We start from the raw sequence: 70,725 nt of genomic DNA, 5'->3' as shown, positions 1-70,725 counted from the left end.
TTCCAGATGTGTCAGACTACAATTCCTTCCATTCCCAGCCATCATTGACTAAGGATGATGGGAGTTGTAGTCCAACACTTCTGGAGGAGCACCAGGTTAGGGAAGGTGGCACTAAAGCAAAACGATGGCTTTCTTTCTTTGGAGATGTGTGGTAAAGGCCTTCTGCATGTATGATGCCATGCTAAAAGCTTGCTTTTCACATGTACACGCACACACATGCAAACAGGTCCAGGTTCATAGTACTTATTTCTGACAGCCAAATAATACAAGAGCAGAATCAGCCCTGTGTTGGAGAACGGCACTCGTTTGGCGCAGTGTGGCTCCCTTTCCTGCTCTTTTGACCCCACCTCTCCATCTTTGTAAACCTCCCCAATCCAGCTATCAGACCCTCCACACATATCAAATAGTCTCATCTTTTCTTTTTAACTTTATTTTATGTGTTTAAAAATCCTTCATGCAATCTGCAAAGTGTGATGTGGGCTCACATAGGGTGAGTGGAAGGAGAGCCCACAGTGGGGATGCAGAATCTCTGAGACATGGACCTAATGTAGCCCATAGAGGTTCCGCTTCAGGCCCACGGAGCCTTCTTGGAGGAATCCTCACTGTTCTCTCATATTGGAGATCGCAGCAGTGATGCAGGCGGGGGGACAGGGGACTTGGTCAGCACTGGGAAGAGTCCTTGAGGCTGCTGGCCTCAAGAGACTTTGGAGAGACCTTTTCTCTGGTAGAGGTACAAAATTGAGCAGGGGGTTGGGATGGCCTTATAGGCCCCTTCCAACTCTACTATTCAATAATTCTATCCCCTCTGGGCAATATGGCATGTTGGCTCTGTCAAGCTGCTCCTTTTAACCTCTTATGATGGTTCTGTCTCCAGCTGGAGGACTTTGTGGAGGCTCATGCTGAGTATAATGAAGAAGAAGAGGAGCGCAAGTACTTCCGCCGCAAGCGTCTCGGTGTAATCAAGAACCTCCTGGCAGCCAGCTTGGGGGGAATGCTGACCTATGGGGTCTTTCTAGGTATGCCCTGCCTGTATTATCTTCAGCATCTCCTGCTGTGGACCTATAAAGCGTTCTACTTTAAAAGCAGCCTAAAAATCATTTAAACATAATGGAGGAACTAACAAGTATAGCCAAGGAGAGAGAGGGAAATGTGGCTCTGTTAGGGTAATTCTTTTAACTCCTTATGATGCTTCTGTTCATAAGAACATAAGAAGTGCCCTGATGCTGGATCAGACCAAGGGTCCATCTAGTCCAGCACTCTGTTCACACAGTGGCCAGCCAGACATCGGCCAGGGATGGACAAGCAGGACATGGTGGAACACCACCCTTCCACCCATGTTCCCCAGCAACTGGTGCACATAGGCTTACTGTCTCGAATACTGGAGGTAGTACACAACCATCAGGGCTAGTAGCCATTGATAGCCTTTGCCTCCAGGAATTTATCCAACCCCCTTTTAAAGCCATCCAAATTGGTGGCCATCACTACATCTTGTGGTAGTGAGTTCCATAATTTAACTATGCGCTTTTATGTTGCTCAGGAATATTGAGGGATGAACAAGGGGAAGGACTATACCTCCCAGCATATGACTAGGATGATATTCATCCCACATTCCATCCCTGGCACCTTGGGTTAAAGGGTCTTAGGTAGCATGTCTGCAGAAGGTCTCTGCCTGAAATCTTGGAGAGACACGGCCATTCCAAGTAGGACTGGTTTAGATGCACAGTGGCTTGACTCAGTATAAGGTAGCTCCTCACGCTACTTAAGGCGGGTCTTAAGACTTAGGGCCTTGCTAGACCTACTGGATAAGCCGGCAGGGAGGAGGGGCAACGGCGCGCTAGAGGTAGCGCGCGCCGTCGCCAGCTTCTAGATGCACAACACAATGGGGCAACGGGAAGCCCCGTAGCGTCGGCCATTTTTTTTTGTTTAAAGGGGACATGTGCGCCGGAGAAGGTAAGTGCTTTTTTAAAAAACAATAAAGCCCCCTCCCGCTCCCCCTGCCCCTGATTCCCCCCAATGCCCAATGACCCCCTCCCCCCTCGCTCGCCTGTCCTCCCCCCATTCCCGATGGCCAATGCCCGGCCTTCTCCCCCCCCCGCGCCATCCCCGATGCCCAGCTTCCCCCCCGCGCCATCCCCGATGCCCGGCTTCCTCCCCCCGTGCCATCTCCGATGCCCTGTCCCTGGCTCTCCTTCCCTCGCCCCCAATGCCCGCTCTCCTTCCCTCGCCCCCGTCCCCGATGCCCGGCCTTCTCCCCCCCTCTCTCCTGCCAGGTCCGGCCTTCCCCCCCGCCCCTCTCTCCCCCCCTGGGATCCCCCCCGGCCCGATAGGCACAGCGCTCGTATGAGCGCTGTGCCCAGTCCATGGCTTTTCCAGGCTACTCATAAACGAGCAGCCACAAAAACCCACGGACCCTGCTAGACGTTCCGCAGCCCCGGCCTCAGGCCGGGGCTGCGGAAAAGCCGGGCCATAAGCGAATTCGCTTATGCCGGCTTAAGGCAGGTTTTAGCGTGGCCTGACCCCGGATTCCCCTGTGCATCATCTGGATGCACAGAAGGGAAACCGGGCCTCACACCGCGCTAACACCTGGTCTAGCAAGGCCCTTACTGACACACTCAGACGATACACTAAGCCACTGTAGTTAAGCATTTTGAGCTAAACATTATGGCTTAGCGTGTCATGTGAACCATTCCTAATCATAGTGGTTATGTAACCAAAGTTTAAACACACTGGCCTGGTTCAGACAACATGCTAAACCATGCTGCTTAACCATAAAATGGTTAACAGAATGCATTGACCTTAATGCATTCCATTAACCATTTTGTGGTTAAGCAGCATGGTTTATCGTGTTGTCTGAAGCAAGCCACTCACTAACCATTTGCTACAAAAGGGTTAGCGGACTAACCATGGCTTTGCGTGTTGTCTGAACAGTGCTACTATATTGCAGGAGTGCAGAATCTCAGGCCTGGAAGCCAAATCTGGTCCTCCTAGGGCCCTAGTCCAGACCTCTGGGGATTCCCAGGCTGCCATCTCCCTCCCTCTAATTTTTGTGTGGCTTCCCAGCTTTTCCAAAAAAAAAATCCCCATTTTTAAAGGTTGAACTGTCTCTTCCAATTATTATTATTATTTATTTATTTATATAGCACCATCAATGTACATGGTGCTGTACAGAGTAAAACAGTAAATAGCAAGACCCTGCCTCATAGGCTTACATTCTAATTAAATCAGGGTAAAACAATAAGGAGGGGAAGAGAATGCAAACAGGCACAGGGTAGGGTAAACAGGCACAGGGTAGGGTAAAACTAACAGTATAAAGTCCAAATAACTTTTAGCTACAATATGCTGGTATTTTAGGTATTTTAGCCCATAGCACCTCTGGAACATTGCCCTAGGAGCTTCTCCAAAATTGAATTTGGCTGTCGGCCCACCATAGTGGTTCAGTGATTCATGGAAGTAACAGAAAGGGATGGTCCAAGATCCACTGGAGCTAAGCGATGGTGGATGAACTATACCAACCTGCCACAATATGGAGGCTACTGCCTGTTGAGAGGACCGAATTAAAGGGTGAAGGAGGGACCCCAGCATGGGACACTGCAGGCACCGTTGTGAAAGAGGCTCTATGCCACAGGAACAAACAGGATGGTGTATGGAGGGGGAAGCTATTTGGCTCAGCAATGGCAGGGTCTGTCCTGTGGCTAGCTTTGCTTGTCTTGTATTCTGTGATCCTGTTTCCTATCTCTGCTCATCAGCTGCTGGTTCCCCTATGTGACCATGAGCTGCTTTCCTGTGTGTTGTCTTAACCACATCTATTTTGTCCACGTCTATCCACAAAGGATAGGATACAAAAGACTCATTTTCTCATGCTTTAAGCACTAGTAATGCAATACTTCTGGTACCTCTTCCTCCGTGACTCTAGATCAGGAGTCCTCAAAGTTTCCTTTGGTGAGGGCTTATTTCCTCTTTCAATTTAAGTTAGCAATCTGGAAGCTGAAACCCACCGGAAGAGTCTGGATTGATTTGCTGTGATAAAATCAAACTAATTGAGATGATCTGTTGCATGGAAACCCCTTTTCGCTTCTTAAAAATCAGGAAAGCTCTGCTTTGTAGATGGAAAGATGCACACATCCTTTGGGATGATAAATAGCTGACTTTGCTTGCTTATTAGCAGTGCAGTCCACCAAGAAATGCCATTTTAAGACCATTTCCTTGGGCCTTCCACAATAACCCCATCTAAAGGGGTTCTAAAAATAAATTCCTATCAGTGTTTCATGCTTTCACTCACCTGACTTCTTTCCATCCAGAAGGATGGTTGGTCTTAACTTGGCATGGAACCCCTTGAGGGAAATGGGCAGGTGGATCTGTTTCTGGTCATCCTCAGGGGTCCTTCTCCGCGAGCCCCTGCCAAAGGAAGTGAGGCAGGTGGCTACCAGGAGGAGGGCCTTCTCTGCTGTGGCACCCTGGCAGTGGAATGAACTCCCTAAGGAGGTTCGCTTGGCACCTACATTATATGCTTTTAGATGCCAGGTGAAGACCTTTTTATTCTCCCAGCATTTTAACAGTCTATAAATAAATTTTAACTCGGTGTTTTATATTTGTAATTTTGCATTGCTGCTGTTTTTATCTGGTTGAGCTTTTATATTGTATTTTATATTATGGTTTTATACTGTTGTTTTATACTTTGAATGTTTTTAATTTTTGTGAACCGCCCAGAGAGCTCCAGCTATTGGGCGGTATAGAAATGTAATAAATAAATAAATAAATAAATAAATAAATAAATAATAAGCACCTCTACATCTTGAAGCCTCTGCAAAAGCTGTGAAAATGCCCTGCCCTTCAGCAAATGTTATCTCTTTTTGGAAGTAGTGTTCTCGCGTGCAACAAGCATTGCAAGGTGAAGCCTGACACTTGTTCCTTTGCATTTCCTTGATATCTCTGGTAGGCCTGCTGCAGATGCAGCTCATCCTGCACTATGATGAGACCTACCGGGAGGTGAAATACAGCAACCTGGAGCTGCAGAACATTGACAGCAAGATGCTGATGGGCATCAATGTCACACCGATTGCTGCGCTGTTCTACACTCCAATCCTCATCAGGTACTACTGCTCTGGCCTTCCTCTGGTCGAGCCCCTCTTTCAAGCAGGGTTGGGGAACCTCTTTCAGCCTGAGGGCCTCGTTCTATCTTGGAGAAGCTCTGCCCCCCCCCCCATGTTCTACTGGTGGGTGGAGCCAAAGGCAAAGGGGCGGGGCCAAAATATTAAACATATTAGCGTATTGTAGCTTTAAGCTCTTGCTGTCAGAAACTCAGCCTTAGGAGAGGCATTTCAGCCTTTTAGAATGGGGGGAAAACTATACAAAAGCCAGGAAACACCAGACAATCAGTGGCAGGGAGAAAGGGCCTAGCCATCTGGGGAACCCTGGAGGGCCAGGTTTGGCCCCAGGTTCCCCATTCCTGCTTTCCAGGGTAAACTGATACCCCCCTGGAATAGGAATGCTCCTCACACCAACCATTGTCCCCCTGAGTTGAGGTTAGAACAAACATGTCTGTGTCTGGAAGGGGAGGAACCCATAACCCTCTTCTCTGAGGCAGCCAGCAATTGAGGGATCCCATCGTCATAAGAACCCGACATTCACACAACCCCGAACCCAGGCATCTCCTTCTGTCTTTCCAGATTCTTTGGCACCAAGTGGATGCTATTCTTGGCAGTGGGCATCTACACACTCTTTGTCTCCACCAACTACTGGGAGCGCTATTACACCTTGGTGCCTTCGGCTGTGGCCATTGGGGCTGCCATTGTACCACTCTGGGCCTCCATGGGCAACTATGTCACCAGGTGAGCCAGCTGCAGACCTTGGCAGGGGAGGTGGGGAGGAGGAGGAAAGGCCCTTGGCTGAAAGGCTTGATCCACTTGCTGTATTGGCCAGCCTAGTCATCCCTGACTGGCACTGGCATCGAGACTGTTCATCTGATATGCCCTTCTGTGCTCCTTATCCCAACAGGATGGCACAGAAGTACTATGAATATGTGAACTATAAGGTGGAGCATGTCCAGGAACAGAAGCGGGCACCACATGGGTCCTATAATGCCTACATCATTGGCTTCCAGACGGTCTTCTATAGCTTCTTCTATGTGAGAGTTCTGCCAACAGAAATTTCGTGGGTCTTAGGAGTGGAGCAGTTCAGGGAGGGATTCCACACCATCCCTTCTTGCCTGCTGAATGATGGCAGCTGTCAGAAAGCTCAAAAGTTCAGAAAGAGGGAAAGAAAGAGTCCCCTGCTCTGTAGGCTTTGGTTTTCTCTCTTTCTCCTCTCCATGGCTAGTTTCTCTGACACCCTCTCTCATCCTCTGTTTTCCAGCTGAGCTTTGTCTGTGCCCAGTTCCCCATGTTTTTCTTCCTGAAGGGATATCTCTTTGATTTGAACCACACACTCTACAGCGTGAAGCACTGCGGTGAGTATCCTGGAACATGGCCATAATTTTGCCAGACTGGTACATGCTGGCATTTCCCTCTTGGAAGCCGTATACTGCTTTCTCATTATTGCTTCATCTCATGATCCATCAGGGCCCTTGGGATGCTCTCTGAACTGGGCCCCTCCTTGGCCCATGATCTCTGAGGCTCTGTTTCTCCTCCAGGCACTAGGAGCCATGGGATCCTCACAGGGTTCAACACCACGGTTCTACAGAAACTGCCACGCAGCAGTGAGCTCATCGCAGTGGAGAGTGTGCTCATGGGAATGGCCTTCCTCTCCATGCTCCTGGTATGAATGGGTGGAAAAGGGGCAAGGGCGAAGGCATCGCTTAATTCTCCATCCTTGTAGTCATGGAATCTGTGCTAAAAGCAACCCAGTTTTCTTCCCATCCTGTGACAATAAACTGTGTGGACAGACGGGCACGTTACTTACTTTGCATGTGGTCATGCAACCATCTTGACACCCCCTGACTGTCATGTGGCTGAATTTCAGGCTGCCTGAGGAAAATGTCCCAGGCTGAAACATAACCATGGGACAATGCACTGGCCCAGATGCAGGCAGCAGCCACACAGCCACATAGCCACTGCCTGGAATTTACTTTGCTGCATGTGGGTGCTCCACATGTATGGGCCTGGTGCATAGGGTAGGAATGTCTTAAATGTTGTGGTAGCTGCATGGAGTGGTGACCCAAGTAAGGGCTTCCCCATGGCACTACACTACAGTTCACTAGAAAGCGGTATGTAAATCTGTGCAATAAATTTATTTATTTATTTATTTATTTATTTAATTAATTAATTGCATTTGTATACCGCCCCATAGCTGAAGCTCTCTGGGTGGGTCTCATAAGATAAAAACACTTAAAAACAATATGCAAAAATTAAAAACCACAAAAACATGCAAAATGCACATACATTTAAAACCACGATAACAACTTATTTAAATAAAATGTATTCGGTGAATAAAACAGTTGCTGTGATATAGCGATGGTAGAGGGATGCTCCATTTCTTTATTTTGTGTCTCAAGGAGCAGAATGAAGCCTGATATAGGGCTGCCACTGAAAATGGCAGCCCTGCGCTGAGTCCTCTTTGCTCTCTCTGGAATCTTCAGGTAGACGTATCCAATGTTGCGACATCATCCGGGTGTGCATTTTCCTGACCCATTGACTGCCACTGGTGGGGGTGGGTGGGGAAACAGCTTGGGTAATTCTGCTTTAAACATTACAGGGAGGTGTGTATTGGGTGTGTGTGAAGTTGACAGGCCTAGTTTTTCCCCATTCCTGATGTTTCAGCATGGCTTTCTGTTTCTGTAGGTGTTGATTCTGTGTGGCTCAGCCTATCGCCCCACAGAGGAGATTGATTTACGCAGCATTGGCTGGGGCAACATCTTCCAGTTGCCGTTCAAGCACATGCGAGACTACCGCCTGCGCCACCTCATCCTCTTCTTTATCTACAGTGGCTTTGAAGTGGCCTTCCTCTGCACTGGCTTTACCTTGGTACGTGTACATCCTCCTCCCAGAATTGGAGACAGGTGGGGGCTGGATGCAACTGGAGCATGCTAACCAAAGCTTCTTTTCTCTACCCGTCCCAGAGCTACGGGGTCTGCTCCATCGGCCTTGAACACATGGCTTACATCCTCACCTCTTATGGGCTCTCCTCTGCTGTCTGCTCCATTCTGGCACTCTCTATGCTGTGCCTGCACCGCCAAGTTCCTCTGCTTGCTGGCGCTTCTGTTCATGCTGTCCTCTTGATCGCCCTTTTCTGCTGGGCACCCAAGGCCTGTAACTTAGCCGAAGCATCCATGATCTACCTGGTGGCTGCACTCTGGGGCCTGGGCAGCGCCCTCAACAAGACAGGCCTCAGCGGTGAGTAAAACAATGTCCATTTGTGTCTGAGGGATTGAGCCCTACCCTTCTCTGATTTCAGACAGCTTTGTTCACAGTCTGCTCTGGACTGAGCTGCTGGCCTTCCCATAGCCTTACTCAACCTGGTGCCCTCCAAATGTTTTGGACTGCAGCCCCCATAATTCCTGACCATTAGCCATGCCGATGGGACTTGTAGTCCAAAGTATCTGGAGGGCACTAGGTTGGGGAAGGTTGGACTAGGAGGTACATCAAGCCGTTTTTGGCTGAATGGCGGCATAAAAATGCTTAAATAAATAAATAAATAAATATAATAGTACCATAGTAACAGCAGTTCCCTCAGATGAGGGGATAGATGCTGGTTCCTAGAAGACATTTATTTCTAAATACCTGAAGACATGTACTTCTAATTACTTGAATGGCTTTTTTTGGACTCCCATCACCTCCCTTACCTATATCGCTGGTCACTAACAGAACAAGACAGTAATTGCCCCAAAGAGATCCTTCCACATTGTTTTTATTCTTTGGGGGGTGAGTCTGTTCTACTAGCAGCATTCTTCCACCATTCTCCTCTGATAAGCTTTCTAACCCATCTGTACTGAGTCCGTAATGAGAACAAGAGAGAGAATCTGACTCCGACTTCCCCTCCTTTCCTGCAGCACTTCTGGGGATGCTTTATGAAGACAAAGAGCGACAGGACTTCGTCTTCACCGTCTACCACTGGTGGCAAGCCCTGGCCATCTTTGTGGTTTATCTGTGGTCTGAACTGCCCATGAAGGTGAGCGGAGGAGTCTGGCACAGAGGGGGATTCTCATCTCACATGTTTAAGGGCAGGTTACATTTTTGTGAGATTGCAACTAAGGTAGGAAGATACATTTGAGAGGAGGAAAGTTCATCTGGCCCAGGGATAAAAGAAGAGGGGGGGGGACTGGGTTCATGCCACTGGCAGAAGGCTGATAGTGGCATGAACCTGAAGGCATAAGAAGAAAGAGGTAGGAGAAAGGACTGGGAGATCTCTTATCTAGCTCCACGTTTTGTTCAGATGACAGTTCTCCTTTTCCTAGACAAAGTTTCCAGAACAGAGTGGGGAACAACTGATCTTGCATTTTATTATTTTCTTCCTTTATTTATTTTTATTTATGTTCTTATTTATTATTTTACGTTTTGTATGTTCTTGATTTTTCTTCTTTATTTCATTATTTTTTATGCATTTACTTATTATTTCTTTGTTTTCTTTCTTAATTAATGGAATCCCTTCCTTCCAGGCTAAATTGTCCATCCTGCTGGTTACACTGGTAGCCGCAGTGTTATCCTACGTGTGGATGGAACGCAAAGTAACCCAGCTCATCCCGCACCGCCTCCCCAAGATTCCCAAGCCACGCCACAAGGTGCGCGGCTACCGCTACATGGAAGAGGACAACTCTGACGAGTCCGGCTCAGAGAGGGAAGAAGAGCAGAATGACTCCTCAGAGGGCGAGGTGGAAGGAGAGGGACCCAACGACCAGCAGGACCAGGCTCAGCGCAGGAACAGATGTGCCTATGAGCAGGCCCTGGGGGAGGAGATTGGGGATAATGTGGGTTAATGCCTGCCCTAGTCTCACTCTTCATGTGCTAGGTCAGACTGACATGCTCCAATTCTTGACTGGGTCATGACTCTCAAGTGCCTTTGACTTCAGCCTCTCTCCATCACAAGAATCACCTTTTTATACCTATTCTACCATGTTTCCACTTTGCCTGGGGAATGGACTGTGTGAGCTATTCTCCTCTGTCCCCCTGCCCCCACTAGTTAGACACTCTTGGGCCCATGCCCTGGTTTGGAGAGGTTCAAAAGCACACTTGCTGACAAAAATGTTAGGGTCATCTTCTGCCTAACCTCCACTTCCTAACTGTGGGAGCTAGCAGGTACACAAGCATTTGACCCTGGAACAACCTGATATAAGGTACTAAACTTGACACTCAAGATGTAACTCCTTCGGAGGCAGAGAGAAGAGGGAGGAGTACACTGGCCTTTTTTATTATTCTTTTGCAAGAACTGGCAATAAAGTTTCAGTACATTTTTATATATTTGCTGTGGCTCAGCTGGTGGTGAGCAGCCAAGATTGACCCTGTGATTGCTGCTGCTGCTCTTCTTCTTCTTCTTCTTCTCCTCCTTCTCCTTCTCCTCCTTCTCCTTCTTCTCCTTCTCCTTCTCCTTCTCCTTCTCCTCCTCCTCCTCCTCCCTCTCTCTCTCTCTCTATCTCTCCGAAACAATATGCAAGTACATTCCATTCAACAAACTTAGGCCCAGCTCGTTTGACACCCCCAGTGTCCACAAGTCTTCCATATGCGTTGGACTGTTACTCCCATCATTTCTAGCCAGAGTGACCATGAGAATTATGGGAGTTGCAGCTGAATACAGTTGGAGGGTACCAGGATTGGTTAGACAGGTTCACATAATAACCAAGACTGAAATCATGTCTTCAGTTTATGTTGGTTTATGTTACTTGAGCTTGAAGAAGCACAATGACGACTGTTAGTAGGGCCCAGTCTTTGGGAGCATTTAACAGATGGAAAACTCCTAGCCCTATCTGTTCACTGATTTTTCTATAAGCTACAAGCAGAACAGCATTTTCCACACTACACAGGTTATTGAGTTTTTTCTGTGTGTACACCTCATTATGTTCCATCTACACTAGTGAGCATGATATAGCTGTCTGGGCAAGGAAGGGACAGTTCATCTGAGAAGCGATTTTTAAAAATATTTTTAAAACCAATTTTTGCCCTAAAGCAGTTATTTGTTTAAGCACTATTGCCTGATTCATTTCAAGACTTGCAAAGCAGTGTTTTAAAAAGTGTGTTGGGGCAAATTGAAAGGGTAATATGTCTTGAATGTCCAAAAGGTAGGTGAGCCTAATTGTGCTTTTAAACAGGCAGCTACTAGTACTACCAGTCAAAGGATATTGTGAAGCTATTCTGTCTTTTCCCTCCTTAATGTCTGCTTTTGTACTGGGAGGAAAAGACAAGTGGTTGGAAAGCACAAGAGGATTACAAATAGATGATGACATCTGGACACACGCACCCCATAACATTCTGTGAATGTGGCAGGTTGATTGTACAATAATCACACTGTCTGGAAGCACACTATGGCTGCATTCCTGTGTTTATTTATTGTATTTCTTATCCACCCAATAACTAATGTTCACTGGGAGGATTACAAACAGTTAAACACTAAAATGCCATAGAACAGTTAAAAATATAAAATACGATACAAATATCAAAAAGAATAAAACACAATATCATGCAAAATGGCAACACAGGAATAGATAAAACAGCCATAAAAAAGCTACAACTAGGTCTCTAAAAATGCCTGGGAGAAAAGAAATATCTTGGCCTGGTATTGAAAAGATAACAATGTAGGCAACAAGCAAACCTGTTTTGGGAGTTCATTTTATAAATGGGGTATGACAACTGTGAAACCCTCTCTCGTAACTGTCCACAGCAGGGAATAAGTCCCATTAGTCAATGGAGATTACTTTTGAGTAGGTATGTCTAGGATTGGGCTGTGTGGGCTGTCTACCAAGCAGAAGATGGCTGCCCACAGGAAGAAGTAGCGATTGCTCTTGCTATAACTATTACTGGTGTGGCTAAAACAAGGCCGGCAGGGAGGGCCTTCTCTCCATGACTAGCAAAGAAGCTCTTTGATGGGTGGGGAAAGTGTGGCTGCCTGGATGCTGTTGATTCCAACTCCCATCAGCCCCAGCCTGCATGGCCAATGGTTAGATGATGGGAAGTGTAATTCAACATCTGAAGGACCACAGGTTTTAATTCACAGCTGTAAAAGGTGCATATTCTGGATGAGTTAATACAGTTTAGTTCAGGGGTGTGTGTAAGTGAATTTTAAAATAACAAAACCAGTACAGATTATGAGGCTAGCAGTGTTACAATGCATTACTCCAGAATTTGAATTATGCAGATGGAGGAGGAAGGGTTGCCAAATGTGCAGTAGCGAATGCAATAAATGGATACCACAACCCTATGAATTCCAGTCCTTTTATAAGTCTCAGCCTATGCACCAGCTTTTCAGAAAGCGCAATTTTCCATATTCTGTTCAGACATTTTTGCATCAATAGTCCAGTAAATGATTTCCAATTTAATGCAATCTCAAGTTAGGCAGCTGCAAGCATGGCAGAAATCAAGTCTTGAAAAGTAGGAGTAAGATTTGTTAAAATTGCATCTTCTCATTAGGATGAAGTGCCACCTGTAAATTACTTTCATTGTTGCTTCCCTTATTTGTGCCAAAATTGTGCAGGGCAGGGTAGACCACAGTCCAGGTCCATTGGTGTTCCATTATACTTGTGTTCAGGTCTGTATCCCATTCTAATTTTAACCTCAATTAATTTTCATAGATGAGAACGATTAAGCATTTATATAACATGGGGACTTCACCTTTCACGGACCCACTCCGGAGTAAGCATGCATTTTCAAAGATTGTTAGCACTCAGGGAATATTTTCTTTAGTGTTTTAACAAAACTGATTATTTGATGTTTTCATAGCCAGAAAATCCTCCCCCTTTTACACACAGTCCTGGAAGTGCCCCTTATAAACAAGTATCTAACATGGACAAATGTCCTCTCCCTCCAACCCAGGAACTGTGCGGTTTGCCTGGTCCTACAAAGTAATTGTGTTCTGAAAATTGGGTAAAGCAGGGAGGGAGGGAGAAATTTGGCCCACATTTTCCAAATACTGGAGTTTTCAAATTTTGAGTGTTGCTTTGTAGAAGGGGGTTTCATAGGGAGACCATATGGAAAGGAGAACAAGGCTCCTGTATCTTCTTATTTATTTATTTATTAAATTTTTATACCGCCTGTAGGAAATGAAGGGGTTAATTGAATTCTAAGCTACCCTTTGTGCTTTCTGTAGACCCTGCAAGAGGAAGTAGCTGACTCACACATCCCAGAGAGATGTGGAATGGCAGGGAAGGGGGATGGGACTAGGTAAAGGTATCCTGTTTAGAAATGTATCCCACTCCCCTTTTTCTTTGTGTATCCCACCCCCCTTCAACCCACTCCCCTTTTTCATTGTCAGCTGACCTCATGTGAATAAAAGTTGTGTGCAAGCTCCGATCGGGGTCCGACCCTGTTCGAGTCGCACCTCAGTATACTGATATGCAGTGTCCTCTGCAGTGTTTTCTACGCTTGTCTTTCGTACCTAAGGTCAGGGACAAGAACCTGCCATATTTCTAACACCGCCCAATAGCCGAAGCTCTCTGGGCGGTTCTTTAACAGTTGCCATTTCAGCAGGTGCCATTTGGATGCATGCAGCATCTGGTGAAATTCCCTTTTCATCACAACAGTTAAAGCTGCAAGAGCCCTGCCTTCTTTTGTATCTGGTCACTCTACAAAAGAGGGCAGGGCTGCTGCAGCAGTTTTAAAGCATAGAGTGGAGGTTGGATGGGGCGGCATTTTAGTTCCATGCTTTACAACTGAAGTAATAAAGATAGCCATCTAAAGGTGTCTCTCTCCCACACACTCCTCCCCATAAGATAATTAAATCCAGGGTCTAAAACTGCACCACTGAGCCCAATTGTCAAATCTGCAGATGAATTCCAGCTCAACAACTCTATGCTGGAATCTCCCTTTGAAACCTTTTTGTTTAAGTAGGACAACTTTCCAGTTTGTTACAGAATATCTATGGAGGCTGAAATGCTCCCCCGCTGGTCTTTTGAGTGTTTCCATTTTTAATGTCGGGCTTGTGTCATAGTAAAAGTCTAGTTTGGCTTATATAAATGGCAAAAAGGCATTACTAGCACAATCATCTTTCCTCCTGCTAAGAATAACATCATCCGCTCTCTAACAAAAACAAAACAAAAAAACAAAACATGTCCAGAGCGCGGAGGAGGGGGTGGCGCGGAAAGGAGACGGGTGCTTAAACGGCTCATGCTCTCTCGCCTCCCATCCACGTGTCCTATGCTCAGGCTGCCGGGAAACAGAGCCCTTCCTCTTTCCAAGGGACTACATCCCCTATAAAGCACGGCGGCGCCACTGCGCAAGTGTAGGTGGTGACCTCAAAGGACCGGCGCTGCCTAGAGACCGCCGGGAATCGTAGTCGGGAGGAGCGCTCTCTCGCCGGCGTCCTGCGTCAACGCGGACTCCATCCCCCAGCAGGCTGCTCGGGGCGAGCGGCAGACGTGAGAGCGAGCGGACGGTGTGTGGGTCAGCCGTCACGTGCAGTACGAGGTGCGTGTGCCGTTGATGCTGGGGAAGGAGGAGGAGACGCCGACGAAGACGACGCCGACGACGGAGGAGGAGGAGAAGAAGGAGGAGGCTGCTCTGGCTGCGCTGCGCGGGGGCTGTTGTTGTCGCTCTCCGCGGCTCGACCCGCAGCGCCTGCCAGGAAGGCCCCGGAGCGGCCCGGCCGGGCGACGGCACCATCGGCAGCATGAGCGATAACGATGACATCGAGGTGGAGAGCGACGTGAGTCTCACGCTGCTCTGCCTCTTCCTCCTCCTCCTCCTCCTCCTCTCTGGGCCTCACCGGCCCTGTCCCGTCTCCCTCCCTCCCTCCCTCTCACTCAAATCCCCCCTCCCCCCGCTTCGGTCAGTCGGTCGGTCAGTCGGTGTGTGTTAGGTGGCGGCGGCGGCGGCGCTGACAGTAACGCGTGTGTCTCTCTGTCTCTCTCTGTCTCTCTTATTGCAGGAAGAGGAGCCGAGGTTTCAGTCTGCGGTACGTCTCTCTGCCTTTCATTCGCTTAACACCCCCCCCTCCTCCCCGTCCTCTTCCTTCACCCACCCCGCGCCCCGGACCCTCAGGCAGAGAGAGCCGCCCGGCAGCCAACCAGGGTCAAGGAAGGAGATCGTGAGGGAGGTGGTGGTTGGTGGTGGAGAGGAAGAGTGTTTTGCCCGCCTCTGGCCCGGGCCAGGCCTGAATTCTTAAGAACCTGAAGGGGGAGGGAGAGAGAGACAGGCGGGTGGGGTGGGGGGACGCGCGCTTGTGTCTGGGGACAGAGCGAGAGACAGACGCCTGTTTGGGAGAGATTGGGGTGGGAGGCTGGAGCGCCTTCCCTTGAGCTGGAGGAGACTTGTCTAGGCCTCGTATAGCCTGTCTGGCTTGTGGGGGTGATGCTGCGGGGGGTGGGGGTGGCAGAGGAGTTAGAAAGGGGAGAGACAGGATCGTGTGTTATAAAATTGGGAGTGGTTGGGTTCAAGAAAGGGGCTCGAGGATTGTGTGTGTGTGTGTTGTGTGGCTTGTGTGCTTCGTACACGAACTTTACAGGACAGGCCAAACCCAGAACTTTGGAATGGATAAGACGGGTTAACGATGAGGAACCCCTTCTCTCGCCCCCTCTACCGTTTCTTCCTTGATCTCCCTCCCAAAGGCCAGGGGTGTATTGAAATCATAGTGGGGTGAAGCCCATTTACTGAAGTGGTGGTAGTGAATTGCCAATATGGACTAGAAAGCAAAAATACGTTTTCCTTTGTGAAAGGAGGAAACGAGGACGCTACAGACAGTCTGGAGGGATGTGTGTTGCTGTTAGGGAAACGAGAGGGCAGCAAGTGAGACAGTAAACGAATTATTTGGTTGTGTTTGTTTTTAAAGGGATTTCATATCCTGCCTTTCAGCGGTAGCTTCCAGGGCAGTAAAGCATGCTCGTTTTGAAACACATCACAGCAGCTTCTGGCTTTTGAGATTTTTTTCTGACTGGTACACTGAATGCTGCAGTCTGCCCAAGAGGGCTGTGGAGGAGCCCCCCTTCTTTTGCTGCTGCCAGAGGATTTAATGAGCAAGAAGCTGGGAATTCTCTTATTTTGGTGTTTAATCTCCTTAGTGGATTATTATGGAAATGCTGGCCTCTGCAGAAACTTCCACAAAGCAGCTTGTTTTGATTCTTGTTCCATTGTTGAATATTTTGTTTTTATTTTTTATTATATAGTTACTTGGATGTGGTGCTTAGTATTTCCAGCCTTTACTGTAGCAGGGAACTGTGGGAGTAAAAGATTCTTGAAATCTACACTTTGATTTGTATTCTCCTTTGTGACTGTGCAGAATAGCCCTTCATACCATGGAGCGGGATGTGTTTTCTTCCATTGCCTTTGCCTGTTGGAAAGTTTCTTGCAGTGTAGCATAGCACTTGGCACAAAGAAGGTATTTTTCTTCTTCTTGCCTTTTGTTTGTGTTCATGGATGCTGCAGCATCAGACTAGTGCTGCTGTCCTAGAAACTTGTGAATGGTGGTACTTATGGGCTGGGACAGAATTGAAATAAGTTATTTTGCTTGTTGAGTGTAGATAAAAGTGGAGAGATATGTGGTAATGATTGATGTATGGTCAACATTTTTAGAAAGAGTGGACTGATTGCCAAGAACAAAATATGAACTTGAATCAATTTTCTCTTTTTGAAATCCATATATTCATTGAACAAGCATGCCTACTAACTGGTTGCTACAACAAAATATGCAAATTGGTAATTATTACAAACTAGAAGCATAACCCACAATCTTTGATCATGCATGCTACATGCACTGCAATTTTTTTTTACCAGAAATGATCACTCATTTGAAAGCTAAGGCTACACTCCTATGCACAGCCATCTATAAACTAATCCTACTGAACAATGGGACTGAGTAAAATGCATAGGATGGACCATAAGTGTTCAGAACCTTCTATAAGCAAAGGTTGGTGGTGGTCATTATAAACTGCCTACAATTTTTTAGGCACTGTACAAATATTAAACATTAAAGGTTAGTCATTGGGCAAAATAGTATTTATCCATGAGCTGAAAAGTTAATATCTTTGCTGTTTGGTTAGTAGGGTCATAAATATCCATAACTTGAGAACTGTACACATTGCAGAATCCATGTAGTTGAAAGTCATAAAATAATACAAGATAGTGCATTTCGGCTCTGGATGATCCTGATGGCATATCCTTGACCTTAGAGCCTGTGACAACTTGGTAATCACTGGCTTGCATCCAGCATTCCTGTGAGTAGAACTCCGCTTACAGGATGCTTCCATTGGCAAATTTGCTGGTTCCCCCTTCCCACCGCATGTGCCTCCTGAAAAGCTGTTATGGAGGATTGGGGAAACCTCCATGGATCTTGGTTTCTTCCGAAAACAGGAAAAGCACTGTTCATGGAAGGGACACTCTGGATCAAATCCTCTGAGAAAAACCCCTGATAAGATGTATTTATAATAATTTTATATTTGGTGGTAGTGGTGGTTGTTTTTGCCAAAATTCATATTTCCCCCCCAATATTTATGTTTCAATGTATCTTCTTTTATAAAACAAGTTTTTTAAAAATCTACCAATATGTTTGATAGATGGTCATGAGCTAGTTTTCAGTGACCTTATTTTAGGGCATTTTAAGTGTAACTCTTAACATTAGTACTTAAATTAGGGTTGCATTTGAAAAACTTTTTGATAACTGATTTCCTTAATTTTTTAAAAGATCATGGGTATTTGTCTATCCTGAAAATAAGCTTGTCATTTGCTTTTTGCATGTACTTACTCTACTCAAATTGCTTGTCTTTACCATCTTAAGAATTTTAAGAGGTCCAGCTTAAAACTCAATTTAACTAATAGTCAAGGTTTAAGAGTTAAGAGGCTCCTCCTTTTGCTAAACAGGATAATATACTTTAGATAAAAGAATTCTGTTTCCTTGGCAAAATATGTCACCACAGAAACTCACGCCACTGGGGGGAAAAAGCAAAATGCTTTCTGTTTTCTTTCTGTAGGTGTTCATAGTAACAATGATAGGCCTACAAACAGAAAGGATTTAAACTGCTGACACTTCCTTTAAAATAAGGCTAGCTTGTAGGCCTTTACCAGAGAGCTGCTAGCACGTTGGCTAAAGGTGAATAGACCAGAAAATAAACACTATGCTTTTTAAAATTTTGTGTGAATGGTCATATTAATTTTAAAGATTATTAAAGGGAAGGTTTTGTGGTTTTATTTTGGCAAGTACTTGTGTGCTGAGTCTAAGCTTATTCGTGTCAGCTAATATTAAGAAACCCATTACGTTGTTGTTGTTGTTGTTGTTGTTGTTGTTATTATTATTATGTTTATTTGTATCCCAGCTTTTGCCCAATGCAAGGCCCCAAGGTGGTCATACAGGGCCTCAGAAAACATTTACCATTATAAAGCACTTTACTTGTGTTTAAAGCACTTCATATCTATTATCTTAGCAGTCTCTCTAGCAGGGGGTTGGGTAGGCAACTTGTGGCCCTTCAGATGTTTTGGCCTACAACTCCCATCAGTTGTAGTCAGCATAGTCAATATTGAGGGATGATGGGAGTTGTCACTCTCCAGATGTTTTGGGACACAAGTTTGCATCCCTGCTCTACAGCTACCCTGTGAGATCAGTATTTTCATATTCACATAAGGGCAATAACCATTCTTCTGTGGTTATTGCACATGCAGGAAACTCTAGGTTCAAATCCCTTGCATCTCCAATTAAAAGGCTCTCGGGTACGTTAAAGCTACTGCCAATTAGGATAGACAGCATTGGCATGAATGGCCCAATGTCCTATCGTGGTGTAAGACCACTTCATTAATGTAATGGAACAATTTATAAGACACTTAAACCTTTTGTCTTTAAGTGTTCCTAAATTAGCAGTGGTGGTTATCTATATTCAGGTGAAAGGCTATTGTGTTTTTATAATAGAACAAGCAAGATGGTGTGCATGCATAGATTTGTACATGTCAAAGAATGGCTGTGTGAATCCTTAGGGGATGGTTTAGGTTTGATGTATCTTGAGTTAGGGCAAGATTGGACTAAGTGACCCATGTAGATCCACTTTGAACAGTGCAATCTAGTGCAAGCTTACTCAAAAGTAAATCACAATGAGTTCAGTGAAACCTACTCCCAAGAGTAGGTTTCATAAGATTGCAGGCTAAGTCTTATTTTATTTCGCACTCATCCTATATTCTTGAGGTCATGAATTTTCTAAGAGTCCATCTCTAGAGCAGATTCTCAAGTGGTGTCCTTGGACTTTTATAGTGTGTGTGGTGTTTAGGACTTTCAGGCTTTCTTTAGTAGCATCTGATTGTTTTGCTTCAACTTTTCCCATTTTGCAAGTGTAGTTTCCTAACTATGGGTGAGACATGTCACAGAGATTCCAAATTTCTATTGATTTCAGTGGTGGGTAAGCACCAGAAAAGAATTTACCTGAATACTCACAATATTTTAATTATTATTTATGGTGAGTTACATAGTTGTTTTTTAATTAACCAAATACTCTGAGCCTGCAAACAGACCCTGGGAGGGCACCCCAGGAGTCATAGGGTTTGGGGGATCTCCACCTCTTTAAGGGGAGAGAGAGAGACTGACCTTACAAGCTGCCTCCATGAGTCTGCAAAAAGATTTGGAGTCAGCACTTCTCCAATATTGGAGAGCACAAAAATGAGGCATTTAGTGGCTGTCCTAGAGAGGCTGTGGATCCGCAGATTCCAAAGCCCCCCATTCCTCTCACACACACAATGTTCATTTCCCTCTCATTGCAATCAATTGGAGGGAAAGTTTTAAACAAAGAAGAAAAGGATGGGCAGATAAAAAGGGAAAAAGCATCTCCCTATCACTTCATCCTGCCTGCAGGGCATTGGAACGGGTAGTTCCTCTGCCTCTCTTCCCCCCCTCACCGTAAGATCACTCTACTAATATTTTTATGATGTCTAGTTGTACTGGTAAATGCTCAGTTCAGAGGCACTTATGGTTGTATTAGTGAATGTCAGTATGCTAAGGACAGTACCAAATCTTCTTGGGTTGAGTAAGATGATTCAGAGCTTGTAGCTAATGTTCTGTATAGAACTTTGGGGACACTAAGAAGAATTTGTATTTCCATGAAATGGCTTGTTCTCAGTAGCTATCTGCATTGCCTCTACTCTAGTACTATATTTTCCAGGGGAAAACTTTGGCAGCATTTGTTGAGAATATTATAAATACAAAGAGTTCTGGTTTATAGCACTGCACAGAAGAAACAATAAAGTCTTGTCCAGTTCTGTGCATATGTGAATTCAGGGGTGGGGTGAAAGTAGATCTCCAAATGTTTTGGACTCCAAGTACTAGTGTTCTCGATTTTTGACCATGCTGGCAGGGGCTTCTGGAAGCTGAAGTCCCAGACATCTGGGAGACTACCTTCTGCCCACTCCTGTATTAGTTTATGCATGTGAGTTTTTCAATAGGTGACCAGTATGTTGAATCTGTCTTTCAGGAGAGAGAAGGACAATATCCATGTCTGCAATCATTGTTGCTGTATATAATTCAAATAATACAAGCTTGTTATGTTTCTGTGGATATCTGTAATAGATGCTTGGTTAAGAACTGCCTGTGCAAATTGAAAGAGACCAGGATACTATGAGGTCATCCACTGCCCATCACTACATGATAAGCCTTTTCAGCTGCCAAAAACGGACCCATCATGAAATCTGTAGAGTGCCTTGTTATGGCCAAATTTCAAAGGCAAGGCACTACTCTAGTGTTGCAATATGGCCTAGCTGCAGCTGAACCATAAAAGTTCTGGTTTGCTTGCCTGCCTACATACCTGCCTGAATAAAACAGTGAGGTCCCTTATTAATATTCAACTTCCTAATTTCTGGCAAGTTGTAAAACCAACATTAGGCTTTTGGAGCTAAATGCCACAGTTCAGCCTTTCCCAAGCCAGTTCCCTCCAGATGTATTGGATGGCAGCTCCATCACCCACAGCTGGCATGGCTGGGGATTATGGAAGTTGTAGTTTAACACATCTGGAGGGCACTAGATTGAGGAAAGCTGATATAGTTTATTTTGGATATGCTCATATTCATGAGATGAGGTACATTACACAGTTCAGTCTGTCGGCTGACATTCTCTGTTAGGACAGAGCAATATTGGTTTCCTCCACTTCCTTAGCCGCCATTCCTTGTTAAGAGCTGAGATTTTCCTGGACAGTCAAATGGTTTTGAAAGTAGCTGATGAGGTAGTAATGGAGAGTAGCATGGCAGTGGGCCACCGTGTCCTGATGAATGGAGGCCAGTGTTTTCATGCTATCCTTATTCGGCATTTAGCATGGCTTGTGCCAGCCAGAACTCATTGAATTAGATCTGGCAGCCTTTCCTAAATGCAATTTACTTGCTTTGAATCCTTGCCAGTAATACGTTACAGTGGAGCCAGGTGCTACATCCACTGTTCACTGGTTCTGTTCTTATACAGCAGTTGCGGGAATAGGACGTTTTAGCATGCTGCGGTATCTATGTCATCTTTGCTGTAAAACTAGAGTGTGATATCGGCGACTCTGAAAAAAAGATAGCTCATCTGTACTATGTTGTTTTCTTAGGTTCCTCACCGTTCCTTCAAACTCCTCCCCAAAGTTACCAATGGTCTGTTTAATAGTCAAATCTTGTTATAATTGGCTTTTGAATTGAGGGCGTAGAGTTCTTATGTAGAACTGTTTGACCTGGGAGTAGGAGGTACAGTGAGAAAGTTTTCTAACCTTCAATGTTTACTTTGAGTTTGGGGAAGCTGGCTAATTGAACTGACTCTTGGCATCTCAAGGTAGAATAAAATTACGTGAATGAACCTGTGATAAAACCGTATCCCTTTTAGATCAGCACTACCATGATTGACATCAAGATTTGTAATGGCACTAATGAAATAATACCAAGAACCATGGGCAACTGGCTAGTGTTTGTGTGTTGCAACCTTTTTTTGTTTATCTTTTTAGTCTCCCTATAAAAATATGTTTAGCCTAATTATGACACCAGTCCTGTCAGTAGTGCAAACTTGACCAAGGGTTATACGATTTATTGAAAAGTTATGATTGTTGCGATCTGCAGGGAAGTTCTTGTGGTTACATAAGATAGTGACATAATATATGCAACCAGTAATTATCACTTCATATTTAACTATTATGGGAAAGTGTCTGCAACTAGCACCTCTGTCACTAGTTTTATAATTTGTGTGATAATTTTACTACAGTACTGTGGAGTCATACTCCTCTGGATGCAAATTTCAGCAGCATTGTGTGTTTCTCTACCACTGGTGGTATTTTAGATATTTTAAATGGCTAGTGCAGCCACTTGGCAATTCAAGTGAGCAAATATAAGATTACTCTAGTCTTTTCCACATTATTGGTTGCTTTAAAGTCATTTGTATAGTTGTTTATACATAGACACTTGGTTTGCATTACCTTTTCAAAGGCCCAACAAAACCAGGGAACTATGGAAGACTATATTTTTAATTGCATATTTTGGCAGTTGTTCTATATAGATTAGGGTCTTGCATTTAGAGGAGCCTGTTTGTCTTCTACTGAAAAAATTAACGCCTTTCACTCTATAACTAAAGTTGTATGTGTGTTTTTCTGGCCCGGCCTTCACTGACAAGTGCAGCATGTTAGTGAGTCTGAGCCCTGTTCTTTTTTCAGGAAGATTTCTAGGCAGTGTGGACTGCTTCAAATCGATTGAAATAATTAATTTAAATCAAGTTTCCCATTGAAACTTTTTCATATATTTTCTGAACAGTGGTGCAAATCTGACTATTATTATTATTATTATTATTATTATTATTATTATTATTATTTATATAGCACCATCAGTGTACATGGTGCTACTAAACAATGTTAATTTACTGCTAGTGTAGTATTTCATTCTTACAAGTAGACTTTGTATCCCTTTGCCTCACTGGGCAGTATTCAGTTCAGCACTAGCACTAACATAAATTATGTTGCACTAGCATATGTAATCTGTACTACAACACAATAGTGTTTGCTGGTGCAATAAGTTTTATCATGTATTCCTTTTTTTTAATCTAAAGTCTTTAAATAGTCCCATATAGGGTCTTTCTTATGACCAGAACCCATGACCGTTTGAGATTAACTGTGCAATCCTTTACATTATACTTGGAAATAGGTTTACTGAGTTCAGTGGAGCTTGTTCCCAGGCAAGTGGTTATAGGATAGCAGCCTAAGTATGGGAATACAAGCATGTGCACACTGGACAATTTTTGTCATCTTTTTCTTTTCCAGGTTTTCTCCTTTCCACTTGACTCTGCCTTGGCCAAAGCCTTGCCCTCAGAAAATCTTAAATGGGAAACAAAAATTCAGGGGTCTGGAAACAAAGCCCTATGAGGAGAGACTGAAAGAACTGGGCATGTTTAGCTTTGAGAAGAGAAGGCTGAGGGGGGGACATGATAGCACTCTTCAAATACTTGAAAGGTTGCCACACAGAGGAGGGCCAGGATCTCTTTTTGATCATCCCAGAGTGCAGGACATGGGCTAATGGGCTTAAGTTACAGGAAGCCAGATTCCAGGAGGACATCAGGAAAAACTTCTTGACTGTTAGAGCAGTACAACAATGGAACCAATTACCCAGGGAAGTGGTGGACTCTCCCACACTAGGGGCATTTAAGAGGCAGCTGGACAGCCATCTGTCAGGGATGCTTTAAGGTGGATTCCTGCATTGAGCAGGGTGTTGGACTCGATGGTCTTATAGGTCCCTTCCATTCCAGCTCTACTATTCTATTATTCTATGAAATGCCTGTGACTAATAAATCGAAAGAAAGCTTGATAGTTATTGGGCATACTAGAATAGTTTATTTCCATCAGATGAAACTGAAATATCTCTGTTTGGGTAGAGTGTAAATATTTGTATTTGAGCAATGATCAGATTGGTAATTCATTTCACTAGAAAAGCTTCCTTTAGCTCAGAATATCTGGTAGAGGTGATAATTCAGTTTAGAGCTTAACAGGATGGCTGCATTGGGTCACCCCTTTGTTAGTCCAGTTCTGCCTTTTACCAGGATGCCATGCTGATATAAAGGGAACAGTTACAAGAAAAGCTTTGTGCTTTGGATTTGGGGTCCAGCCACACCCAGAGTGCCTGTTTCCATCTGGCAGACAAACTCTGCTCTCTGCGTCAGGAACTGGGTGTGGGATCATTGCCAAACCTGTGTGACGGGAGGCTGCCTTGACATTTGGAAGGTGAGGTTCAATTAATCATAATATGCTTTCAGTGGTGCCACCTGAATTATCTTTAAATGGTAATGAGAACAAAAGAGTAGCACTGATCAGAAGAGAAAGCAAAAGCCAGTGGTGGGGCAGATGTGAATTGCTACAGAAATGCTAAACTCATAAGAAGCATTAAAATTGCAAGATGTTTCCAAAAGCTGTCTTTCTAAAAGAGTGTCAAAACTGTTTCCTGACACACACAATTTTTCTCTATTAATCTATTGAATTAGTGAGGGATTAGGCTAATCAGAAACTAGTTTTTTTGACACAGCAAAAGAAAAATTGTGAACCACCCAGAGAGCTTCGGCTATTGGGCAGTATAAAAATGTAATAAATAAATAAATAAAAAAATTGACTTAAAACATGGCATTTTAATGAGATATTCATCTGCGAGCCTTATAACTGCATCTTCTGCTTCACCATCTTAGGCTTTGTTTGGCAAGAACTTATCCTGGTGTCCCTTATGGTAAGGGATAGAAAAAAACTTGTTTGGACCTACAGTTAACTCTGAAGGGCCTGTCAAAAATGAAATTGCACTTGTATATGATAGGGAATGGTTGTTGAACTCTTGGAACTAGTTTGATGTGTGGTTTCTTGGGGCATGATGGTAGATAAGAACAAGGCCAACTGATCTTGCACATGCCAGTAGATGATGTTGGCACTTTGGGAATAATTTGTTTCCCAAAATCCTTCTTGGTACTCTTGCAGCTGTATTCACATTTTTTGCCATTCATAAATTCAGAGTAAAAGTAGCCATTTCATATGTATGGAGCTTCTGCATAAAACAATCCAGATGTTCATGCATCAGGTCAGATAGATTGATCATGATCACAATTTTGGATTTAGAAATGAGATACTGCAGCTAAACCAAGTAGCTCTATCTTTTCTTGCTACCTGGATATATGGCCATAAGCAGTCCCTGCTCAGAAGTTATCACTCATCTGCAATGATGTGAGGCAGAAAATTCCTACCAGAAAACTTTCCAAAACAGAACATTTTCCAAGGCTTCATTTTTCCATGGAAAATTTTCCATTTCGTAAGTTCATTAGTAACAATGAAGGGGTGTCATTTGCAAATACAATATTAGGGTAGTGTGGCAGTTTCAAAGTTGTAATTAATGGTTTTCATCACTAGCAAGTATGTGAGAATATAAGAATACATATATATGATTGCAATACATGTATTTATTTATTTATTTATTACATTTCTATACCGCCCAATAGCCGGAGCTTTCTGGGCGGTTCACAAAAATTAAAAACATTCAAAGTATAAAACAACAGTATAAAACCATAATATAAAATACGATATAAAAGCTCAACCAGATAAAAACAGCAGCAATGCAAAATTACAAATTTAAAACACCAAGTTAAAATTTATTGATAGACAGTTAAAATACTGGGAGAATAAAAAGGTCTTCACCTGGCATCTAAAAGCATATAATGTAGGTGCCAAGCGAACCTCCTTAGGGAGCTCATTCCACAGCCAGGGTGCCACAGCAGAGAAGGCCCTCCTCCTGGTAGCCACCTGCCTCACTTCCTTTAACAGGGGCTCGCGGATAAGGATCCCTGAGGATGACCTTAGGGTCCAGGCAGGTACATATGGGAGGAGGCGTTCCTTCAGATAACCTGGCCCCAAGCCATTTAGGGCTTTAAATGTTAATACATATGTCTCAGTGTGAAATGGAACTAATAAGTAGTGACAGCAAAACTGAAAGTGCCCTGTGTCTTTAAATCTTTGTAAGGATTCCAAGAAAAAATTCTACATAATGCAACATATAAATAACATTAAGTGTGCTTTAATTTTCCACTCAAATATTTCAGATCAAATGCTTGCAATGTCATGAGTGGGGAATTAGCATGAGTTACTTTGTTGTAAAATAAACATGTTAAATTAGATCACTCTCTAGGGTATCTGAAAATTTCCCGCTGTAAATTGAATTTTTTCTGATGCAAATGACTCTATGCAACTCAATCTAATTTGAACAGGATTTTTTTCCAATTCAGCATTTTCCAGAAAACCCACATCACTGCTCACATGGTAGACCAATGTGTGAGCACAGAGTAAGACCATACTAACTGGGCCCACCCCCTCATATCCTGCAAGAATGGAGCTTTTGTGTGTACAGCTATGTGCCGGAAGGCTTTCCATAATCTGGACCCTGGATTGTGCACAGTTCCAGTTTGCACGAAAGTCTTCATGCCTAGGGTTTATCCCTGCAGGTGTTTATGTGTGGATACCAGGAAGTGGGGCTTCAGCTATTGGGTGGTATAAAATGCAATAAATAAATAGTCAGTATGTACGTGCAATAAATAAATAGTCAGTACGTGTGGCATCTTGGGCGAGGCTAGTGGGCATGGCTCCACTTTTGTGTTGATGTAACACATGAATGATAACTTCTGAATTGCGCTATAGCTGCACAGAAGACTGCAGTCCAAATATTTCCTGCAGTGTTTTGTGGACCCTACATAAAGTCTCATTTTGTTTTTCGTTTTTCATTATGGGCCTTCTCTGTAGTACAATGCCCAGAAACTCTTGCTACTGGGAAGGGTCCCATTCATGATTAACATGTGGCTTATTCAAAATATTTGGTGCTGTGTTGAAGATGAAAACTTTGTAGTCTAGGGGGTGACACAGGGATCTTTCTGAACCAATCTTCTCGACTAACAGAATGCTGCAGGGTAATCACACTTGTTTTTCGTGCTTGTGCTGGACTTGGCCTGCACTGGCTGCTTTTTTTTGCTGACTTCTTTGTTTCTTCCCTTGTCTTAAGGAGGGCTGGAGATGGTTCATCCTATGTGCATCCTAGTCCAGGGGTCAAGGATGCAATGGAAGCCACATACCCTGTTGCCTACAGTGATGGTGAAGGCCCTAATATTTGTTCTTTGTCTGTCTAGGCTGACAAACGTGCTCACCACAATGCACTGGAGCGCAAACGTAGGGACCACATCAAGGACAGTTTCCACAGCCTGCGGGACTCTGTGCCATCGCTTCAGGGAGAGAAGGTGAGTTTATTGAGAGATGTGATGCACTTCCCTGGAATGCTGTCCCATCAATCATAAGATAATTGGTTTCCAGTCCCATCTTTGGACCAAGCTACAGAACAAGAAAGAACCTCTACTAGTATAGCTTAGGTAATTCTGCAAGGGTCCCAAATAGTCTGGTTGAAGAAATGTTCCTGTAGCTTCAAAGATGTTCATAGTTGGTCTGCTTATGCTGTCAAATAAAGATGAATTCTCATTGTAGAGTAACCTAATGTTTCATCATGCACTTCTGAATGGTTGAAAGTTACTTTATGAAGTGGTCTGGGTCATCTGCTTGCTGCAGTTGCACAGTATTATGGAGGTTTCTTGCTTCTCCTCTGCAATCCTCCCAATTCCTTGCTAACCTTTATTTAGATTTAGCTCTGTAAGGCTGCTGACAGTACTGAAAAGAGTAGCTGTCTGTCCAAAGTCTAAATCAACAAAGGACATGGTAGAACAAAAGGAAAGACAGGACTAGGTGTGTGTATATTAATATGTGTCCCCTGTTTCTTTCTCTCTAGCCCTGGAAGATTTAGTGTTCTCTTTCCACCTCCCTCGTTCTCCTCTGATGGAACCATCCTGGTTATGCAGGGCTGCTCTGCTTGTGATTGGTTCTGTTTGTTTGCTTTTCCTCTTGCCTACATTGAAGCTTGCTCTTGATGAATTATCTGCCAGATATGAATTATCTGCCAGAAGCACACTGTGCCACCACTCTGTGTTTAAAAGTTTTTAAAGGCCTGTAAAATTGTAGCTTAGGCTTGTTACAAACAGTTTAGGTAGACATCCTGCAGTCTGGGCAGGGCCGGGGGTGGGGGGGACGTGCAACCAAGTAGAGTGGTTGTGTGAATTAGCCCCAAGTCTGTAGCGAATGTGTGCAGGGTGACTCCCTTGTCCTTTCTCTCTAGAGTTGCAACATCGCAGCACTAGCAAGTAACTTTTAGCTTTCCATAGGGCTAAAGTGGCTGCCCTGAAAAGGAATGAGGAAATGGGGCCCTGCTCATCATTAGTGGCTGAGCTGCCGACAAAGCTGTCTGCAGAAGCTCAGTACAAGGTACTTAGCTTGATAGGCAGCATTTTTATGTTCAGTCACCTCTGGTCACACCGTGTCATAGACATCAAGACACCCATTTATTACTCATGTCACACAGGCAAAGTTTTCGGAACTGAGGCTTGACATTTGGGTAATTCATTGTTAGCTGAAATATGTGGCCTGGCCTTTTGTTTTTTGGATTCTCCCTTGAGGTTAGTGTAACCTGTGTAATTTTTAACACACTGGAATTTCAGGCCCTATTGTGGGAGACTGCTGGGAAGACTTTGGTGTGGGTGACGGCAACTCCAGTGAAGGCCAAAAAGTTGGATACATTGACAGTACAGGGGAAAAGTTTACTACTGTAAAATGCCAGTTCTTACTCTGGGAAATGGAATATACTTGAATTAAAACAAAGCTATGTAGACCTTCCTATAGCAAATGGTTTGTTTGGCATACATTGTTGTCCAGTTGATTTAGCAATCTAGAACAGATAGTTAACTTTCTTTATATACAAAATAGATTTGGTCTCACTTCTACATAAGAATTGATAGTCTTTTTTTTTTTTTTTTTTAAAGGGTGTGTGGGGGGGGGCTACCTGGATCCTTTATTTATTTATTTATTTTGCTTTGACTAGAACTGTGTGCTCCTATTATAAAAACCAAAAGTAAATGTTAATAACTGGAATATCTTAGAAAAAAGTAAATTGCCAAATGTGGCCATTCAAAACATATATAAATATTGATATTGCCAATAGTTTGCCTTTCTATTGGGCTACGACGTGTATACTTCTAAATTGTCTGCTTTGGATATTTGCAATTTGAAAATGAAACTAAAACCTAATTGTAATCAGTCTTGTTTTTGTATAACAAAACAGCTCTGCCAATAGAAGATAATCTTCTGTATAAAGAATGCTTTAAACTAGGACTAACGTGTTTTTTTCTTTCCCCAGGGCCTGTTTATAAAATGGGGGGGGGGTTAACATAGGGTGGGGTGTGCTTTGCCAGCTTCTTGTTCGATCCACTCCAGAATGTAAACTACCAAATACTCAACTGAGCTCAAGCAGTGCAGTCCAAACCTGGCACATACAGTTGTTTGAGCAAGGGGTCAAGACCCTTTAAAACCTGCCATATTCTGCTTGTTCAGGTTTGAGCTTCCTAGGCTTTAATGGGAGCCATGGTGCCTTTCATAAAACACTTTCAAAATAAGGAGCCCAGAACAGAAACCCACTCCCACTTGCATATCCAAGCCCAGCAAAACAAAATGGTTCCAACCTGTCCTTTGGACAATAACGCCTGACTTCTTCTCCTTCAGCAGATGTGTCTCTGCTTCACTAGCGCCCAGCAATGAAGAGCCTCTTCCTTGCAAAAATTCCTCTAGTCCAGATTTCTCCTCCTTTGTTTTTTGTTTTTTCTCTTCCTTTCCAGCTATAATTCTTGATTGGGTTCTCAGCAGCTGAACGTCCCTTTTCTTATTTCTCATTCCACATGAGTCTTGCAAACCTACATTTGTATTACAAAGCACTGTAATAAAAATGCACAGGGATACAAAAGGTTACAAGCAGCTTTGAAAACCTTTCCAAAAGACATTTTCCAAACACAAGTGTTTTACAAGAGCAGGTAAGCAATTGTCTTATCACCTAGTTCCACAGTGCTGCTGAGTTTGCTGGCCAGTCTTGTGTAGTCCCAGTTGTTGAGAGTAGATATAATTATGCTTGGGGAAGTGTAGCTGTAGTAGAGAAACTGCTGAATAGTCATTTGGGAACTTCTCTACTGTGCTGAATGAGTTCTTGTGAACACAGGAGCATTTGTTTGCAGAGTTGCAGGTGTAGGGAATGACCCACGTGTACTGCAGCTACTCTTGGGAGTGGAGTGACTACTTCATGAGCTATTGTTCAGTGCTGTAGCCAGATGTCGTTAGAACCATTGTTTTTATAAGGAGTTGAACACAGAGCTGGAAAGCACTATACAGATCCTGAGTCTCAAAACCCCTCTACAGTCGAATGTCTTGCAACTCTAAGGTTGTACCTCAAATGAAATGTAGACTGTATTGAGAAATCAGCTCCCTGCTGAAGGGCATCTCAGCCTAGCTGCTTACGTGAACTAGGACTTTATCTGGTGTGTTTTTTTCCTACTATTGCAACAGGCATCCCGGGCCCAAATCCTAGATAAAGCCACAGAGTACATCCAGTACATGCGCCGGAAAAACCACACACACCAGCAGGACATTGATGATCTAAAGCGCCAGAACGCCCTGCTGGAGCAGCAAGGTGAGTGGGTCTGAGCTAGGGTGTTTCCTGCGCCATGTCATGTGTTTGGATGATGTGCAGCCTTGCAGCAAAACCCTCCGCTACATTTTTTCTCTCTGTAGGGTGGCCAGTGTTTGGGAACCAGAAAACCCCTGAAAATCTTTCAACCGCTTTGAGTAAAGCTGGTTGGGACGAGAAGCTTTCAGGGCTTTACGTGTTGGCAATGGATCCATTTGAATCCATTGACTCCTAACAGCCTAGACTTTGGGTCTTTCTCCCTTGTCTGAAATTCAGAACTTATTCATTGTATGTGACTCGCTGGCATGTTCACATTGCTAAGGCACAAGAAGCTCTTTTCAGATGTTTCTCTCCATCCATTCTCAATTGTGTGGAGAAGGACAGCAGGGACATGCACATTCACCCCGCTCCAACCTCTCTCCTACACTGCCAGTGCATTGGAGGAAGTTCTGAAGTGGGAAATCCTGCAGAAGATGTGTAGGGTATCCCTGTAAGTCAGGGATGAGGAACTTCTGGTTCATGGGCCAAATTCAGCCCAACAGGTTAGCCTATCCAACCCATGGGACCTCAGCAGAGGTCCTGTCCCCTCAGAAGGGAGAGGGAGGGCAAGTGAGCTGCTCCCCCAAGCGCCAGCCTTTCTCTTGGGGAGAGAGAGAGAGCGCTTTGTCTCTTCCTCTGCACAGAGAAAGGCAAAATGGGCTGGTTAGCATCAGGGGCAGTGTTTAGGGGAGGGGCCCTCCCCAGAAACAGCCCAGGCTTTTGGATTGGTCCTGGGGGCAAACTGGCCCCGTGGTCCAATCCTGTTTCCCACTCCTACTGTAAACTGAAACACTGGGCAAACAGAGGCCTTAGCTAGACCTACCTGCTATCCTGCGACGGAGGAGGGAAGATCTCGCGTTGTGTTTAACGCGAGATCCCTCCTCTGTCAATATGTGACACGCGACGACTTCAGCAGGAGAGGCGTCGCGTCCGCCTTTTTTTTTTAAAGGACCAGCAGCGCATGAACGCTTGTGCGCTAAAGGTAAGTGTTTTTTTAAATTTAAATTATTTTCCCCGCTCCCCCCACCCTACCTCTGATGGGCGCAGCTCTGCGCGAGTAATCGTGCGGCACCTGGCCACACGTTCCGCTGTCTCAGGCTTAGCCCGAACCACGGAAAAACTGGAGCCAAAGAGGAGGGCTATATCCCGGGGCAAGGGAGGGCTGTTCCCTCCCTGATCCCTTGTGTGTCACGTGGACGCACAGGGACAATCCCGGGGTTCGCCCTGCGATAAAGCCCCGTCTAGCTATGGCCAGAGTATTGCTTTAGAGCTTTAATGATCAAGCAGGATGCTGATGTCATATTAAAGCAGACTAGTAAGTTGCTGCTTATGATGGGTGAGTAGTGGTTGCCACTTGGCAGGCATCTGAGTAGCAAGTGGTGCAGATATGTGTGTGTCTGCCTACATCTGCAGACTCAGCATATCTTTAACCTGAAAGGCCTGGCCGTCCCACCTCTCCTGGCAACTGGAACAGGGTGACTGATTGACCCCCTCAATGGTTAGTTCCAAATTACATTAAAAAGGAGACTTGGAGTCTAGCACTAGCTTACAGAGGTTCATTTTAGAATGAATCAGACATTTGTTTGTTAGAGTTTTGTGACCCCTGCCTTTTCAATTCCAAAGGGAAAAAAACTCAAGGCAAATTACAACTAAAATTCAGGGATAAAAAGAATTGAATGGTGTTTATAAACAATAAAGAGCTAGTAAACAAACTATTGCTATGCAGCAGTAATAGTTTGCTGAAAATGTAAAATTTTATTGCTGGCAGAATGCTTGTCAGAAAGGAGGCAAAACCTCCCACAACAAGAGTGCCACCACCGAAAAGGTGGCAAAACATCAAAGAGACGAATACGTTTGATCATTTGGTCAAGTATTTTTTTTAAACATTTAACTTTTTAAAAACAACAAAGCATTACTTTAATAATCAACGAGTTTGATACTTATTATTTTCCTTCTCACTCACGGCTGTTGTTCTTGTTCTTGTTGTTATTATTATTGGCTTCATGGAATATTTGACCATGGTTAATTGGCCAGTCAATTTACTGGTGCAGCAATCCTAAAAGATTCTCTTAACTGATGGGCAGATTCATATGGGGCGGGTGGGTGGGTGAAATTGTTTTAGGTATGATGGTCTTAAGTAACTTACGGCTTCCAAGTGGTCTTCCATCCAGACAAGCCATACATGCTTAGCTTAGCAGTAGAACTGCATCATGTCTCCTCAAAACATTATCTGGGTGATTCTCTGGTTAGTCACTCACTGACTGTGTGAAATTGTTTGCTCTGGTTGTGCAAAATACTTTGAACCTTATTCATTCTCAGAACAACCTTGTGACATGAGAATTTGAGGCTGAGATGATGACTTGCCAAGGATCACTAGGCAAAACACTTGGATTTGTTTCAGCACTTGGCCTCTAATAGGATGGCAAGCTAATTGGCCAGTGCTTGCGTTCTGCTACTGCCAGTAGTGTGATCCAGAAGTTTATTCCATTTTATACTCCTAAGATCTTTCATCATTTTGCACTTTTAAGTGCAGGAGTGATGGTCACCCATTCATATGTGAAGCCCCTATTCCAGTGCATCCTGAAGTACTTAGAGTGACCATTTTTGACCTTTTGAAGCCATAGAAGAAAGGGGTCATTTTTCACCCTAGAAGGAAAAGGGAAATTGGGGGAAACTGAAATAAATGTAATGCTGATTGGCCTTATCAAGTTTAATCCTTATTTGCCACTTTAATAATTTGAAATGCATTATGCCTTTATTCAAACAATTATTATTAATATACTCAGTATTGGAGATGAAGCTGCAAGCTGCCGCACCACACCGTTAAAGTTCCTGAACATGTCATCTTGCCATTTGATTGCATGTGTTGGGGTGAGTTGTGGGTGGGGAGGATTGCGCGTGTGTATGGGGGTGGGTGGGGAGAGTTAAAAGTTGAAAATAAAACTATCGGTACTGTGGCAAGAAAAATGGATGATGATTTTCAAGCCTAACTAATAATAATTATAGACCTTTAACATTGACACAAGCAGAAAAATGTATGGGAAGTGTGGGGAGAGAGATCACATTTTTTAAAAAAACAATCTTAGCCATAACATGTTCAGGAGTACCAAACTACGTTTTAAAACAAGAAGAGACTTGAAATTATTTGCTTTTTATTGGTGTAATTTTAAAAAATAAATAAATTAGCTACATTGTTATCCACTTTGTGAAGTTTTTGGGTTTGTTTGTTTTTTGCTTTGAAATCCAGAGTATAGATACCTAAGAGCTCACTCTATGCATGTTTGGACAGAAAAAGTCCTACAGCTCCCAGCATTCCTCAGCCAACATGGCTGGTTGGGTAATGCAGGGAGACTGTCTAAACATGGATGGGATTGCATCCTAAATCATTTTTTAAAAATCCCATTAGCTAACACGTGAGCATGCCTCCACCTCGTGCGTAATGTTTGCCTTCCCCCTGTCCATTTCCATATTCTTGCTCTTGTGTTTTAGTTCGTGCACTGGAGAAGGCAAGGTCAAGTGCTCTGCAGGCCAACTATTCCTCTTCAGACAACAGCCTCTACACCAACCCCAAGGGCAGCACCATCTCTGCCTTTGATGGGGGCTCCGACTCCAGTTCAGAGTCTGAGCTGGAAGAGCCTCAGAGCCGGAAGAAGCTTCGTATGGAGGCCAGCTAGAAGAGGTCTCCGTTCCCGCTGCCATTAGACACTTGCTGGCTGCTTAAGGACTTTCCTTTTTTCTCTCTCCCTTTAGTAGAGGCTCTCGGACTGCAGCTTCCTCTGTTCCTTGTCCCTTTCTGGCCCCTTTTGAGTTAATCCAAAACCCTGGCTTGGCAGCTTACCTTCTGGAAGACAGCAGCCATAGCTTGGAGCAAAATGCAATTCTGTCCTGTCCTGTCCTGTGGCTGCAAGTTTCTAGTGCCATGAATGCCCAGGCCATTTGATGAACTCATGAGTCTGCGATTGCCTGGGCTGCGTGGGGACAATGACCTCTCCATTCTTCCACTAGAGCTACACCAGCCTCTCTGTCGCATTTATCAAAATATTTCTATTTATGACAACAAAGCCAAACATCCCCTGAAGAATCTTGGTGGGGGAGGGGGGCATGCAGACACATGCATGTATGTCCCTTCTTGCCTCAAGGGATGGTGCAAGATTCAGGATGTGGTGGGGAGATGACTGTCCTTTTTGTATTTTGGCAATTGATTAATTGGTATTTATTTCCTCCTATGGAAACTCAGTCTGGTCAGATTCCTCTTCCTGCTGCGGACATTGGTGATGTGAAGCTACAGATTCGTACCGTGATCAATTCTTCCCTCTTTTTGAATTTCTCAGAAATAGAGCCAGCTTTTTTTAATGTAAATACACCACAAGCTTTGTTACTTGGTACTAATAACTGCATCAAAGCGTGGACCTCCTGCCCTCTGGCAAATGGGCCAATTACCCATGTGAGTTAAAGGGGCACAGGTTGTGAGTGAGCAAAGGCCGCTGTGTGTATGTGTGCATGTGCACGCGCATGTGCATGGGCGTGTGCATGCGTGTGTGTGTGTGTGTGTGTATATATATATGATTTTTTTTTTTTGTCTTCTTCCCACTCTCGTTTGTGGCGTTTTTTGAATTTAGTGTATACAAATGTAGCTTGGTCTCTGTCCAGGTGTGAGTCTATTCCATGGAACTGAAGTATGTTGTACATACTGCCCAAGAATTGTCTTGCAAGTTAAGGCTTCCCTTTACTATAAGACTATAAATAAAAAAAATATTTTATCCTTGTGACTGGTACTAGTGTTTTTGTGGGACAATGGCAGGGTGGAATGGGGTGGGGTATGTCTTTTAGCTGTTTATATGTGCACTTTCACATGAACTAGATCAGAAACATGTTCGGGACTCCAAAACACCGAAGCTAAATCCAGAATGTATGTTTGAGTTAGTGGGCTTTTGGTTTTCATCACATGGCTATATGTTTGTTTAGTACAGGGGCAGGGAATATATGGCTTTCCAGATGTTTTCAGTCTGCCTCTCCCATCAGCCCTTGCCAGCATAGCTGATAGTGTTGTTGCAGTCCAGCAATATCTGGAGGGCCGCACGTTCCTCATCCCTGATAAAAGATTTGTATCCCACATTTTCAATGAAGTCCTCAAAGTAGCTCTCAACATTCACAAAATGCAATTGGTATTTTTAAAACCTAAACAAAAATCCATTAATAATACATTTCTTACCCGCCTCTTCCTTTGGATCAGTATAAATCAAATATGTAAAATTAATTAAAAGAGCATATAAAACTAATACAATATTTCTGAATAAGGAGCAGTTCCACAATAGCGTATAAAAAGTATTTCTTCAGCTGGACTCAGGATTCCGTCCCTCATGCCTGCTTAACAAGTTTGGCTTGGATCCTGGATGGGTCTGTGTTCACATCATACGTGGTTTTCAGCAATGGATGATGAGCTGCCAAGGGGGCAAAACTCCAAAGCTGGGAAGAGAAATCTTACATCTCTTAAGAACTTTAGATAGGCTTTTCAGGTTTTGTGACTTTACTGGAAGCTGAGTTGTTACATATGCAAATGGAAGCTAAGGGCGATTGATGCTGGATGGCTTGGAAGGGAGCTGCTCTGACGTCTGCAGAGTGCACTGATGCTGGGGTTCTAGTGGCTTATGGATTTGGACTTACCCTTGGCGCATGTATCCAAATAGGAACTATTTTGTCATCATCTGTAGTAGATGCCACAGATGGAGAACCCTGCGTGGCCTGAATATATAAGCTCTGCCTAACTTAGCTTTAAGCCTAAGGAAGCTGTGGTAGGGGAATCCAGAATTATATCTCTCATATGCTCAAGATCAAAGGTTGACTCTTCCCAGTAGTAGTCTGTGATGGAATAGGTAACAGGATGGCTGAAAGCTCACCAACATTAAAACCCTTTTGTTAGATTTAGAAACAGATGTGTGAGTGGGGGATGGGAGGCATTTAAGAACTATAGTTTTTAACATGCATTGCAGGTTAGTGTCCAAGTCAGGCCAAGCTGATGTGGGCCAATGTCAGGCCACAGCCACACATTGTAACCCTGTGTCTCCTAGAAGAGCTGGTGCTCAGCCCTCTTCAAGCTGGATCACAGCTGTCTCCCTCTGTGGTGCTTCTGAAAGAGGCTGCTTAGGTTCTGAGACTTGGGTGCAGTGCTTTCCTTGCTCCCAATTGCTTTGCTGTCTCATTACCCTTGATAACTTAGATGTGTAATTTCTTACCAGTATATCATGCTTAGTTACTGCTAAGGGCATAACATTTGGCTTCCTTGCTCTTAACCTTTTCCTGGAAACAGGATCATGTTTCTCTACTAAAACCTTTGCCAGTATCTGAAATGAATGCTGGCGGAGAGAACTTGTTGACCAGTTTCAGAACAGGTGATGCCCAACTCAGATTTATTTAAGATCCAAAACATTTCACTTAAGTTGCTGCAGATGTGTTGCTGGAACCAGTGTAAAGAGCTTCTGTGCTTTGGTAGGTATCTAAAGGAAGAACAGGCAGGTATGTCTGTTTCAACAGGGGTAAGAGAATTGACCATTGATCAAAACCCCGAGCCCCTTGTATTGTGCCAGAAGGCTGGAGATTAGTCGCATACAAGAGCAGCCAAGTGAAGTTGGCCCAACTGTCCTTCTAAAGTAGGGGATACCCTAAGACCAATGGAATACTTCCTTTTGTGGAGTGTCTGCCTTTTATTTTCTTCTGAGGACAAATGTATTCTCATCTGTCCATTCTTAGTGCAGTTAGAAGATATGGTGAAAGCCTTCTCATGCTTGTTGACCTACTAATAAGCGTTGTGTTCTAGAGATCTGCTAGTGATGGAAGGGAAGGAGATTCCAAGAGTGAAAGTTTTGCTCATAATATGACCAGATAGAAAAACTTTAGTGGTTGCGTAGAAGAAAGAATTTTGGCAGCTGCAGCTTGTCATGCTGTGGTGAGAAATCTTCAACTATGAAAGGTAAGAGCCTGGTCCTCCACTGCATCTAATCACAGCCCTACCTTGTGCTGGTTATGGTCCTTATTTAGGAATCACACTTAGGTTGGAATGGTTCATTGGACTGTGGGAACATACATCATATTGCCATTACAGTAAGGTGCTGACAAGATTAAAGTAGATACCTAAACAATTCATTGCTACATCGTATGTATGTAACAGGAAATGGCATGGCTTTCTAATTTTAATTTTGAAGGTCAAGTCTGCCCCACTAGTAAGTGAGGCGACAGATGCTGTGTTGGAGTGTAGAGCTGTGTGGGGCATTGGGGCCTTCCCTGAGCCCTCTTTGCTAGCCTGGGGTGAAGACTAGTAACAGGAGAGCCACGTTGAAGCTTAAAGATTCCACAGCCCATCTTGTCAGGTTCTCTACATAGGTTGGGCGGGTGCTGTCTTGTCTTTCGTCTCAAGCAGCAAAATGTTTTGGGCCGGACTTGTTAAAGATTGCAGCAGTTCCTGGCCTTCTCTACGAAGTTCCCTTCTTTAGGATTGCAGAACTCTGTCGCAGCCTCACATGCATGCACAGGAAGGAGGTGGCATCTCCTGGGTTTTGCGCAATTTCTGAGCATAACGCAAGCTTTGCGAGAGGGTGCAAGATTTGTTTTTTCAATGCAGCTCTAAAACCACAGAACGGCCCCCAGCAGCTTCTCAACTGTTGGAAAGTGGAGAGTAAAGGACCTTGCTTCAGCATAGCCGTAATGGAGCACAGGAGAGTGGGTCGGGCCGTCCCTTAAAACAACCATATGCAGGAAGAGCTGTGCTCACTGGTAGATGGAAATCTGCTTTCTGCTTTAAGAACTAGAACAGCTATATGGCGCCAGCAGAAATCTCAATTACCCACAGCATGGGTGTCTTAATGTATGCAGAACTTTCTCCCTCTTGAGTGGCTTTTAAACCTCTTGAGCTTTTGAAAATTCAGATGGATTGGAACTGAAGGCTCTCAAAAGGCTAGCTTGGTTTCCAATGCCAAATTCTAGGTTAGACTTACCAAAAGCAAGAGTCACATGATGAACTTATCCAGGCACTGTACTGCTTCAAACTGCACGCGATCCAATTAATGTGGGGAAACATTTTTTAAAATGCAATCAGCAGCTTGCTGTTACCAGTCGTATGGTCCTGGGAGGACATTTATTATGAGTTTGGTGAATATAGAAGTCATCCTCAGTACAGCTTGGCCTAGAAGGGTTCTACCTACTCTTTTTAAGAATATCCATTCCAAAATGGCATTCCTGTTACCATTTTCACCCTTGAAACTGTTTTACCCAGTTGCAGCCAGGACACTGATGAAACTAAAACACATTTAAGAAAAGAGAAATAAGCTCTTTTCTTGCCCCACGTTTACATCAAGATAGCTGTGTAAATAAGACAGTGTGGTGTAGTGGCTAAGGTGTTGGATTGGGAGTTGAGAGATCTGGGTTCTAGTCCCCACTCAGCCGTGGAAACCCACTGGGTGACTTTGGGCCAGTCACAGACTCTTAGCCCAACCTACCTCACAGGGCTGTTGTTGTAAGGATAAGATGGAGAGGAGGAGGATTATGTACGCCACCTTGGGTTCCTTGGAGGAAAAAAGGCGGGATATAAATGTAATAAATTATTATTATTATTATTATTAATAATAATAATAATATAATTTACAGCAAGAGTGGGCAACCTGCACCCCTCAACCTAATTTCAAAAGCCCTCTGCAAGAGACTGCTCAGACTCAGGCTCAGGCTCTGTCCTTCTCCCAGCAGTATGCTGTGTGGGGTGAAAGAGGAAGATGGTAGTTCTAGCCTCAGCTGACTTCAGTCCTGTGACCCTGGTGGCATAAGGGAAGCCAGTCCTTGGTAGAAAAGAAATTTCCCCTACTCCAGTTTTATACCAGCCTTTTGGTGATGTGAGGCCCAGAAAAGACTTTACATTAAATGCGTGCCTAGCAGCTATGTTGACTTTTCATATTTTTTCTCTCTAAATTAGTTGCAGTAGGGGCCTCATCCAGTGCTTCAACGCCCCCTATCCATACACTAGGGGCCCAATCCAGATTGGGTCCCCTGTGTCTACTCTAGAGTAAAAACGATAAGAAAAAGGACATAGCTACTAGACACATTGAAAGCCATGTCTGGCTTGTGCCTGACAGCTGTGGTTCAATACTCTCAGGGGTTCCTGCTTCCAAGAACAATCTGGATCTTAACTACCTGCAGGGCTGATCGGATAAACAAAGTTGCCTACATTATCATCAGCTTCCTTCCTCAAATTTTACAGGTTTCTAATGATTAATATTTATTAATTGCTTAACAGTGAACACCACTCCTCCATAGCTGCTGTTAATGATCCTTTCATAAAAGTCGTGCTCTTGCTACATATGTACATAAGCACCGTCTTGCAAATTGCTTCTCCCACAAGTAGCAAGAAGATGCTCATAGCAGGCTCTATCGCTATTCAAAGAGTTGCCCACATAGCAGCTTAGATGGCCCTGGCTACATGGAAACTGCTTGCCAAGTCTATTCCCATAAGGTAGCCACTGAGGCAGCCATGACTGCTTCCAGGAGAGGAGATTAAAAAAAAACTATTGTAAATTTTGTTACCTGCTTACAGGCAGGTAAGAGTTCTGCACCAAGGAAACCCACTTTCTGCAACCAAAAAGCTGAATTTTGCACTTTGCATCTAGTTATACAAAACAAGAAAATATGCACATACTTGCCTTGTATAATCTGTTTTCCTAGGCATTAGGGAGGTGCATGGTATTAAAGCTTCAAACCCCCACCCATTCCTAATATCCAGAAATTCTCCCAGTCCTGCCCCTCTGAAGATTTCACCAAGCTGTTTTCTAGCCTATCCCAGCCATAAAAGATGGAAAAAAGCTTTTCTTTTTTTAAGCTGAGATTTTTGAAATATTGAATTCTGTACCTAATACCAAATTCTGCAGTGACCCCACTACCCTATGTTTGTATGAATATAGCTTTCGAAGCTCCTAGGAATTTGAGCTAGAATCTAAACTTTCAATCGATTTCATACAATTTTCTTCTAAGCTGCTTGAAGTCATACTCTATCGCAAGGGTTTGGGGCTGAAAAAGAGATCCTGTGGAGGAGGAGAAATCACCTTTTCCTATGCCCCATCGGTTTGTACTGGAAAGACAGGTGTGTGACTTTCTCACCCTTTTTTGCCCTTAATTTAAAAATAAAAATAAAATACTTTCCCCTTCCATTGCTCTCAATGGGAAGGAAATAAACTACCCCAGCTTCAGGCATAGTTTTTGCCCTGTTCTGGGTTGTGCGTCAGGTTGTGGGAGGGCGTTGGATCCACAGCCTCCCGCCACCTCCCCTCCGACATCACAATAGCACCAGCCACAGACCTTTCTGCATCTGCTTGCAATGTCAGATCTCCCTCTCTGAGCGCAGACCCCTCTCCATCCTAGAAGAGGGAGATCTGAGAAATCCTATGGCCCCTCATATGCCCTCCCAGGGACACAGGATTGCACCCTAAGGCTACTCGTAGTCGTTTTACATTTTGTACTTTAGCCTGTGCGGCTCGCTGTAGGATAAGACTATTCACACTTGTATGCTGTTCTTCCTTCAAAGAGTTCAGTATGCATATATAGTTTCTAAGCAGTGCTCAGGGTTGGGCCTGCAGAACTCTTGCATGCCTTAAGGCTAGGGATGTTGAACCTCTTTCAGCCTCGGGGGCCAAACTCAATTTTGGCAAAGTACTTGGGGGGTGGGGCAGAAGACAAAAGCGATGGGGGCAAAATACAAAAAAACCCACCCCAAAACAAACCTAGCCTATTTTAGTTTAAAGCTCTTACTGCCAGTACCTAAGCCTTCAGAGAGGCAGCTCAAACTTTTAAAATGGAGAGGAGGGAACTGCATAAAAGCTGGGGAACCACTGGGAAAAGGCTATGTGGCCACCTGGGAACCCCAGAGGGGCAGATTTCGCTCCCAACAGGGCTGACTTTGGCCGCCAGGCCTGAGGTGCTGAATCCACTTCAAAAGCAGGTGCGATTCAGCAGACCTCAAGAAAGCAATGTAAGGTTAGCCTATTGATCAACAGCCAAAAGCCTCTTACCCAGTGCTGGAATTGTTGTCCATGTACAGGACCCAGAAGTGTCTGGGGCTGAACCTCCTGTTATAGAACAAGTTCTAATCTTCTGGAAATCTGTTACCAAAGAGCAAAATAGGAGCCAATGTACATAGGTGGAAAAACCACACTCTGCAGCCTACTTCTAACTGCACCGTTCAGAATGCAGGTATAAGGGATCATGGGATGGAATGCTCCCCCACATCCGGGGTGGTGGGGTTTTGTTTTTACGTGGGGGCAGCATTTTACAATATTGAAGGCTTCCACCAGCACTACAAAATACCCACCCACCCCCAAGAGAAGAAGCAATTTGTCTCCAGGTGTAGACCAGCATCAAAAGGCTTTCCTGGCAGCTTTACGAATTAAAACCGTAAACACATTTGGATTGAAGGTGGGTTTTTTTTTAATTATTTTCTTTATGAACAGTTGCAACCAAACAGGGCATAAGAAAGGAATTAGTGTGATTTTTTTTTAATAAAATGCACAAACGACATTACATTGTCAGTTCCGCCCCAGGCAAGCTAGTACCAAATTGCAAGGGAGTTTTGGGATGCATTTTGCCGCCCGCCCATTTCTTGCTCAGTGCTGAAAGAGACCCTTCTGACATCACTTCACATCATGGAAAGAGCTTCCCGCGGTAGGAGGGTGGACGCTGTTCAAGGCCACACTCCGTCATGTGCTCCAGCAGCTGAATGAGCACACAGTCCTCCACCCAGCCTGTCTCTTCTGACGCGCTGATTCTGAACATGCTTCATTTGATGAGCTCGGGGGTCCTGTCTCCTAGCTAGTAGAATGGATATTGCCTGTAAAGGGGGTGGGGGGAGGAAGGATCACGGCACCCACTCTGGCCAAGCCGATATGCAGCCGATTAGGAAGCTGCCCTGCTCAGATGCTTAGCATAGTGCAAATGAAACAACGGAGCTGTTCTGCCAAATGCTAAAGGTATTCACATGCTGCCTTGCTTCGGAACCCAAACTGCTCCGGCTTGGAAGGCGAGCAGCCAGCGTCTCAAACCGTACGCCACCAACGCAGCCGTTCTCCTACCAGGTACTGAAAACCGGGACGTTTTTGGTATGGCTAGCAGAGCTCTCTCGAAAGACACACACAAAACGTTGGGCCCAGGCTGAAAAGAAATCAGAAGTTAGCTCCACGGCTGGACCCCACAACGGCCAGGATGGCCTGCAGCGCTGTTGGCCGGATGGCGGCATTGCGCGGCGGCAGTGGCCCCTCTCAGTTGGCAGCCGTCTCCTCCTTGGCGCTGGGAACGGGCTTCGTCAGGAAGTGCATGACTGCTTGCACCACTTTGTCAGGGGAGATGTTGTAGACCGGATGTGTAGGCTGCTGCTTGGGAGAGAAGGAAAGGACAAAGGAATTAACGTTACGGCTGCCGCAGCACTCTCTGGTTCTGCAGCAGAAGGGCAGCAAATCTGGCGGCCCAAGTAAGTTACTGGCTGAGCTCAGACAACATAATAACCAACGGTGGGTTAAATAGTCAACAGTAGGTTATTGTGTTGTCTGTCAGGACGTCTTCACACCACGGTTAGTTATTCGGCCAAAATAACGCAAATTACCTACACTGTGCAGAGTTGATTATTTGAACATCTGTTGGTTATTGTGTCATGTGTTGCGCACCGCTATTTTGTCACACACGGTTATTTTCAGCGACTATAGAGTCTCCTGGCAAGAGTGACAAAAGCAGCGGCTGCCACTCTAGTTCAGCCAGCAGAACCAGCGAGAGGAGAGAGGGCGGGGGATGTGTCAATCAAACACACCATTGTCTAATAGTCAACTCGACGCTGGTCTTAATCCACATCACGGTTGATTATCATAATGTTGTGTGGGGAGTACCTCCTCAACCAACTGTGGAGTTGACTGGTAACACACCATCGACTATTGTGTTGTAGGAACGCAGCCACTGAGTCAATCCAATTTGTACGTGTATTTCACTTTTGCCTAAAATCTGGATATGTGCAAAGTTACGCAAACCCCTGATGCTCCAACTCCTGATCAATTGCGTTCCAGCCACTGAATCTCCTAGATATTATCCACATATTTTCAAGCTCAGCTTCACATGGGTCGGTATCCTCAGGCAGCTCCAAAGGCCCCCATCACCAGCCCTGGGCTCCTTCCCACTCTGTCGCCATTTCCTTGCCCACTGTGGACAAGCAACTGGTGGCAGGGAGCAGCAACTCCTGCAGGTTGATGGAAGGATCTTTCCACCTCCTTGCCACTGACTGCCTACGATCTCACTGGCCAGGTGAGCAGACAGAGCCAAGAGGGGGGGGAATCCCCCCAGAGGAAGCTGAGGGCATCTTGCCAAGACCTACAAGACCCGGATCTAGCCTTGCACAAGCCTCGCTGAACTGCTTGGAGGAAGGGCGAGGTATTCACTTCAATTAAAAGCAGCACCAGGGCAATCTGAGAAGACAATGGTTTTTTTCTTCTCAAAACATTCCTACTCAAGTGGAACATTTCTCCACGAGATGAGTGAGGAGTGCACAATGAAGAAGCAGAGTTTATTGCTGAGGGTTATATTGAGAACATCGGAAGCTGCCTTATACCGAGTTAGAGCTTTGGTCCATCTAGCCCAGTATTGTCGACCCTGACCAGCAGCAGCGCTCCAGGGTTTCAGGCAGGATTCCTCCATAGGCCTACGGGGAGAAGCCAGGGATTGAACCGGGGACCTTCTGCATGCAAAGCAGGTGCTCTAGCGCTGAGCTACGGCCCCTTCGTACTCGACACTTTCCCCCCAGGAGGGAAATCTGGCTCAGAATGGAGGGTCACAGGAGAGGGTCAGAGAATGGGAAAGCTGGGACTACTGAAACGTAAGCCTTCAAAAAGGGAGCCCTGCCTTGGCACCCAGGCACAAAAGCCTTTACGATCATAGCTATTCCCTAAACCATTGTCCCCACCGCTGCCTGTAACAAATCCCCGGAGCAGGCCTCCTTCCTACTACCCCGCAAAACCCCACTGCTGTCTCAAACTCTGAATTAAGCACCAATTACAACTGTATGACTTGCAAAAGGTATTCTGTTTGGTGTGTTATGCATTGGTTGGACAAACAAAAAATTATCCAAGAAAGCCCATGGTCTTGTCTGGCCACTGTGTGGCATCCTCTCCTACACTTTTTGCAGGGAAAATGCAAGATTTGGGAAGGGAAGATTTCTGGCACATTTTACCAATGGAATGAATTAAAATTAAAAGGAAAGCTGAAACTGCTACACAGCAGGCCTGTGAAAATGTGAGATGTTTCTACCCTCGTCTTCTAAAAGGTGGGGCCATGACGGTGCAGGGGGAACGGGATCTTCTGGCCTCTTGATGGCTGCATAAAGCCATTCTCCAGCTCCCTCCTAAGCAGGGCCGGCTCTGTCTGAGGGTTCTTACCATCGCTGTGGAAGGAAAGGAGGAGATTCTTGCCCCAGGCAAGGCTTCCTCCCTTGCTCCCCTTTAGCAGCAGCAGCAGGGCTGTTGGAAAGCTGCCTCCTGCCGAAGCACAGAGCCGGTGAAAGGTGCCACCACCAGTGGGAAATGAGGCGGCAAAGAAGTTAATGGAATCAACCCACGACCCAAGAACAGCCCATGGGTTCGGGGTGGCCGGTCCATCATCCCAACAACCCACCCTTGCCAGGTTTGCACGTAACGACAACTTACACCACACCACTGCCCCGACTTGAACATTCAAAGTGGCAGCTGGCACTGCAATGAAAAATCCTTTGGGGAAATCCCCCCACCGGGGCTTCCCCTTACGTGCAAAGCAAGTCACTGTTGCAGCCAAACACAAGATCACCATTTTATGAGGGGGCAAGGAAGGGGAGAACCCGTTCCCTCCCCTCACCGGACTTCCATTGCGATCTCCGGGATTACAAGCCAGAGGCAGGGTTTCCATACAGCTGAATCATGGCCTCAAGAGCAGCAGTTCACTCCTAACCTATTGAAGGTGTGTGGCCACAGTCCACTTCTATGGCGGGGTGGGGATGGGAGAGAAATTTAACGCAAGACGAGCAAGGAAAGCTATGGTCGGCTAGAAGGTCAGGTCTACAACGATGGCAGCGCAGTGTGTCAGACACACACACACACACACACACTCAAGATCAGTCTCAATCAGGCACGGCTTACCAGGCGATTCTCTGGCACTCCTAGCACGACTTCGTGGAGGAGGTCTCCGCTGCCAAAATGCTGTGCTATAGATAGTCCACTCAGGCAGTAACAGGTGTGGTAAAAATCCCGTGATCTGGAGGTAGAAGCATCTACATCATTGAAGAAAGCCAGAAGCCCGCCTCTTCCACTCTGACTAAATAGCTGCCCTCCCACTTTTGCACAAGCAAAGCACGCCTTTCCTGCTATACTGGATATGCACAAAATGTGGAAAGGGTGACTAGAGGACTGAAATCAGAACCGTGTGTGTGTGTGTGTTTACATTTGGAGTTTTCTCTGTAACAAAGACAGTTTTGAAAACATGGGCAGAAAGGGCTATAAACTAAGACGCCGGAGGAGGCTAGCTAGAATTCTTCAGTCCTGAGGACTTGTGTGCCCTGCACAAATCCTTGCCCTCAACACCTACAAGGTGGGCTAAACCCATTCTCTCAGACAAGTGCAGAAAAGCCAGAAAATCTGGTTCTAAAACTCAGCATTCCAGGCATCTTAGCTTTCATTTTAACAAAGTAAGTTCCTAGCCCTTATGGCTGCTGAGGTATTTATTTACATTTGTGTATCTTCCTACATTTATATCCAGCCTTTCTTTCATAATGGAATGCAAGGCAGGGAAGATGGGCTCTGAAGTATGCCTGAGCCAATACCTGGGAAATCTTGGAAGCAATGTCCTCAGTAGGGTTGCTGGCAGTGGTTAGGAATGGGCATCCACACCCCACAGAGCTACTTGTCCCTTCCCATTACTAGGGGAAGCAGAATAAATGATGTCAAACTGAGCTAGTAGAGGCAGAGTTGCAGAGTTTAACATTCCTCTGGAAATAGCATTCTTTGTTGCAGCAAAAACAACTAAGTCTTGTGGCACCTTAAAGCACCACAAGATACTTTAACACATTTATAACGGCACTAGCCTTCATGGACTGCAGCCCACTTCATCAGATGCATGACGTGTTATCCTGGGTTGCATATATATGTGTGCGTGTGTTTAGGGAGGGGAGGAGGATTGTAAACAGTGAGGTCAGAGGGAAATGAAATACAGGATGTACAGACAGGGATAATGTCCTCATTAACAGTTGCCGTTCACAAAAGAGTTGTTGGGAGGCAACAGACATCCATTGGGGAGCTGATTAGCCCATGTAGTGTGGTAAAATTCAGCTTCTGTGCAGAATTCAGCTTCTCCCAACACAAAATGTGGGGGCTCCTCCTGCAGCCCAGGCCTCTTCTTCGTGACTCCACTGTAAAAAGGCTTCTAAATGTAACTCCACTCTGGGGTTTATTCCTGCTACACGTGCTGAACCACCAGACAAAGCTTTGCGTTCATCGCAACTTTGCCCTTTCCAACAGCAAGAATAACGGCCCCTTCCCAAAACCACCCAGCACTAGAACAGAGTTGGGGAACCTGTGGCCTTCCACCTGTTGGCAGACTCCCAACTCCCATCAGCCCTGGCCAGCAGAGCCCACGGTGAGGGGTTGATGGGATTTGCAGTCCAACCACATCTGCCCTAGAAGATACTCACTTGCCCGGTTTGTCCAAGAGGCCCCCTGCAGGACACTGGCAGCATAGCAGGATGTACTCTTGCAGGGCCTGCTGGTCGAACATCCAGTGTGTCATGCTGAGGGCCGGGTCACCTAAGAGGAACAAAGCCCCAATGAGTGCCTAACTGCTCCAGTGGAGACACAGCTGAGAAGTAGTCCTAGCGCAGCATGCCCAGGTGAACACACAGAAGGGAAGGCTGCATTCCCAGATCAGACAGAATGCTTCCTCCCAATCCTCTCTCATCTCTTCCTCTTGGCCAGGAGGAAGCCGCCCTTGCCCACCCACCATCCTCATTGCCGCCTTGTCCTTTCACTACTAGGCAGGAATTGCCTTGTGGTGCTAATCGAGAAAAGGCAAGTTTGCTCTGCGGATCGTGAGCAAGGAAGCAGCAGCAGCTCGGCGAGAAGATGGGACAAGGAAAAGTGGACAGGAAGTGTTCTATCTGCAGGTGCCTGTAGAGCTCACCTGAGCAGACTAACTTCAAAATGCAGATGAAGGCACCTATGTCCTGTGATTGAACGGAATGCCTGTTATTGGGGTATTTCCTATATGAAGAAGATATATTAGTCTAAAACAGTTCATCCAGTCTATGATTCCATCTCTGATAAGAGGTCCAATTTAAAATGTTGACTGGATATGTTTTGCTTTGCTTTTAAAGCAACATCCCCATGCAGTGTTCCTTTAAACTGCATAAGCACAACAGGATGTTCAGGTCCAAGCTATGCTAGTAGGCGACACTGTGCCCATAGGGAACCAGCAACTGGATTTAAATGTGACACCAGCCATGGGCAACCCAGCATGGGCATGTCATTATTTCAAAGAAAACATATCCAGCATTCCTTTATATTGGTCCTCTGTCACTGGCCAGAACGAGAGATTTCAGGAAATTTTACAATCGTGAGGTACCCAATGGAGTGTCCTACATTCCATATCTGAGGGAAGCATTTGATACATTCTTAAATATATAGATGCCTTGATCATCTGGTTAAGTAACTATAGATAAACCTATTTTTCATAGAGGACAGTCCCTGTTTAAATTAAGTTCTACATTTCTACTTCTGTTAGCAGAAAGTTCCGAAGAGCAACTGTGCATTTTTGTTATTTGATTTATTAATTTGAACCCCTCACCTTGTAGTCTTCTGCACCCACATGTGGAGAATTGGGAAAGACAGAAGAACGTCTACCCTCTTCCTTTGCCCCCCCCCCATCACTCGTTGGCTTCCCCCAGAAACCAATTCGGGGTGAGGGTTGTGCATTCACGCTTCCCTCACACTGCTGGGGAATGTCCCCACAGCAAAGGGCAGCACGCAGGCGGTAGCCCTTGGCCTGTGAAAATTGTGTTAGCTGAGGCTAAGCAAGCACGACTCACTTAACCTCAGCCAACGCGGTACCACTGGGCCCTTGAACCAACCCTCTCCGCCCCTGGCCCACACCTCATCAACTCCATGGAGCCTTTTTCAGAGCAAGAGGAGCCTTTTTCAGGCAGCAGCCACATTCCAAACTCTTGAGGTGCAGCCATTCTTTGCGGACTCCTGGTTCTCAGAGTGCCGCAGCTGCATAGGCCTCTTGCCCACCAGCTTCACAGTGGGCTCATTCAGAAGACACCTTAAACCATGGCTTTAACCACAGTGAATTAAGGTTTTTTGCTTTATTCACCATAATTAAAGCCGTGGTTTAAGGTGTCTTCTGAACACAGCTTGGCTTTTTGGCTTAACCACTCTGGTTAAAGCCATGGTTTAAGGTGTCTTCTGAATGGGGTCAGTCTCTGCAAAGCAGCAGCCAAGTGAGAGGGAGCTGAAGGGTGTGTGTGTGCCTGGGGGGAAAGGTAAAACGGGGCAAGTGGGTAAGCAAGAGACAGTGGGGGGAAGGCAAAGGGTTAAGAGAGAGGGCTGCACCACCTTCCCCCACATATAATGACAGTGTTCCTGTGCACCCCAACTGCTCCCTTATTCTGAAGCCTATGGCATATTTCATTGAGTGCCCTCTGGTTCTACTCTAAAGTTGAGAGGGTAAAATTTATTCGATTCCACAAAATACATTCATACATACAGAATGCAAAAGCCACAGTTCATACTCCTCCTCATATTAGGCTCCTGCACATATATACCAGCTTGCGGGAAGACACGCAACAGGTAGACCGAGACAAGCAGCACACCTGGAGAGCACGGATAAGCTCGTGATGCTCTCAGACTCACCTCTGGCATGCAGTGCTCGATGTAGGAGAGGCAGCAGACCAGCCTGCCAGAACGAATAGCAGCCGTCTACCAGCTTGTTACAACGACCCTGAAACCCTCCTTCAAAACGCATCTGGCGGCTTGTCACCCAGTGCTGGCAGGGAGAAAATGCAACCGTGGTTATTGCTCAATCTAGCTACAGGAGCTGCTATATCCAGACGGGGACACTCTCGGGAGCCACAGACAAATGCAGCTCCCTGACACGGCCTTGAGTATTTGGGGATGTACATCTTCCCTTCACAATTTGATGTCTTTACCACAGCAAAATCCCTAGCCTGCCATGTGAGATATAAATGGTCTCTCAGTAATGTAAGTGAAAGAAGGAAGCCAGCCAGCAGGCCAGCCAAGAAGAGCCAGTGTAGGAAAACTAGATGGAATGAAATCTGAATCTGAGAACATCCTACTGACAAGAACTGTGTATTTTAAAAAATCAAGAGTAAGGGGGATTGACAGGCTGTTGAGTAGATGAGGTGTGCTAGCTCCAATATTCAAGGCAGTAAGCCTGTGTGCACCAGTTGCTGGGGAACAGGGGTGGGAGGGTGCTGTTGCACCATGTCCTGCTTTGTTGGTCCATGGCAGATGGCTGGTTGGCCACTGTGTGAACTGAGTGCTGGACTAGATGGACCCTTGGTCTGATCCAGCAGGGCTCTTCTTATGTTCTTCTTATGTTCGTATGTCATTTCCTCATCCACCCATTATCCTCAGAAATTCATATGGGTCCTAACTTAGTACAATATCCTTACTCAATTATGGGTTGGGCAGAGGTTCATGATTGTATGAAATAATGCTAAAACACAATTAAATGTATTTCCTCCAGATAAATTAAGGCAGCATAGGTTTGCTGTGCATATTTATTTTTTTATACTGTATGCTTTTATCTGTACGCCGCTCTGAGATCTTAATGACATAGGGCGGGATATAAATGTTTTAAATAAATAAATAAGGGTTTGATTATTTACATGTAGTGTAACGGTAGAGAGAAAAGTTTTGGATGTAGTAAAGGAGTGGCTGACAACGAAAGAGGATATTGCTAAACTAAAAATGGATGCCAAGAAGGTTCAGGAGAGTCTCAGGCCTGGCTAACAGGAATCCTCAGGAATACAATCTTGCTTTGGCATTGTGATGATCACAACAGTCCCTTCTGGAACTGTAGTGCAGAAATATGGAAGCAGAAGCATGCAGAGAAGATGAACAATTTCTTACCAACAAGCTTTTCAGATTCAAGACGTGTTCTTTTTTTAGAATAACCAGAGCTGCCAGTCCACAGAAAGTGTATCCTCCGTGAGCCTCCATGCCAGGGACACCACCAATCCCACCCTCCCAGTTCTGACATCTAATTCAAAAATAAAAACAGAAAAACAGGATATATATTCTTGTCTCCATGGTAGCAATTCAACCATTATTCCATTATTCTCTCCCATTATAACTACTGCTGGCAGGTTACCAAGTCTAAGCCAGCCTTCCCAACCTAGTGTCCTCCAGATGGGACTACAATTCTACAATCCAGTCAGGGATTCTGGGAGTTGGAGTCCAACACACCTGGAGGGCATCAGGCTGGTCTTAGCTGGCAAAGACGAAAAGTGCCAGGTTTCCGAGGCAAAGAGCTCAGATTCCCTTACCTTGCTATCCACTCTGCTGTCCTTTCAAAGAGTGTCGGCGTAACAATGTTGGTCAGCGAAGCCACCGATGCGGCACAATACGCACTCCTGAGATTTAAATACAAGATTCATTTAAACTTATTTACTGCTCCTGGTGGACAGCTGGTGGGATTACATCACATGAAACTAAGCTACCCACAGCACAAACAAGCTACAAACAAATCCCATTGGTACTACTAGAGGTTGTATCCAATGTTAGCCCAACTTAAGTCCAACTCATTTTAATGTCCTCTCTAACATTGGACATAACCCTGGGAAATTAAATTCTTGTACCCTTGGGAATCAGGTCTAAGTCAGAGCAACTTCCTGTTTTTCTGGAACGGCATTTGCTCAATGGATTCAACCAGTTAAGCCCCAATCAAAGATGGGAGAGAGATATCATGGGCTGCATCCAATTGGTTTCCTTCCTCTGACAGATGGCTATTTGATCCAATGGAGGCTTCCATCAGAGGAATGGGGCAATGCTGATGCTTTCCCCTCCCTGCTATATCCCCACCTCCCATACTGTTCTGAAGGGTCCCCCAATCTTCTGGAGATTCAGAGGGGTCAGCAGGGGGGAGGGGGAAGTGACAAGCCACTTTTCAGTTTGAAAAAAGGCTCGTCTCTTCAGCTTTAGGAACAGCTGCACCAAAACAAATCCTGGCCATATGTGCCGTTCTTCCCTCACAAGGAAATTAACTCTTTGAATTACAACCAAGGACTTCCCATTTCTGCCCCTTAAAGAGGCGATCCAGGAATATTTAACTCACTTACAGTGGACAGAAGCAAATTATAGCTCCCTAACATTAGAGGCCAGGACCTCATCCCTCCTTTCGAGTCTAGCTACCCCATCACAGAACTGCACAGAAGTGGTGCTTGCTATGACGTTAAGGTAGAATGACACTGTGGCTGCCACTGCTGCAGGAACCTGGTAGCAACCCAGAGCCACATTCAGGAGAGAAATGCTTGAACATTCCCCACCTACCTGACATCCACTTCTCCCCCTATGTGCATGATGAAGGAGCCATCAGGCTGCTTCAGGGAATAGAGATACTCCAGGAGCTTCTCCCTGAAAACCAAGATCAAGAACATTAGCAAAGACGTCTCTCTGTTAGAGGGGAAAAAACAAAGAAACTGAGATGTTGGATCTGAGACGTGGAGGAGCAGAGTTGTTAGGCAGGTTATTGAATGAAGTGTTTCATTCCCTGGTCAGTTTGTCTGCTGTGAAGGGCTTGACAAAACCTATTTATTTATTTATTTATTTATTATTATTAATAATAATTTTCAAAATACATAGACAAACAAAAACATACAAAAAAATTGTCATTGTTGACTACAGGCAGAAAGTTTAGCATATTTTATCCATTTCTTTACAGGTGTAGCTAGGAGTAGAATCTATTAATTAATTGGAGGTTATGTAACACTTCATAGCTATACATTATAATTAGTCTGTCTTCCATAGTTTCAAAAAGGGCTGTGACAAGTTCTGCTGTATATGCCCTTGACTTGTAAATAATATAAAGTCGTGCCATATACTGTAGAAATTAGGAGTCTTAGCTTTGCCCTTAGCTAATCTGAGTTGATGTGTCAACTTTTCTGCGATAGCTATTTGCCACAGGTCCCATATACCAAAATTTTAAAGTTAGCAATTTCTCAGTTTTGCAATTTCTGGCCATTACTCTTAGAGCATCCATAAACTTATTTATTTCATTTATTTATTTAAAGCATTTTTATAGCGCCGCCTCACCATTTCTGGCATCGAGGCGCTTTACAATAACATATAAAACAATTCCATTAAAACTCTCAACCCACATTAAGACAATTCCATTAAAACCTTCACCCTCAAACCATTAAAAGCCCTCAACCCCAATTTAAACCACTCCTCCCCAAACTCTTGTGAAAATAAAAACGCCTTACAAAGGCGTTTGAAGCAATTGAGAGTGGGAGCCTGTCTAATCTCCAGGGGCACATTATTCCATAACCGGGGGCCAGCCACTGAAAAAGCCCTGGCCCCCGCACATTCCAATTTGTAGCGGGGGACCATCAGGGCACCCTGCTCCTGAGAGCGAGTCTGCCAATGGTGAGACACAGGAGAAAGGCAAGTGCTCAGGTACTTACTATGGGATTCATAATAAAATAATGTATTTGATGAAAAAAGATCAAATTCCCTTGTGTCCCTTGAAGCATTTCTTTTAGTTTTACTACTGTGAGAGGGATGTTATTTTTATAAAAATTTCTCATTCTATAAAGTCCTTTTTGTTTCCATTCTACATAATAATCTCCTTTATTCTCATAATGAAACTTTGGGTGTAGCAGGAATGGAAGCAACGGGGATATTTCCGGAATTAATTTATTTTTCCATTTCTTCCAAATTTTTATTGTGATGTGCAAAAAGGGGTTGTTTACCCATTTCAAATCACCTATTTCCCCCCTCCAAATACTGCTTGTTCAATTAACAATACATGTTTCCTCATTGCCTCCATCCCTACCCACGGCCTCTCTGAAGTTCCCTCCATATAAAATACTATGGATCTCAACTGATTTGCTTCATAATATTTATGAACACTTGGCTCTCTAAACCACTGAAAAGAGAATCACATTCTCCTTGCGATGAGGTCTCCACCAGGACCCACTAAGGCTCAGGATCAAACCTGGGTTTCAGTCAGGTCGCTACAGGAATAGTCAGAGGGAGCTGCAAATAACTGCACCCAAGACCTTGTGTGTACACAGTCACCAAGCAGCGTGTTATGGCTAATGCTGCGAGGGAAAAAGGCATCCTGCTAGTTTAACAGAACAGACATGTGTCAGGGATGCTTTAGACATCCAGGGCAATATCCGATGCTCTCCACGCAACAGCGGGACCCACTCCTAGCACAACAGGAAGCTAGAGCTTTCTAAAGCAACCAGAAATGAGTTGGAATGGGGCAGGTCAGGAGGACTCAACGAAGGGAGCTGCCCTGACCTGCCCTGTTCTGGAAGGAAGTGTTTTAGCTAGTTTCCAGGGCTGTTCTAGCGCTAGGCGTTGGTCTCACTGGTGGAACACAATCAGAAGAGGACCAAAGGCGGCACGACAGGCTGCGTCCAGTATCCTGGTTCAGAGCAGGCATGTGTGTGGCCTAAAGGAGGCAGGGGAGGACCCTGCCCTGGTTGGCGGTTTTACCTGTTGATAACACCGTACGCCTCTTCGGTGCCGATAATGCAGAGCGCATTGACAGCTGCATAGGTAGGAGCCAGATGGGGATGCTGGCCTGGTCCCCCTCCAAACCCTCCACTGGGACTCTGACAGTGGCTCAGGAACTGGCACACGCTGGGCACAGGGGGAAAGACCAAGGCAAGGTTAGTTTTCAGCAAGTAGCAAATATTACACCTTTTGGTTTGATGGATGCTCTTCCCCCTCAACCCATGCACACATGTTTGAAAGCTGAGACCCATCATTCAGAACCTTCTCAGTTGTCCCTGTCCTGTCCGTCCTTCAAGCTGAGAAAACAGACACACACTGCTTTTCTTCAACCACCAACTCTGACACCATGACCCAGTTCACATGACACGACCGCCATGTGTTGTGCTGGGCACCCATGCCTACGGCTGCCGTTTTTACATGGTGCCTGCAGGCACTCTTGCTTGCCGTGGTTTGCCATGTCGTGTGAACCCAACATCGTAGCTGCTTCAGGGAGTAGAAAATGCTCCAATAACCCATAGCTTGTTTTAGGGTCTACCCCCACCCCCTTCAAACAACTCACAACACTGGGTTTGCATGTCACGGCAAGCTACAAGTGCACCGTCACTTGCATATTCAAAATGGCGGCCAGCACACTCCGCTAAGTCCCACAGGAAATCAATCCATGGTGGCTTAGCGCTATGTGCGAGCAGCCCTAATGTCAGTGTTGCTGCATTCCATTGCCGCGTAGCACATGGAGAAGGAGCACCCTGAAATGAATGCACACGTTGCATTTTAAATGACTTAAGATGGATCCAGAGAAGCACGAGCAGAAGGCTTCCTGCCTCCCTCTTGCTTGAGCCATTTGTGTACATGGACAGATCAGAAGAAGCCACTCCTGACAGTCAGGTCTGGGATGAAGTGGGAGGGGGGGCAGAAATCAGCAGAAATGGAGGTGGGGGCTCACACAAGAAGACGTCCCTTGCTGTCACACAAGAGGCTCCCTGGGTCCTAGCCCCTGGAAACAACAGCTCATCAAAGATTCTCTTTCACCAGTGCAATTTAGCTGAACCTCAACAACAAATGCTTTTGCCCAAACCAATACAGATGAGGAGCAGGAGTCTTTACAAATACTATTATTAATAATGACAACGAAGTAGTCTTCTTCTCTTTTCTACCATACTAATTGTTCATTTGTTATCTGAAAATACACAAGATCTGATACACAGGCCCTTTTACATACACTCCCCTGCCTGACCTAGTTTGGGACATTTTAGAAGTTGGCTACGTGGAGGGTCTTGGCTATCAAATGATGGCTCCTCACCCAGGCTTTAAAATCATGATTTCAAGAACATTTTAATGACCTACTGTAATTCACATTTTACAGCTTCAGAAATAAGCAACACTGAAGACACATATAAAAAAAGGAAAGGAGCCTTAATGTTTTAAACTTTGTTAATAAAAATAAACATGAAGAGATGTTTGCAGCACAACTCCAGCAGTCAAACACTGAAATGCAACAGTGCCAGATACGGATGAAAGAAAGTGCAATCTACTGAAGACGCTGTAGGTGGCCACAGTCCTGCAAATCAGCATCCACAGTGTTTAACGTCTTGGCCTGCGGACTAAATAAGGATGGGCGCCTGAGTTTGCTTGTGTTCCTCGTTCCTCCCCATGCCTTTTCTCTTCTGTTTTGTGCCTTTTAGATTGTAGGGACTATCTTGTGTGTGTTTTTTATTGATCTGTAAGATGCTCCTGGGTGAAGTAGCACAGGTGAGTTATAAAACCTGCTCAATTGAGATACTGTTCAAAAATGATACCCTTCTGACCACTGGGCAATAACCCAGGATAAGAATAGCAGCTTCTCGGCATGCATGAATACCAAGTTTCACATGCAGCAACACAAGTGCATCATGACATGTTGGCCTTGTTTGGACATAATACTAAACCATGGCATGGCTGCGAGCTGCGGTTTTAAATTAACCATGCTTTGCTGTGTTGTTGAAAGCTGGACAAACTTTATTCTATATCCCTCCCTGTTCCAAAAAAAAGAAAAGAAAAGAAAAGAAAGAAAACTGAACAAACTGTGATTAGTGCTAATTATGGTGTGCTGAAACAAGATAACTTCAAACCAGAGTTAATGGACCTGGCTTGTTTCAACTAACCATAGCTCAGATTAACCACAGTTTAGGGTTTGGATTACATGGCAAACTGTGGTTCATCTAAAACAGAAGTTTCCATAATCCCCCTTGCACCTGTGAAACAGGAGGAGAGGGGAGAGAGCATGCAAGCTTATGGCTCACTGTGGCTTGTTGCCACAATGCTAAACCATGATCCAAGCATATCCAGTAACTACATGTGGGTCTCATGCATTTTCCTAACACAGAATAAATGTTTCCGGTGTAGAAAAAAAATCCCCTTCCTTGCTTTTATTCTTAAAACAGGATACCCAATCCAGGCAGCCATCAGCTTGGATGTATTACAAAGTCCATTTTATTTTTGCTCCCAAGCTGGTGCAGTTGCAAGCAACCAGCAACACAGTTAAAAGACCCAATTGCCCCAATATTTGGTATCATGTCAATGGTTCTTTAAAAGATCTGGTAAAAGGAAACAGAGCAGTGAGACTTTCTGTTCTGTTTTTTCTGAATAATCAAATGGTTCTGTCTGTGGTTCTCCCTATTCAAAAATGTCTGGCTCTGCTACAGTCCAGCAATTTTGCTCTCCTGTTCTCCATGTACATCTGCTCTCTCTGGTTCTCAAAAGCAACCCAGGCTTCCCAGTTTCCCCCACTTTCTCCTTACAAATGGCAGAATTTCTCTTCTTCAAAAGTATTTTGCAACTGATCATTTTTCACAGATATACGTTGCCCTGAGAATAGTTTTTTATAGGGAGAAGGAGAAAGAGGAGGAGAAGAAGAGGAGGAGGAGGAGGAGAAGAAGAAGAAAAAGAAAAAGAAAAAGAAGAGGAGGAGGAAGAGGAAGAGAAGAAGGAGGAGGATTCTTTTCCCTAGAGACTCAAGCTGGGCTCTTAACACCTCCATCTATGCTGATCATAACATGCACTGAAAGCTTCTACCCAAGATGAAACTATTGAGTGGTTATTGTTGGAACAACATGAATGAGACAATGTGCTGTTGTGTTTCAAGAAAAGAACATTCTAATGCATCATACCGGGTCACTGGGAGGTTAACCCAGAGAGCCACACACTGCGCATTGATAATGAAGACTTCTGGGAGGCCACTACTACTGTAATTTATAAGATAGAAAGTAGAGCAGGCAGTGATTTCAAGTTATGCCCAGCACTTATTTCTCACACATGCACTTCTGAGTTCTGAGTTTTACCTCCGATTGTCAAGATAGGCAACTTTAAGTAGCTTGTTAGAAAAACAGAGAGCTGTGTCAAGACAAGAATTCAAAGCCCTGCCCAAAGTCTGAGCCTTCAGCAGAGGCTGCCTGAACAATTTTGGAGTTTCTCCCAACAAGAACTAGGAATTTGAAAAGGGAAAAAATGAACACGAGACTCCCAAGAGTTACCTTCTACCCCTGTATTTCAGCTTATGTATTTTGCAATGCTTGGAATAAGTCGCTGTGTGCCCTGCGAGAACAGAAGTCAAGTGAAAAACAAAGCTTACTCTGAAGCTACAGACTCTGGGATGGGCTCCTCGAGCAGTTCCAGACTGTGCAGGATCCAGTAGCACAACCACGGGCGGCTGGCATCCAGACACTACAAAGGAAGAAAACAGCAGCTGTTCAAATCTGTGACTGACACAGCTGGGAAGGCTGCAGGAGGAGGGGGAGCAAAGTAAACAACAGGTCTAGAAAGAGAAAGGATGCCAATCTATGAAAGGAATGTCCATACTGCTTCTAAAACAGCTTCACTATTTGCAGAACCCTAGGCTAACATCAATACCTCTTTTCATTTATAATGGCACGGACAAAGGAGAAGATAGCTAAAACTGGAGGCAATAAGACAGGGGTGGGCAGCCTGTAGCCTGCATGCAGGCTGCACAAGCCCCCACTCATCTTTCTGCTGCCGATCCAGCAATCCTAATTGGGGGAATAAAGTCTCCCCCTGCCTCAGCACCCCGAAAGCAGCTGGGGCCACTGCTTTGGCATTGCTAATGGTGACACTGAAGCAGCAATTCCAATTACAGTCGCTTGGGGCGGGAGGAGGCCTTAGCCATCTCTTCCCCCAGTTCTCCTAAAGCAGCTGGGATGGCTAAAACCTCCTCCCACCTGTAGCAATCCCAAGTGGGACTTCTGCTTCAGCACCACCATCAGCAGCACGGAGGCAGCAATCGCAGGAGCTTTGTGATTGCTGGAGGAGGGTAAAGCCACCCCACCCACCCCCAACACCTGTGTCTATGTGTCACCAACCGACACTGCATGCGGCCTTCGGGGCCGAAAAAGTTGCCTTCCCCTGCTGCAGGAGAATGAATTCAATAAGGGCAGCAAGACACAGACCTCGTTTCTATGGCCTGTAAAAGCGTCCCTTGGCAGGAAAGCAAACACAAGTCCCTTGACACTTCAAGTTCCTGTGAAAAATTTAAAATATTCTCCACAGCAGGAAAGCAAGCAAGATGGTGTCAGGCTAACCCACAGCCAAAGCTAGGATTAGAAAGCAATAAACCACCGACAGAAAATAACCGGGAAGAAAACAGTACAAATTCCTTCAGCCTGCAGGAATTACCTCATAGGCATCTGTCAGTTGTCTCAGCCCCCTCTTCAAGTAGTGGAAGTGCTTCTCCCGCTGCAGAACAAACCTGAAGGATAGACCAAAACATACAATTCATCAAAGTTGCATTTAAGGAAAACCTATTGGAATGATGTACAAATGTGTTTGCCATTTGATTAATTGAGTAAGGACAAAAAAATTTGCCTTTGTTATATGTAAAAATCTGCCTTTTGCACACACACACACACACACACACACACACACACCCAACCTGTGATGGCAAATTCTTCACAAGAACTGCTGTGCTTGGTCAGACTAAAGGTCTGTCTAATTCAGTGCTCTGGCCAGCATCCAAAGAAGTGCTTAGGCAGGAGCTTGTGCTAGTCCAGTACAATATTATACTTTCTAATTTTTCTTTGAAAGCCAGCTCCCAAGCCACGGCACAAACAACTTTGGCAATGTCCCTCAGTTTGCCCCTTCTGCTGCTAATGGGGAAAAGCAAGTTCTTTTAGATCTTGGACTATGACAGCAACCAGCCTGATATCCCTGGGAAGCTGATAAGCAGGGCACAGTGGAGCCAGCCACCTGACACAGTGTGACATAATCTGAGGGAACCAATCTTGGCTGTTACAGGGTTGTGTCCAATCCTGTCTATCCACCAGCAGAACGGAAACCAGGGGTAGAACAGTTTGCCCCTTTCTCCTGAAACCCCTGCCGGCCCCCCCACCCCTCAAAATGTCTTCTGGGAGGGTGGGATCCCATCCACACCAATAGAAACTTCTAAAACAAATAGCAGGCGCAGAGACCAATTCTAGTATACCCATTATATGATGGAATGGACGGAAGTGCACACAGTATTCTCAATTTGGGTGCGCCATAACAGCACAGAATGGCATTGATTTGCATCTTGGGATAACAAAGGGAAGTTCAAAAAAGGAAAGTTTCCCAGCCCCTCTAGGAATCCCCCCAACCCAGTAAGTGAATCAGTGCTGAAACCAAGATCCAAAGCTCTTAGCAGCTTGTTATTTTTAAAATACTGCGTGGAGAAAGAATTGCATAGATACAGTAACTTACTGAGCGTCGTGATGATTTGTCTTGTAAATGTCAAAGACTTCTTGGACTATATCCTCTACTTTTGTCTGAAGAAAGACAAAGGGACAAAGGAAAACAGGGGAGGGGAGAGAGAAAAGAGGGAAAAGAGCACTATGCATTAGTATTAGAACGTAAGAACCCGTAACACAGGAATGGGCAATCTGGTCTCTTCCAGCTGTCTTTGACTACAGCTCCCACAATCCCATGCTGTCTGGAAGATGGTGGCAGTTGTAGCCCAAAGCATCCAGATGAGACCAGGGCCAAATCTACACTTTGTGTTAAATTATTACGATCCCATCATGGTAACGCTTTATCCCTCTTGAGCATTTATACCTCGTAGGACACACAACGACATTGGTTGCGCTATTTTTGAGAATGCACAATAAATGCCAGGAAATAACATCATGAAAGTGGTATATGGAATGTGTCGTGTGCCCCAGCTGTTATCAGTGCACTTCCAGACCACTGTAAAGCAGCAGTGTAGATCGAGCCCCAGTTACCTAGCCTTGCCTTTAAAGCCCCAAGAGAGCAACACTGCTAAGTGACACCCACCACAGCACTATGAAGCAATATGGCATGGCGTGCCAAGAACAAAAGGGTCTAGAACAGCTGCAATTACTAAAAGGATGTCAGAGTGCACAAGGGCTGCTGCAGCAGCAGTCATTTTAAAACAAAACAGAACAATGGATCATAACCAAAACCAAATCACAGCTACTTTTGTATGTTGCATCTACACGGCAGCTGGCCATGGGAAAGGGCCTCAGCCATAAGAGCACTTGGCTTTGTATTCAAAAGGCCCCAGGTTCAATCTTCAGCATCTCCAGGTAGGGCTGGGAAAGGCGCCTGTATGAAACCCTGGAGAGCCACTGGCAGCATGAACACCACTGAGCTAGATGGACCATGGCATAAGGCAGCTTCCCGGGTGGCTTTGGTTCGGTGCTGCAGCACACACCCACGGACACTGAAAAAGTCTTTCCTACCCCCAAGGCATGGTCTAAAGGCACATGAGTCAGCCACCTTGCTGAAGCTAAGCAGGTTTGGGCCTGGTCAGTGTTTGGAGGGGAGACCACCTGGGTGTAGGTCACCTTGTAGTTTCACGATGGAAGAAATGGGGGATATCAATGTAATAAATAAATTATTCTGCAATAGTCTGTGACAGCCTGTCATGGTGTCAGTATGGGCGTCAGGATCCTTGAGTGTGTACTGCTAGGATCATGGCATGTACTGAAGCCCTACCCTGTTGCATCCCCACAACATGAGAAATCGGCAGAGAGAATGTATGGGAGCAAAATCAAGAGTTGGCAGGTGACATTAAACTCAAGCAGCCTTCCCCAACCTGGTGCCCTCCATGCAAGTTGGACCACAACTCCCAGCATCCATCCATCCCAGCATCCAGGTGTAGTCCAACATATGTGGAGGGCAGTAGGTTGGGGAAGGCTGGCTTAGGGGCAGATTACCAGTAAAATCATGGTCTAGAGCAAGGGTAGGAAAAAGGAAACTTTGTAGATATTTCAGACCAACACTCAGAAGTCTTTGCCAGCATGGCTAATGGTCAGGAATGCTAAACATCTGGAAATTACTCTCTGCCCACCCCTGGTCTAGATGCCAGAGGAGGAACAAAAATAGGTATAGTAGGAATGGGGGGGAATCTATGGCAGCAGGACATTTTTATTCAATCGCAGCAATCCAGAATTTATCTTCTAAGAGGGGCTGATGTTCCATCGCCTGACAAAAGGAGACAGGGAACAGCTATGAAGCATGTATGGGAGAAAGTACATCACTGGGATTTATGGGCCAGATTCACCAAGAGTGGCAAAGGAGGGGAATCCAGAGGACCACATCAGGAGTATCCATGTGGCTTAGCTATAGGACTGCTGGGGAAGACAGAGAGGAAGGAGTTCAGCAAATCACAAGGCTGGATGGGATGGGTGAGGAAAGGCCTTGACGGTTAGAAGCTGCCGGATCCTGAGCAGGACGTGCATGTCCTATTTTTAACCACTGCCCGAAACATCAAAATTGCCAGCCTTACTTTCCCCAGCACAGATTAGGGAGGAGGCAGCACTAAATGTCCAGAGAAACTCATAAAGGCCTCTGAGCAGTGCAAGCAGTATGTACAGTATGTTATGGGGCTGGTAGGATAAAGCCAAGAAGCCAGGTTTACATTCATATCCTTATTCTGCAGCTCACCTTAATTGATGAAACAAAGCCCCAATTGACACTTTCCTGCTAGTCTGACTTCCTCTCTAGCATTTTCTCACCACCTCAGAGTGCTCCCTTCTTCATTAAAGGTCAGATTCTCGAGAGAGATAATGAGAAGCGATTCTCCCTCGGAAATGTCTCAGGCTTCCAGCGATGAAGCTCAAGTGCAACTAGTAATCATATTGACTGGATGACAACTGTAATTTCAGCCACTTTGGCCTTAACAGTGAAGGGCGGGGAGAGCAACTCAAGTCAGTAGTAGACCACGGAATCCATGGCTTTCTCAAATGCAGTGGGTTACCAATTCAAATAACGTGTGCGTTGACTTTAGCAAATTTCTCTCTAGGGCCTTTGGAAAGGGACTTGGCTTTCTCCCAGTTCCAGAGCTTTTCCTCATGAACATGGGTTCAAGGGTTGAATAAATGAACTCTGCAATTGAGTAGCTTTTGGACAGATGCTATTTCTCAGCTTCAGTTTTCCTATGTAGAAAATGGAGCCATCAAGACAAATATTGCCAAACACTAGCCGTTAAATGATTTGTTCACATCATCCAGGCAATTGAACTTTTAAAGAATGAAGTGTTTCTATGACGGCACGACTTAAATTATCCTTCAGCCTGTTGTCATTAAGTCCCATAATTCTAGCATAGTGTTTTCCATGGATGAAATGGAAAATATTTATGTCATAAAGTTTTACACAACGAACCAGGAAAAGAGGATGCTGATGGTCTTATTTCCTACCACATTTATTTATTAACATGTATTGAACCTTATTTGCTAAAAAGCCATGAAGTCTAATATGTACACTTAGCTATGCCTATGCAAATGCAAGTAACCAATTTTTGCTCCAATTCCAAATAAGCAGTGTTGTGGAACTCCAAGTCCTATCATCCCTGGCCATTTGACGTGCTGGCTGGGGCTGATGGGAATTGGAGCCCATCAACTCCCAGACCCTATTCCTATAGGCAAACTGTTTATTCCACCAGTGCTGTCTGAAGGAACTTGTCAGGCAGACTTGTAAATGTGTGGTTGTAGGTGTGAGGTGCAAGTAAGGTTTTAAAGAGAACTCTTTAAAAGGTTTTGTTTATAATCTGCAACGATGCTGAATTCATCACAATGCTCAATCCACCAGGTATTTCTCAGGCACAGCAGAGCACTGCTGCATGTTAGGTACACGTTTATGGTCCTGAAATTCATAAACCAAACCCTGAGGTGTTGCACTGTAATGTGAACACACATACACCCAACATGCCTAAGTGCAGAGAATGGGTTGTCTTGATTCAGAAGAGTGGAACAAACACACACACACACGTTTGTTGCTACAAGCCAATGAAGTGTTCTGAGAAGAGTGTAACAGCCTGACCCTCAGAGTCCCTAGGCCAAAAAGTCCCTAGGCCAAAAAGCTAAAGTGTTAGGAAGGGGATTCATCGGCCACACCTGAACAAGTTTTGCAACATTACAAAACACAGGCAGAAATATCAGTATAAAATGTTTATTATAGTAACAGAGATGGATTTAGCCCAGGGGTAAGAAACATTTTGGGTCCCTGGGCACATTTGGCAATTTGATAAATTGTACTGGGCACCATCACAAAATGGCAGCCATGGGAGGTATGGCTAGTCACAAAGGACAAGTTACCAGCCCAAAAGACTAAGTAACAAGGCGGAGATGGAGTCTGAGCCCCAACACAGTACGCAACTCATTTAAACCCAAACTTTTCAGCACCAAAGAAAACCTATTTGTTAATAATAATTTAAAAAGTGAAAAGGGTTGGGTCCACTTTTGGTGGGTGCCAAGAAAGTCAACCCAATGACATCAGCAGCACCAGAAGTACAATGTAAATGGTTTGAGACTTGCAGCTTTGGAGTGCTTTCAGCCATCCTGCATAACAGTGGACTTGGTGAGCATCATGAGCTAAATATGTCTGCAGGATTACCACCTTTCTGCCATCTGCGTGCCTCATGGAAAGTATCTGCAGCTCTTACCACACAGTCACCCTAGGCAGCAAATCCATTGAGACAGGTTTTGACATTTTTGACTTAAAACATGATTCATCTTTTACCAAGTCAGATCAACAGTCTACCAGCTAACTAACAATGGGGAACAGTCAAGTCCAGGTGTCAGAGGCCTTAATTCCAGGAACGGGTGAGAACATGTACATGGCAAGTACGTATGCTCTATTAATAAGCCACAGCCCCCTTCATTTCCAGGACACCTTCCACAGAAAACAAACTAATAAGTCACTGATTAGAGACACTTTTCAAGAGGTACCCTGTATATAGAACACATCACTAGAACACTGTGGAGCAGCTGACTGCACAAAGCAGATGTGACAGCATAACTGAAAGGTAACCACAGCCTCTTGTCTATTGATTTCAGAAGAGCAGCCATATTAGTCATAAGAACAAAAAAGACAAAAGAAGAGCCATGCTGGATCAGACCAAGGATCCATCTAGTGCAGCACTCTGTTCACACAGTGGCCAACCAGCTGTCGACAGGGACCCACAAGCAGGACACAGTGCAACAACACCCTCCCACCCATGTTCCCCAGCAACAAGTGTAGATAGGCTTACTGCCTCTGATACTGGAGGTAGCTCACAGCTATCACAACTAATAGCCATTGATAGCCTTTTCCTCTAGGAACATCTGGTAGCACCTGCTTGTGGGTTTCTGGTCAATAGCTGGTTGCCACTGTGTGCTGTACCAGGTGGACCCTTGGTCTGATACACCATGACTCTTCTTATGTTCTTAGCACCCTTTTTAAGACCAACATGTTTATTTGTGGCAGAAAAGCTTTCATTTTCTAGAACAGTGGACTTTAGCCCACATAAGCATATACCACAATAAATCTGTTTACCTTGAAGGTGCTACAAGGCTCCTTTTTTGTGTTCATTCCTTGATGTAACCCAGTTAATCAGTGTCACCCGGTGAATCAGTTATGTTTGTGTTTAAGAGGCTAGAAACAGATACCTCTAACACAGTAACCTGGAAGCAGTGTATACGGGATGGAATTGCTGAAAGTTTCATTAGTTATTGGAAAAGCAAATAAAGTATAGAGGTAGTCAACGCTGACTTTAAATCTGGCCCAGAGCTTCATGTGCACACACACACATCATATACAAGACAATCTGTTGTAAAAAATAAATAAATCTCTGGAGACATTATTACAGCTCTTTGAAGAAGGCCTAGCAATAAAGAAAGAGGCCAAAACGATCTTTCTATCAATACAATTGTTTTCTGCATCCGAGACTATTCTCTCCTTTGTATTCACCTGCCTTGCACCTTCTCCTGTCTACAACCATCCTATTCCCCTCATCTCAGTGACCCCAGTGTTGCAGAGTCCTCTTGGTTGCTCTCCCACCCACGCCTTAAAGCCAAGTCATGGGGCTTCTTTGCCTTCCCCAGGCCTATTGCTCAACTCCTCCATAGCTTCAACCCCCTTTATTCCTTCACCTCTTGCTGCTCACAGGCAAGAGGCATGCACCCCATGAAGTGGACATGCCTTCCCGGCAGCTGCTACTTTAGAAGTGCCACACACACACACACACACACACAGCAGAGTGAGGACTAAAGCAAGAGTTTAAGGCCACATTGTTACAAAGCTATGTTTGCCCTGAATGTCACAAAGAATGCTCCACACCTGAGAATACGGAGGCAATCCAATGAAATATTTCTCAGCCATAATTAAAGAGTTTAAACAATGTGCATGCTACAAAAGTGCTGGCAACCAGGCAGACCAGTAACTGATTACAATGCAGATTTCGTAAAGGCTGAAGATTACCACAGGCCTGCCTATGCCTAATTGCCACAGTAATTAGGCATAGGCAGGCATAAATGCTTAATCATTATGGCTCATCCTATCCAGGTAATATCAAATGGCCACGTCCTCTCTCACTCTCTGTCTCTCTCAAAATACTTTTCATGCCTTGGTCATTAAGAAATTGTGAGAAAAGTCTAGCTCTTCATCTCCAGGGATTTTCAAGCTTTGCCTAGTTCAGTTGGTGTGCCATTCCCCACAACTTTAACAAGAAAATTATGAAAAATGTTCTTCATTATCATTAGGATCCTAAAATATTGGGGGTAGGGAGTGGACATAACTGAAGATATGGTTTTGGTTGACCAAAATAAGAAGCTCTTTTACAACACTACAACAGGCAGCATTATTCACAGGCTATGCTCCACAGGAGTTGTACCAGCCCACAGATATCCTTATCTCCTACAAAAATACTCCTCGGGAGTTTCAGTCTTCCTTCTGTAATGGTTTAAAAGACCATATCTGACTCAGAAAGACTGCAATCCAATACACTTCTCTGGGTGTAAGCCACACTGAGTTCATGTGATTTACTTCTGAGTAGGCATTCATAGGACTGCACAGTAACTTGCACCTATGAGGGAGCAAGCCCCACAGAACTGTGCAACTTTCTTCTGAGTAAACATGCATAAGATTGTGTTGCAAACTTGATACAAGACATGCATTAAATGCATGACAGTCCCAGATTCTAAAACAGCCTCCCAAAAATCATGTCCTCCAGATGTGTTGGGCGATCCCCATCATCCCTAGACAGCATGAGCATCAGCCGGGGATGGTGAGAGTTGTAGTCCAAGACATCTAGAGTGCAGCAGGTCAGGGAAGGTTGTCCTAGAAAGATTTGAAATACTCCCTACTGGTTGAACTGTAGCAGGAAGTTAGAATGTTCTTGGCAGCTCTGAAGTAATTCCTTTTCATCTACTCAATGAAAGGGCCATGAAAGCCTCATGAAAAGACACAGAATCACTTCTGTGCGTGTCCTTCTGGTTATTGTTTGTCACAAGTCAGTTGTTTCTTTAGACTAGGGAAGGCGAGTCGACAGCCCAGTCTTCCTCCACAGCAATTTTATCTGACCCTGCCCTAATGGTATAGCCCTGCCAATTTTTTAATCAAAGGACAGTGGAAGGATTGCCCAGTTTCATTGGTAAGGGAAAGGAAAACAATTTCAAGCAACAACATGGTATGGCAGCCTTGTATTTAAGCGCTACCTGGTAGCCATAGGTGATGAGCAAATGAGCAGCCTGGCAGAGGAAGAACTGTCCCTCCTCTGCACTCAGCACATAAACCAAGCAGGCTGCAAGAGAAGGAATGCCCCTTCTACGTGCCCAGCATAGAAATCAAGTGGGCTAGGATAGGAGGGGCAGAGTTCTCCATCCCTCTCTGCCTGCCCTCGGCAGGCTAGAATTTGTTTTGGAAGTTAGTAACACGTGTGAGCTTATTTACAAATATTTGCAATATGTAATATGCAAATCTATGGGTTATATCCAATGTTAGTCCTACTTAGAGTACCCCCTTAAAAAGAGTGGGACTTCAGTTAGACTAACATGATACAGCCCTATGTATTTACATGCAATATATCATTAAGAGCATGTACTTCACATCGTGAAGCTTTTGCCTCAGATGTCACTAATATTTTAGACATATATCTTTTTGTATTAACTCATAGGAATGGTCCCCTTCCAATAGCTTTGTCTTTGTGGTTTCTTTGTAAAGACAATTGCAGATATATAATAAATGCTGAGACTCATTGCACTCACAAAAAATAGCTTTCCTAATTTAAAATCAGCATAAATCGTGAACAGAGGCTGTAAAATGCTTATGTTATGTTCTATATCAGTTACTGGAGCAGCATTTTCAAAATTATGATTATGTGCACCTTCTCAATTTTGATGACACTAACTTTATTTGGGGGGCTGCCCACTCAAGAGGGGATCTGTGCATGGAAATACACCGTGGCCCTGGTCACTCTCTCGAGTGGCCCCTGAGAATATAGAAATTGGCCTTCCCTTCTTTAGAGAATTTGACTCGACCTGAACAGCTTTTTTTACAAAATGTAACAGGCAGAAGAAAGCGTGTTTATAGCATAACTGGGTGAGGGAGATGTAAGGTAACTGGTGGTAAATATGGTAGAGCAGGAGTGCAGAAGCTCTTTAATCCAGAGGGCCCAATTCCATTTTAGAGAAACTTTTGGGGGGGTGCATTCAAGTAATGGGTGGGGGCAGAGGCAAAAGGAAAAAGGCCAGCTTATTTCAGCTTAAAGCTCTTAGTGCCAGTAACTAAGCCTTAGAAGAGGCATTTCAATCTTTTAAAATGAGGGGGGAAATTGCACAGAAGCTGGGAAACCAATCCATAGTTGGGGTAAAGGGGGGTGGGGTGTAAAAGAGGCATAGCCATAGGGGGGACTACAGGTAAATCGGATTTGACCCCCTTGGTGCAGAGGGACTATTGTTAGATACAGGCTCCTTAGCAATCACAATCTATTTGTAATTCAGTATAGAAAATTGTTGCCACTTTCTTGGTACAAGAATACAAAAAAAAAAATACAAAATAGGCACAGGTATATCTTTCGCTATATTAGTGTAAGAAGGCAAGCTTTCAAGTTACAGTATGAGAGTAGTGCTCATCAAACAAGATGAAGCACTTTCCAGATATAAATAGAAATAGTGTAGTTATAAGTGCAAATATGAATGAGCTGGAAACGAGAGTGAATGTGATTGATGGGGAAGGGGGAACACTCCTGCTCACAGCAACTTGAACCTCCGCTTTCCTAAACCATAGATTTTTATGCACAGAACTGGGATAAATGTAACACTTCTGCATATTTGTCCACCAGACAGTTGCTGGTTGGCAAGCTTCAAAGTGGGGCCTGAACTCACAAAATGTGGGCAACAGCAGCATAAAATGCCTTTCTCTTGTTTTGACACAGAACACTTATTTCCTAACAGATTTCCTAGAGCAGATACCTACAATAGAAGAGAAAATATTACTTTCCAGGGTGAACAGACAACTAACTCCAACACAAGAGATGGAGACAGAGAACTGCCCAAAAATATAGAAAGGGGGGGGGAAGAGGCTTTATGGCATGACCTTCCACAGGTGCTAGGTTAAGTCCAGCCTTCCCCAACATGGTGCCCTCCAAATCTGTTGGATTACAACAAACCTCATCATGCAGAGACATTGGCCATGCTAGTTGGAAAGGAAAGGAACCTCTCCTGCAAGCACTTGAGTCATTGCTGACTCCTAGAGGTACGCCTGCTTTCACTGACGTTTTCTTGGCAGACTTTGTAGCAGGGTGGTTTGCTATTGCCATCCCCAGCTGCAGTTACCTTTCCCCCAGCTAGCTGGGTACTCATTTCACCGACCTCGGAAGGATGGAAGGCTGAGTCGACCTGAGCCAGCTGCCTGAGAACCAGCTTCCGCTGGGATCGAACTCAGGCCGTGGGGAGAGTTTCGGCTGCAGTAACTGCCGCTTACCACTCTGCGCCACACGAGGCTTTTTTCATGCTAGTTGAGGTGATAAGAATTGTAGTCCAACACCTGGAGGGTACCAGGTTGGGGAAGGCTGGTCTTGTGGAAGTGGACTAATATGGCACACACGGACTATTACAGGATACTGGAGGTTCAACCACATTTAACGGGACAATAAGCCAAACTCCCACCCCACAGCAGTCGAGGCTCCTAAGTAATATATGCACAATGAATATACAATGCGGCACCCGGGGCATCTCTCTTTCTCTCTCTGCCTCTTCACATAAATCGACAGAGCCCCTGATGCCGCACGCGCGCGCAATGCACGCTGGGAGTTGTAGTCCCACACCAAGAGACTCGGGGGCGGCTCCCAGCCCCACCTGTTCAGCCGAAGTGAGGGTCCGAACTCCGTCATCCTCCAGCCTCTCCCGACCTGGCTCCATGCTGAGGCTGTCGATGCCGCGTCGGTGGCGTCTTCTGTCAGCGCCGGGGTGAGTGAAAACACCATCCGCCATGATCCTAGAGAATCGCTCAATCCGCGCGACTGGGACTGGCCGTCAAAGGAGCAGCGGGCTAAAGCCCGGCTACGGTAGCCCGTGGCGGACAAAAAAGCTCCGAGCGCGCTGCTGCGCTGCTCAACTGTGTGCCTTTGAAGCGCGGTTGGCAGAGCTGGTGGCTTTCTACCGCCCTCACGCGGCGCCTATTGTAATCGTATCCTTAAAGCGGAGATTGGATGCACCAACCGGCTGCACCGGAGACTTTCCGACCCCTGGCGGAGATGGAGAAACGAGGAAGCTGGGAGAGGTGCCTTTCCCCCACAAACTCGTTTATTTCAGGAGGGGGAGGGGAGTCCCTAATTAATTATAATGTAATTACTTTTAGCATGTTTTTGCTTGCCTCATGATTGAGCTGAGCAGACTTCTGTGGAAACCATTAGGCAGGCTGCATTGACAGGCATCTCTTTCCAGTGAGGAGAGGTGGTGTGTGTGTGTGTGTGAGGGGAAATTCGCATGGTTTAAGATGATGGAAACCAACTTTAAACCCTGCTTCAAACTCGCTTTGTTCCCAATCTCACGGCAGACGAGGTCATA

At 45.0% G+C, this 70,725-nt stretch overlaps 3 protein-coding genes across 4 annotated transcripts in view; 2 read left to right on the top strand and 1 right to left on the bottom strand.

The window, feature by feature from the left end:
- The window catches only part of UNC93B1 (unc-93 homolog B1, TLR signaling regulator), a 13,797-nt gene extending 3,409 nt beyond the window's left edge, over positions 1–10,388 (top strand). Inside the window, exons 3-12 of the mRNA XM_063116826.1 lie at positions 875–1,016; positions 4,937–5,090; positions 5,667–5,828; positions 5,995–6,124; positions 6,352–6,445; positions 6,629–6,753; positions 7,776–7,958; positions 8,054–8,327; positions 8,984–9,102; positions 9,590–10,388. Of these exons, the coding sequence (XP_062972896.1) occupies positions 875–1,016; positions 4,937–5,090; positions 5,667–5,828; positions 5,995–6,124; positions 6,352–6,445; positions 6,629–6,753; positions 7,776–7,958; positions 8,054–8,327; positions 8,984–9,102; positions 9,590–9,907 (1,701 nt within the window). The 3' untranslated portion in view covers positions 9,908–10,388. The remainder of the gene's footprint in view (positions 1–874; positions 1,017–4,936; positions 5,091–5,666; positions 5,829–5,994; positions 6,125–6,351; positions 6,446–6,628; positions 6,754–7,775; positions 7,959–8,053; positions 8,328–8,983; positions 9,103–9,589) is intronic.
- A 4,144-nt stretch (positions 10,389–14,532) lies between these two features.
- Positions 14,533–35,394, top strand: MAX (MYC associated factor X). 2 transcript variants are annotated; one of them, XM_063116824.1, is made up of 4 exons: positions 14,533–14,778; positions 27,172–27,279; positions 30,464–30,593; positions 34,119–35,394. In XM_063116824.1, exons 1-4 carry the CDS (start codon positions 14,743–14,745, stop codon positions 34,301–34,303), a joined length of 459 nt encoding a protein of 152 aa, XP_062972894.1. In that variant the 5' UTR covers positions 14,533–14,742; the 3' UTR covers positions 34,304–35,394. The 2 variants fall into 2 exon arrangements, with proteins under 2 accessions (XP_062972894.1, XP_062972895.1); XM_063116825.1 differs by having other exon boundaries at positions 14,538–14,778; positions 30,470–30,593.
- Positions 35,395–42,072: 6,678 nt separating this feature from the next.
- Positions 42,073–70,288, bottom strand: FNTB (farnesyltransferase, CAAX box, beta). Its single transcript, XM_063116838.1, has 12 exons — positions 70,015–70,288; positions 60,143–60,207; positions 59,084–59,156; positions 58,026–58,117; positions 54,398–54,544; positions 52,223–52,306; positions 51,220–51,306; positions 50,804–50,933; positions 49,562–49,694; positions 47,347–47,458; positions 45,800–45,914; positions 42,073–43,024 (listed from the first exon to the last, which is right to left on the bottom strand). The coding sequence occupies exons 1-12, from the start codon at positions 70,147–70,149 to the stop codon at positions 42,914–42,916; spliced, it is 1,284 nt and encodes a 427-aa protein (XP_062972908.1). The 5' UTR covers positions 70,150–70,288; the 3' UTR covers positions 42,073–42,913.
- Positions 70,289–70,725: the final 437 nt, after the last annotated feature.

This window comes from Elgaria multicarinata, chromosome 2, assembly GCF_023053635.1.
Source record: "Elgaria multicarinata webbii isolate HBS135686 ecotype San Diego chromosome 2, rElgMul1.1.pri, whole genome shotgun sequence".
In the NCBI taxonomy this organism is placed as follows: domain Eukaryota; kingdom Metazoa; phylum Chordata; class Lepidosauria; order Squamata; family Anguidae; genus Elgaria; species Elgaria multicarinata.
This window is presented reverse-complemented; position numbering and strand designations above follow the sequence as displayed.

Coding starts and splice junctions, on each gene's coding strand:
- MAX (XM_063116824.1), top strand. CDS start 14,743: ATGAGCGATAACGATGACATCGAGGTGGAGAGCGAC. Junction 27,280..30,463: donor CATCGCTTCAGGGAGAGAAG/GTGAGTTTATTG, acceptor TTCCTACTATTG/CAACAGGCATCCCGGGCCCA. Junction 30,594..34,118: donor CGCCCTGCTGGAGCAGCAAG/GTGAGTGGGTCT, acceptor CTTGTGTTTTAG/TTCGTGCACTGGAGAAGGCA.
- FNTB (XM_063116838.1), bottom strand. CDS start 70,149: ATGGCGGATGGTGTTTTCACTCACCCCGGCGCTGACAGAAGACGCCAC. Junction 52,307..54,397: donor GCGTACGGTGTTATCAACAG/GTAAAACCGCCA, acceptor CTTGGTTTTCAG/GGAGAAGCTCCTGGAGTATC. Junction 49,695..50,803: donor TGAATCTGAAAAGCTTGTTG/GTAAGAAATTGT, acceptor TCTCCCTGCCAG/CACTGGGTGACAAGCCGCCA.